The 60948-nt window shown below is 31.7% G+C and overlaps 1 protein-coding gene across 1 annotated transcript; it reads left to right on the top strand.

Annotated features, from left to right (window-relative positions):
- The first annotated feature begins 1059 nt into the window (after positions 1-1059).
- Positions 1060-32491, top strand: LOC133181020 (uncharacterized). The gene is made up of 26 exons (XM_061315549.1): positions 1060-1436; positions 4959-5227; positions 6467-6562; positions 6733-6835; positions 7154-7352; positions 7685-7856; positions 8802-8897; positions 9193-9359; positions 9882-9993; positions 10255-10393; positions 11125-12147; positions 12248-12337; positions 12493-12795; positions 13709-13869; positions 14408-14554; positions 15742-15875; positions 19481-19610; positions 20398-20501; positions 21339-21501; positions 21886-22011; positions 22413-22573; positions 23402-23507; positions 23709-23840; positions 27274-27413; positions 28808-28972; positions 31444-32491. Exons 1-26 carry the CDS (start codon positions 1250-1252, stop codon positions 31550-31552), a joined length of 4734 nt encoding a protein of 1577 aa, XP_061171533.1. The 5' UTR covers positions 1060-1249; the 3' UTR covers positions 31553-32491.
- Positions 32492-60948: the final 28457 nt, after the last annotated feature.

Below are 60948 nucleotides of genomic sequence, written 5' to 3'. Positions count from 1 at the left end.
CGCCATGCGCTCGGCACTTTGAAGTGAAAGTTGCGGGTCCTTCGGATGAGACCTTAAAAACCGAGGCCCCGTGTCACAGCAGGCGTTGGCACGATAAAGATCCCTCACTGCTCAATGGCCCTGAGTGCCGAGTAAAGGTCAAAATTTGAAGCCCTTCACCGGTTTATGGTGACGTCTCTATATGAGTGAAAAATTCTCGAATGGGACGTAAAACAACATACAATCAATCAATCAATCTTAAAACAGTTTTAATTGATGATCTGTAAATGAGAGACAGATTGTCCATAATCTGAGATACAGGGATGACTTGAACTATCAAAGCGGGTGTATTAACACAATTTATTTTAATTTGGAAGACGTTTGTAGAACATAAAAATAATATATTTACATCCACTAAAACCATGGTTGTTAATCAGTCAGTAAACACTGCTAAGATTTCTTGAGCAGTGCCTGTTCCATCAGTCAAACAGACAATGATGCACACTTCAATTATATAATATTTAATATAATATGATATTATTTGATCGTACTTTATATGATATTTATACAGATATAAATATAAACAATGTCTTTCTTTCTTTGTCATTACGGGGATTAAAGTTGCAGCTACTGAAAAAAAATACATAACCTGCTCATGCGGGTTATGTATTTTTTCTGCAACAGCGGCAACATTAATTCCCGTACTAACAACCAAAGAAAGCATTTTATTGTTTAAAAATACACATAATTCAGATAGTAAAAGCGTTATAACTCAATCTTCCCTTAATTTATGTTTTGCTTAAGATTCAGAGTGAATGTAATATGATGGCTCACTTTCTAAACTAGTGCTTGGCAAAATAAATTATAAGATTATGCTATATTTTCTATCCCTAAGCATTTCCATACAAAAAACTAAGTAAATATTCTGGGCCAGGATTCAAAACAATTATCCTGAATGCTATTTCTATAAAGGGCTTTGTTATTGCACTTTACGTCCGGCTTTTTAAAAAAACTGAATGATTTGTGTGCATTTGAATGAAAATTTTAAATAGACGCTATCCCAATTTTAAAATTTTTCTGTGTAAGGTCCTGTGTGACAGTCAAACCACACATAATGTAAATAAGCGATCTCATGTACCTTAAACCTGTGTTTAAATATCACACCAGTGACGTAACGTTAATCGTGACCCATTACCTTACTAAAAAAAGTCAACACAAAAACATGTTTCCTAATGTGATCGGAAATAACTAGCATTTACCTGTTCGTTAAATGATTATATTACCGATCAAGATGAACCACTATGTGTATGCGATTTTGTTGATTGTTTTTTATGTGTTATGTGTGGAAATATCAAGTATTTACGGGAAAACAGTGCCCACTGTGCCATCAAAACCATTCAAACGAGGTTTAAGCCTAAAACCAGAACATGCCGAAACGTTGAACATAAAATGCACAGGTAAGTCGTCAAATACAGACTTTATCTGAATACCTTAAAAAATGAATGTATATGTGTACGTTTTACGCAAGCAAAACCAAAAAAGTTTACCGTACTTCAAAGCAATGAACATTCCAATCAGATGTACACTGAATATATAAAGTATATGATGGTAATTTATTCACACTATTGATATATATTATATATGTATTACATTTGAGAACGAATTAACAAATACACAACCAATATCTTCAGTGGCCTGATCAAAACATTTATAATCGTTTGAGTACACACTTATACACGATTGTGAAGATTTAAACGTTCACAGAAAGTCTTTGAAGAGAAGCTTTGTCGCTAGTTTTTAAGGTCAATTTTTAATCCGATCTACAATTAAAGATGTTAATTTTAAAACAATAAAAATTCTTTAACTTTCATTTAATCACTGTTGACATTTTTATTATATAATGTCGTGAAGAAATACTTCTTTGTACCCATTGACAAACACTGAATTCGAAATATTTGAAAATATTCTCTGCTTCAAAGTGTCGTTTATTTCCCTATTTATCTTCTTCTTATGTATATTCTTGTTAATAAAGTTTGTTAGGGTGCATAATGGTCAGGAAAGTTACTGATACGAGTCGTTCACACAGATACAAGTCTGAATGTTATCAGTATATGATATGATTTATCTAAATTGTTTTGTTAATAAATGATGACCTGTAGTCCGCATTTAACCTTGATGCATCATAACTGTTATTTGTTACAAATTTGTCCCGTATTTCTGTTGTGGGAAACGTTACTACGGAAGCCCAATAGTGCAAACCAAAAATAAATAAACAAAAACGAAATTATTAAATAAAGAAAACGAAATTATTAAATAAAGAAAAACGAAATTATGAAATAAAGAAAACGAAATTATTAAATAAAAAGCAAACGAAATTATTAAATAAAGAAAACGAAATTATTAAATTAAGAAAACGAAATTATTAAATAAAGAAAACGAAATTATTAAATAAAAAACTGAAACTAAAATACGGAATTTATAGATGTGCATGGTAAGGGCCTGAACCCATGAATCATTCCATAAAGAGCACGTGTTCTATGACCTGATTTTGTTTCGACATTAAAACAAGTGTGATATTTCCATTTACACTCAGCTATTCCCGTATCGATAACATAACCAGTTGGAGTAGACAATCATAATAGATGAATAGGGGAGAATTTTACCTTTGGTTATCCAATATGCTTAGATCTATGTTTTTATCTTTCATTAACATGATTAATGTGAACTTAATTTGACCAGTCTGATGAATTGGCCAGTGATGACAAGTTTACGTTAGTATTAGCTTTCTTAAACCCTCAACTCAGAAGGTCTTATTATTAGCAAACAATGAATCTGGACATGAAACATCAAAGAGATTATGCTAATAAATTGCACAAATATTTAAGATATACATGTCTGTTAAGATTCCGTTGTTTACAACTGCTGAGCCTTATAACATTTAGGAAATTCCCATGGTTATACATCTTTTTTTTCAATTATAGCACAGTACAAAAAATGCTGTAAAATGATACGTTACCGATCGGAACCCATTATAAATTATTGTTTAAAGAGAGCAAGTGCAAAAATTAAACAAGACAAAGTTGTTACAATGAGTAGATTTTAATGATTGCTTACTTTATTAAAAATTAAGCAAAACACCTCTAATTTCTTGCACAGGCGCTCCCCATGTAATTCTGTAAATGACGAATGATAAGTATATATATATATATATATATATAGGTCTACCCCTCAATACTATAAAATCAACAAGGTTGATTTTATAGTATTGAGGGGTAGATATATATATATATATATATATATATATATATATATATATATATATATATATATATATATATATATATATATATATATATATATATATATATACTTATCATTCGTCATTTACAGAATTACATGGGGAGCGCCTGTGATTTCTTGGTCATTTATCAAAGCATAATTAGAAGTGATGCACTAACTATTTGTTCTCACATATTCTAAATGACAAATTCTAAATCTGTATTCATAAGTCAGTGATAGTTGTGAATAAACAATGCACACACTTGCATAACAAATCCAACAAGTATTCAAATCATTCTCTTTATTGTTTCAACAACCTAAGATTTATGGGTACACAGATAGGGCACTAGGTTTAGTTCGGGGGGAATTCAGCGATACGATACGCAAGGCCTTGACCTTTCAGCGATTCATGAGCTCTTTTGGAATGTCATTAATTTTATGTAAGCAGAAACAGCCATCCTCGCTACGTCCAGGCTTACAGGCTCAAACTTTGACGTTGTGGGGATGCGACACAGCATCAAATTCCCGTAAACAAAATTGAACAGTTATTAATCATTTACTTTACAAATGCGAATTATAGGCTGTGAGCACATGTTTTTCTACGTTTGTCAATTTGACATTTATCTAAGTTTTTTTTTTCATTTCCCCCACACTTGTTTCAATGTCGAAACAAAATCAGGTCTATAGAATTACTAAGTGATGCTTTATAACACGTGCGCTTTATGGAATGATTCATGGGTTCAGGCCCTTACCATGCACATCTATAAATTCCGTATTTCAGTTTCAGTTTTTTTTTAGTAATTTCGTTTTCTTTATTTAATAATTTCGTTTTCTTTATTTAATAATTTCGTTTGTCTTTTATTTAATAATTTCGTTTTCTTTATTTAATAATTTCGTTTTCTTTATTTAATAATTTCGTTTTCTTTACTTAATAATTTCGTTTTCTTTATTTAATAATTTCGTTTGTTTCTTTTATTTATTAATTTCGTTTTCTTTATTTAATAATTTCGATTTCTTTATTTAATAATTTCGTTTGTTTCTTTATTTAGTAATTTCGTTTTCTTTTATTTAATAATTCCGTTTTTTATTTAATAATTTCGTTTTTTATTTAATAATTTCGTTTTCTTTATATAATAATTTCGTTTTCTTGTTTCTTATTTTTTTGGTTTGCACTATTGGGCTTCCGTACGTTACACTGTCGACAACTCAACACATCATGCCATGTTAATCGCTCACTCTTCATTGGACAGACAGAAACGTACGATATATTGGTTTAACTTTCACAATTTTTCTTCCGATAAAAAAATCCCTTTTTCAAGTAAATTTGATAGCAAATTCATCGTATTGAATAAACGTTTTGTCGTTATTCAGATAATGAAACTTGCACAAAAAGAAAAATGTGAAGCTTTTAAAACACAAAACTATTAATACCCTGGGATTATAGATATTTGTATAAGTAAACTACCTTGATTTAATTTAAATACTCGATTAAAATACATTCATTGAACATTATCAAGTACGATACATGAGTGTATTCAAGTTTTAGAATACAAGGACGAAAAAGATATACATCTAAGGTTTCTAATGCTTCATCAATTACATCTTTTAAAATACATGCACTCTTTAAGTGTTGGAACATTTTTTAAGCAGACTTATGCTTAGCACTTTATGGAATCTAGCTCTTCTTAATCTTTTTCCAGATTGCATATACAGAGATAAAACTGATATTAAAATTGGACATATACATGCACATACTAAACATAATGGAAGGAAAAAACATCATCACAGACGAAGAAATCGTAGGAAAAACAATAAAAGAAGTCAACACAGAAACAGCCATAACCTAAGCCCAAATCGTCATATGACAAGTTCCAACATGGCAGCCTCTGATCCTTCAGCTCATCACGTGATCTATCCATCCAATCATCAACAAGATTTTCCTCAGTTGCCAGCTGCTGTTGCGCGATTGGTAATACTTGTAAAATAAATGCTATTCATTAAGTTTATAAGGTTTTTAAGATTAAAGATAACATTTTCGATATTTAAACAACAAGAAAGCATTCCATATAGATATACAACGGTAGAAAAGAAAATCGAATGCAATGTGTTTATTGGGAGTTCATGCAGATATAACATTTCGCGTAACTCCAGCCTCCAAGAATCAAAGACTGAATTTTAAAAAAAAAATCATAAAAATTAGCATAGCGTTCTACAAAAAAATTATAAATGTAGTCAAGTTTAAATCTCTACATCTTTTCATTTACCATTAACCTTTTTTTTAAAAAAAACAAACAAAAAACAGTATTAATGATATTCTACTCCTTCAGTTGTACAAGAATATCTTGACGGTTGTTTTAAACCTGATATGCGGTATTTATCATGGATCTAGCTCACTTACCTTTCAAAGATCTCCAATTGCATGCAGGTGGTGTCACCATTTTCTATAATTCGTATTTATTCAAATGTAAAATTGGTTCAAAATCTTTAAAAGAAATGTGCATATCATCGATCTTCGAAGTCTCGTTTACATCCAGTTACAACAATAAGTGTTCGAGGAAGAATCAGCATTGTTCTTTCTTGTAATTGGCAATTTTAGAACCTTACCACAGGCATTGGCAATAAATCATGAGGTCTCAAATATTATGAATATAATTTGAATTTTCCATCAAGAATATTACAAATACAGCAAATAGGTTTGTAAATTTAAGATATTACTACATAGATAAATATGTGTTTTGCTTGACTCTTGCTCATCTATTAATGAGATAAATATAGCATATTTTAAAAAATGAACTACACTTTTCAATCTTTATTTACCGTCACGGTAGCTCAGTCGGTAGAGCGCTCGCTCCGTGATCGGAAGGTCGTGTGTTCGAATCACGGCCGCGACTGACCTAAGTCGATAAAAAAAAAAAAAACAGGTAGCAACTGTTCCTTCGCTAAGCGCTCGGCACTTTGAAGTGAAAGTTGCTGATCCTTCGGATGAGACCTTAAAAACAGTGGCCCCGTGTCACGATAGGCGTTTGCACGATAGTTAAAGAACCCTCACTGCTCAATGAACCTGAGTGCCGAGTAAACGTCTAAATTTGAAGCCTGATGACGTCTCTATATGAGTGAAAAATTCTCGAACGGGGCGTAAAACAACACACATACAATCAATCTTTATTTAATTGAGGAATAGAATTACTTTATTATATGACATTAACAGGAGAGAAGATTGCACCCATCCTTGTCAGGATCTATAAGTAAACTGAAAGAGACACTTACAAAGATTCTTCAGAAGATGAAACGAAAGTTGAACGAGGTAAAATGATAAGAAAATAAATCATTATCTGGCAAGGAAATACTTCCCATGTTTTAATAAAATTGTATGTTTCAGAATCTCAGTTGCATCAGATTTCTCAAATGAAAGTACTGTATTCTACTGCATCAAAGAAGTGTTCGTTTAAATCAATAAAACTTGTATTTATTTAGATGCATTTTGAACGTCGAGACTCGCAAGTATCAGTTAAAGACAGTATGATGAAAGTCCGGGAGGAGTTACAACACATCACCCAGGAAAACAACAGGGCATATGGTAAATATTGGAAAGATGACGCTACATGTATATGCAATTGGCAAAGTCATATTGCCCACTAAACAATATAAATGATACATAATTACTACATTTTCTTATATCTCATCGTTATAGAAATGATAAGGTTGGAAAACACACTTTACAGCATTAAACTTGAGCAGGAACAAGGTTTAATGAGGAAAGAATCTTTTTTGCTATTTACATTCATTTAACAATGATAAGAATCGTTGAAATCAGGAATGAACAGAATTACTTATCAAAGAAATAATATTAGTGCTACATTTACATTAATATAATGTTACGAATACGTACTTGTAGATGCCATTCTCGATGTATCACAGCTGACCAGAATGGTTCTACTGAAACAGAAACAACAAGGAGCCCCAGCGCCTCTCCATCACGTGAAGAAACCCGCCTGGATAAAGAAAAGCTATTGGAACCATGGGAAAATGGATAACGTCAAAAACGAAAGTTATCTAGTGAATAGTACCTATTTAAAGATCATGAGAATGAAAACGTAAGAAATTTCTTTTCAATAAGATATTGTGTCTTTGAAAAATTATGACGTTTTCGAAGAGGTATGAGCAATTTTAAATTGAAATTTTCTCAATGCATCTCTTTTATATTCTTACAGCGTCAATCATGATTTTCAGACTCAAAAACTGAATTCATATATAGGAACATAAACTTTTGGAAAAAGAATCGGATGATTAAAGACAGTTGATACAATGATAAAATCATAAAATAAAGTTGAAAGTTTCCTTAAAAGAATAACAGTGTAAAAGTAAATGTTCTAGACTGAATATTTGGTTGCACATTCTGTGTAACTCAACTGTAGACTTTTTACAGCAACTTTGTTCAACAAGATGCCCGGATGGTGCAGTTGAATGACGCCATGAAGGATGGTTTGTCTGATCTAGAGCGACTAAGAGATCTTAAAATACATGCTCGACGTGTCCTTATGGATCTTTATGTGGGGATAGAGAACAAGGTCATCCAAAAGAAAGTAGAGAGATACAGGGTAAGAAAATTTAAAGAAAAAGAAGTATGAAAAGAATACTCAGTGAAAATACACTAATCCGGGTTTGAACATATAAAAGTGAAACAGACAAATATAGAATAAGATCAAGCAAGATTAACGAAACTAATGTAGAGTTATAGCACGAAAAGAGAAGTAGACAAATGAAGGGCAAAAATAAAGATAAACCAAAAAAAAATCTAGGGTTATAAAACATATAACACAGAGAAATAGACATAATATTAAAATTAGGATTAACAGAACAAAATGTAAGGTGAGAACACACGAAGAGTAGAGGGGAAAAACCATTGCAGGGTAGGAATATATATATATATATATATATATATATATATATATATATATATATATATATATATATATATATATATATATATATATATATATATATATATAAGGTATGGACACTTTGACTGGGAAAAACACACAAGAAAAAAAGACAAATGTTGAAGTTGTGAAAAGAAAACCTAGAAGAATATGGAAATGAGGACAAGACAGACGCAATAAATTAGCTTTAAAAAATTACAAAGCAGACGGCTGGCGTATACACAGGCAAAAAAAAGCCATAACATTACACATAAAATGAAAAGATGTAATGTTATATACCGGTATTAATGGTTATGTCGCGGCACTTACCTAAAAAATGGAAAATTTGATAGGATCGGCAAATTTGTTGCATAATAAAAAATGGTGAAGCTCAAAAAATCGAAAGTTTATCTGGATGCAGATACCTGTTACAAATTTGATTGATGAAATGATGGCATTATACATGACTGTTTTATTCGGAACAAATCAGAAGGGGGAAACTGAAGTGATACAAATGAAAAAAAAAATGCATAATTTGCAAAACATCCTTAAAAATAATTCTCCACATATATGGCTTAGAATATGATTTCATTTCTTTTTTAATCTTATATTTATTCATTGCAGCAATTTGAGACTGGTATCAGAAGGTATATAAATGAATCTCAGGCTTTAGCAAAATCTGCATACATGGACCTTAGATTTGCCCAGCGGACATTCATGGTAAGTAATCTCCCTAAGGCGATCTGTAATAAGATTAATTGGATAGGTTTTGTAAATTCTTAATGTCTGCAACCCTTCAAATTACGGAAAGTCAGTCGAAGTCTATTAAAGATTGTTAAATCAAATATCTATACCGTGCATATTCGGAATAGATTTATTTTTGAAAAGCTATATACAAGAACATTCATAAATTGAAAAACAAATTTTGCTAGTTGATACTGTACAAGGTACATTGTACATGTACACAGTGACGTGTTTTAGAATTCAAAACCAGAAACCTTTGTTTTTATTGAAGGATAATAAAGATCTGAGTAAAAGTATAGAACAAGGACGAGAAGGAAAAAATCAGACTTCTGGGATACGTGTAAACACTCAAGGCAGGAGTACGGACATTAGAACACTGGTCAACTTGGCCTACTCTAGGTCAAGAAATTTACAGAAATCTGAGGAATTTCTACACAGGTGACACATTTAAATGATATAATGCTCTTTTCTAATACCATGGGTACTAATTTATTTTAATTATCATTTTCAAATCAAAATAAAAAAAAATATTAATACAGACATCTATATACTGTAAATTGAATTTTTTCTATAAGTAAATATTAAATTGCAGTATCTTTTACGATAAAAACAAGCAAAATAATGTATGTTTGTCATATGTTCAACATATGTTAATCATGAAAATTTTATAAGTATACTATATAAACTAAACATACCTTCGTCATACCATTAAATGACATGTTGAACACCTTTCATCTGATAAAGGATATGTACTATTCATATACATGCATGGGACATATTTTACACTTTTATAAACATATATATGTTCAACATATACTTTACTCGTGGTACACCCCTGTAAAATATATACTTGGATTTTATTCTGTGCATGTGACATATTCTGATATTCATTTAAGAAATTATACTAGTGCAACATTTTTTACAATTTGATAATTTACAATTTGGTTTGGTGTCTTTCAGAACAGTTATACCTGTACTGTTAAAAGCCCGAAACATTACACACGGAGATGGAACATTGCTTATAATGGTTGAGACGCGAAAGATTGGCGCAAGACTAAAATCTTACATACTGGTGAGCTTAAGACTTTAAAAGCAGTTATCTATCTTTAACTGAATACATTTTCTCGTGCTCTTTTATAAAATCAGTTCAAATCAGTATTGTTACAAACTGATTTTGTTTCAAGCATGTAAAAATGAATAAAAGGATAGGTAGTGATCAAAATTTTAAGTATTCTCAAAAACATATGATAATGACGAAAGGTGAACATTACATAGACTATTGTCCATTTGATTGCCTGTCATATGTTATGACCGTAATTCTCGTCTTCTTCAGAAAATAGACAGAGTGCTTGATCATCTCAGAAAAGCATTGGGCGATGAAGACATTATTGAAGAGCGTTGTCATAACCTTCTTGCATTAAAAGAATATGATAAAAAGACCAGTGTGATTGATTGTACTTCATATATTGCTGGTGAGTCTGGTTTTACGAAATAAAATGTAATAATTATCTAACTAAATAAAGCATAAAATGGCTTACAAGATATTTATTCCAATTTCACATTAATATATTTGATTAATTTTGGCAACAACAGGTATACATGTAATTAACTACTTCTAAAATTATGATTATATCGTTTCCGAAGAATGAGTCAATTGTTTGTTTGTTTGTTTAACGTCCCTTCGAGAATTATCACTCATATTGAGACGCAACCACTTGCTGGTGGAGGGCTGCAAATTTATATCTGTACTCGACACTTGATTTTGAGCAGTGAGGGATCTTTTTCGTGTCAGCACCTACTGCGACACGGTACCTTTGTACGGTCTCATCCGAAGGACCGATCTCCTAGTCGCACAGTAGATTCAAACCTGCGACATAAGGATCAACTCTCTACTCTACGACTCTAAAGCAAACGCTCGCAAACGATCTAACCACTGCGCCACTAACCAGGTGACCACGAGTCAAAAGCATACAATTCCTGTGCAATGTCATACCACCTCTAATTTACTCAATTTTCAGTTGACTTTAAATAGTAATAAAATAAAAAAAAATTAAATTTTTGTTTTTAAAACTAACAATTTTGATAAATGAAACAAGAGACAATTTCAATCTCAACCACAGAAGTTTTGCTTAAAAGACACTTATGCAATCATTTCGCTCTATGATTTATTTTAAAGAAATATACTCTACTTGCATTTTTACAGAAAGCAATGTTGAAAGTGGCAGTGGTTCTGGTGAGATAGAACTCATTGAACCTGATTCCTCCCCAGTACCATCTGTTCTGCCTCACAAGAACGGTACCTCGGACACAGTGACAGTCTCCACAGATGATTTCATTTTTATTGATGATGATAATATTACAATCAAGCCGGTAAAACCAGAAACAACTACCCTCAGTCCAGCAACCACTTCTTCAACTACCTCTTCTCCAACAACTGAAAGGTCAGGAGGTTTCTTTTTTAATATCTTCGGGAGAAAAACTACGGCATCCCCAACAACAAGTAAAAGTATTACAACTGCCACAACTACACCTTTATCAACTTCTCAATTGACAAGTACAACAAAAACTACCTCTTTAACAGTCACTACATCGACTACAGTGAAACCTACAATCATCACAATAAAACCATCTCCAAAAACAACTACAAGTCCTTCGACCACAACTACAACAACCCCAACTCCTTCAACAACAACTACCACTACTCCTTCAACCACAACTCCTACAACCACAACAACTACCACTACTCCTTCAACAACAACTACCACAACACCTTCAACCACAAGTACCACTACTTCAACCACAACTACCACAATACCTTCAACCACAACTACCACTACTCCTTCAACCACAACAAGTACAACTCAATCAACTACAACAACTTCAAGTACAACTTCCTCAACAACAACAGCGAGTGCAACACCATCGTCAAAAACCTCCATAAGTATGTCCCCTAAAACAACAACATCTGATTTGCTTGACACATCAGGAAGTGGTAGTGGTGAGGTTGATGATACAGAGCCTGAGGAAGAACTGCAGCCTACAAAATCACTACCAACAGCTACTGAAACTATTCTAATTGATGGAAATGGTAAAAGTGACATTTTTATTGAAAGACCTAAAAAAGAGATCATTTCGACCACCACAAAAATACCTACCACAACAGAATCATCTTCATGGTGGGACTGGGGATTAGATGACCCAAAGGCTGGATTTCCAAACAGATTTAGTAAATACAATTTCTTATTTCTTGCCTTTTTCGTTATTTTAAAATGAATATTTTAAGAATGACTTGTTCTCAGAATAAGATGCTGCTCTTTAATTAACAGGGGACAAATTGGCTGAAAAAGCACAAGTTTATAAATCAAAAACTGTTGATTTGTTTGAAAACTCAACAAAACTTCGGAAGCGAATAGAAGGTAAGGCTATGCATTTTTTAACAATATGTTTTTACATGACACTTCTCATATGTTATTATCAAGAAGAGCGGTAAGGTTTAAATCTCAACAAAATTGTTGATGATTATTAGATTATCTTTGAACATAATCACTAAAATGGTTTCTATTCGTTACAGAGATTAATCAGAGAAACGCAGTTTTTGTTTTGCGAAAGAACAATATGGAATCATTTGTATCCAATCTAACAGAAGTCTCAAAGCTTTGGAATGGGACCAAAGTCATTATTGGCAAATTCAAACCTAGAATTCAAAAAATGTCTGATGTATTTTTAAGTAAAGTTGAATTGATTCTGAATAAATCCAAAGGATTCAGTAAAATTGCAAAAGAAAAGCTAGCAGAGTATGAGGGAGCTTCAGCAATCTCGAAGAATGATAAATCCCGAAAGACCGCAGAGACTCTCACTGATTTATTGACAAAAGGTAATTTGCACGTCAAAACATTGAAATTTTCTTATATCATAATTTAGATGGCTAAATGTTTGAAATAGCATGGATAAAAACGGTTAGCTAAACACAATGCTTCTTCCATTTTTTAATTCATTTTTATTTTCAGATATGACAATTTAAAGCAATATGAGCTGCAACTTTGACGTCAGAAATTTTTGTTGCCAAATTGTAATGAACTATTTCATTGACAGAAAAAAGAACGTTTATAAACTTCTGTTGTACATATTTGCGATGGAAGAACTATTTATAAGCTTTGATTGAGGCAAAATTACATTATTGTCGTCCTGCACAATATTGATTTCTCTTATAATACTATATATTTGATTGTACAGAATCCTTTATTCTGAAACAATTTGATACTTTATTTCTGTCTAATTGATCAAAAAAGTTTAAATTACATACAAATTTATCATAATAACACATTTTAACAACAAAATAAAATTCTCAAAAATGCAGCTCATATTGCTTTAACCTTTTTCTTTTCTATGTTTATGATAATGATTGAAAATGAAAAAAAAAAATAAATATTCAAAACTATTAAATTTGAATACATAACTACTTATTTGTTTCTTGGTTGCTTCTTCTTAACAGGAATAAATTGTTTATACACTGTTACTCCACTATGTTCGTTTTCTATTGGCAGAAATTAAGAAAACAACGCCTCTTCCCTTTTTAATTCTTTTTTTTTTTTCAGATATGAATTTTTATATTTTCACCTTCCATATATTTATGTTTTTGATAATGATTAAAAATGAAAACAAAAAGAAATTAAATACTCAAATTATTTGATATAAGCATTGCTACTTATGTGTTTCTTGGCTGGCTTTTAACAGAGATAAAATGTTTGGACGCCTCTAATTTTCTTTTCACAATTTTCGTTTTCTAGTGGCAGAAATTAAGAAAAACAGACAGGACATTAGAACAATTTTGAGCACCCATGCCGATCCGTGTTCAAAAATACAAACTAGTACCGCAAAACTGAGGAATAATATAGCCGAATTAAGAAAAAAGATACAGCAGGCCAAGCGAATTTCCAGTGCTATGCCGGTATGTTAGTAAACAATGTCTCATCTATACATAATACATCTTTCTAATGACATCAAGGGCATTACATTACCCACAAGTAACATGCAATGATAAATAAATTTAATATTGTTTTGACTTCAAGTATAACATTTGGAGATTCATCATTATTTAAAAAGAAAAGATAAAACGGATGTATATCTTTAAAATATCCTGAGTACATAGTACACTTAATGTCTCTTATACAAATGTAATCAGAAAAACTATCTAATAAATGCAACAAAAATTTAAAGTTAAATTTGAACTTTTCTTCGAGAAAAGAAATACGCTTATATTTAAAATAATGAAAAATGATTACCTTTTCTAAAAGGCATATTACCTAGTTCAAATTTTAGAAAAAAAAATTAATAAAAAATTGGAAATGGATATAATAAAAACCAGAAACTATAAGGTACACATTTGCTTTGCTCCAACGAAAATATTGCAAAATGAGAACATGTGGCTCGAAAGGTTTACCAGTAAATAATTTTTCTAGAAGATAAAATACTATATTATTTTTCAGGCTTCCTTATCAATGGATGGAAAAGACTCGTTATCTCTTACTGTCACTTCCTCTCCTCTTTACAAATCACCTCTATCTACTTTTGGATTCTGTATCAAACCGGAGAAGAGTTCCATGGCTATAGCAACTTTACATAATCCATCATCGGTATGTGCACAGAGCATTTCTATTGTTTTATTTATTTGTTTTATTGTTTTATTTCTATTGATTCCCTTGTTAGCAGACCTATTTTTGTATTCATATGAAGCAGGCTTTATTCAAAAACTTCTACATGAGATGATGAAAACACTTGCTGTGGCCTTCAGATCGACATTTAAATATATCGACGACATATTATCAATGAACAATGATTACTTCCATTCATATGTCGACTCGATATATCCCAGTGAGCTTGAAATAAAAGATACTTTAGAGTCTGACACATCTGGTTCATATTTGGATACTTTATTAGAAAAATACTTTAATGGTAACCTAAAAACAAATGATAAACGTGATGACTTAAATTTTCAATCGTCAACTTCCCTTACTTATGTAGCAATATACCATTATCAGCTGCATATGGGTTTTTTGTCTCCCAGTTGATTCGGTACGCAAGAGCATGCTCTACGTGTGAACAATTTCTAAAACGAGGCAATCTATTGACAAACAAGTTGATGAAACAAGGATATCAACAGTCTTGTTTGAAGTCATCATTTTACAAGTTTTATGTTCTATACAATGACTTTGTCAACAAATACAATCTATCATTAAGTCAAATGCTGACTGACGTTTTTCATACTAATTGTTAGGGCATTATTTACATACTGAATTGCCTACGGATTTTTCCGTTTTTTGCCGATCATTGCCGAAAATTCTTACATGTCTCTGAAGCATTATCTTGCCTGCTACAGAAGGTCCAGAGAAAACTCATAAACTTGATATATGCCCAATCATTCAGCAAACTCTTGATGAATAGTTATAGGTACTTTTGTATTAAGCAACTTTCACTACAGTGCTTATTTTAAGGTTTAGTCTGACTATAAAGATGCCCTGACTATAAGGTTGCAATCTATCAATGAGTGCAAACTCTGGTACATTTTTGACCAAAGTTTGCTCTTGCTTTCGTGGCCATGCTATTTGAAGTCGTGGATACATGTAACAAGTTGTGTATATCCTGAAAATGTGCCCTTTTCTTAATCCAAGGCTCCATAAACATAGGCAGCGTGGTTTTCAAAAAAACCTAATGTTTTAAGTGTTTGGTGTTAAAGATTAAATGTTTCTAATTTTAATTTATAGAATTGAAATTGAACTTTTCCACTGCAACTTACTACTGATCCTCAATTTCATTTTTAAAGGCCAATTGGGTAGTGGAACTAGAAGAAAGAAAGCCAAAAATAACTTTCTTTGATTCCGATGGAAACAAAAAAGGGCAGCTGAAGTCCCAGACAGAAGTCGAGCTTGGAAAATGGGTCGACTTGAAAATTTTTAGGCAAGTCTTTTCTTTCAAAGTGTTCTAATCATGTCTTTGTCATGTACTCTGCTCATGTTAAATCTTCTCTTACAAGTAAAGTTCTTGTTTTAAACTTTATCTAATAGTTTTTTAACCGGACTTAACGAAAAAACGGCGTTTTCCTTGTCAATATCAGAAAACATACTATTTTGAACACCACTGTTAAACGATTATCTTAAAAGCAAATGTCATTTTCAAATGATACGCACAGAAATATTTCTGCATGATAACGCAGGGTATGTGCGCTTTAGAGAAAAACCTGACGAAATAAGAGCAACATATTTTTAATGAGGGAAAGTAAGAATACCACATGTGTATCACATAGAAGTTTTTGTCCAAAAAAAATTACAACTGTAGCCTTTGTACCTCTATTGTTTTGTGAAATTGATCATTTGATGTCTTTTAATATTGTATGTTAGCCATCTAAATGTGTCTTTCTGAAGGATGGGGAGGGGGTTCATGGGTAAATATTGTTAATGACTAAATTACGTCGCATTCCAGGCATTGTATTTATATATGTTTTCTGCGGGATTGCATGTCTGTATGAATGTGATATATAAGAAAAAGGTGAAGATGGCGAACAGTGATCGGGATGGAATAATATTAGAATATTGATAATAAAAATTACAGGAAGTCATGTAAATTAAGATTGGTTTCGAACTAAAAATTAAATTATTTTTTTTTCGCTTTATGTATATAAATCTAAGAATACATAATTGCGATGATCTTAATAGAATTATTATAGAAAAATTCGGGTTATTTTTCATCATTGTCTATGAACAACATTTTATTGGAAATTAAAAATGGAATGCTACATTTTTATGAAAGGATAAAAGTAGCAGTAGAATAAAACTAATTATCACTCAACAATAAAGTCTAATTCATGTGCGTTCGGTCATTTGATTCATTGTATAAGTATTTAAAACCCACTCATTCGTAGTAATGTTATAAAATTATATACACTGTATATACATTTAGTTTGATTTGACATGTATACCCTATTGGAATATTCTTTATGACTTTCATATTTCATTTTATATAATAAAACTTAAATATATTCCAATCTTTTCACCACCCATTTGCAAGTCTTTTCCCCTGTAGTAGATTAGAATTTCATACAAGTTAATTCAGTATTTAAAACAAAAGTCAATGTCATATTAATGTTGCATTTACGATTTTTATAACTGATTCAAAGTTCTGGAATTTCCAGCTGAAATCTATGAATGATATTTCTAATGAATGTTTTAGACGGATTTTATAAAATAAATATCATCGGTAAATGTAAACGGCTCCATGCAGTAACTATGGGAAAGGACAATGTTCCAAATTTGCCTCAAATTTACCGCAAGTATAGTATACAACCTCAAATATTGATTCAATTGGTAATTGTGCATAATAGCTGTATATCAGGCTTGGGGCGAATTACATTGTAAAATAATGCTTTACATTACCATTACTGCAAGAATTTGGGCATTAAATTACCATTACCATTACTCCAATTTCTTAAACTAATGCATTACATTACCATTACTTTAGCAAAATAATGCATTACCATTACCATTACTTTTGGAGGTTTTTCAAAAATAAAAATACAAAATTTTGCAACTATTGTGATAAACATGCATCCCACCCCTTCAAAACTAAACATGATGAATGATAATTCAAATTTCATTTCAAGTACTACACTGTAAATAATTGACATATCTTTTTTATTATTCATAGGAAGTTCAAACTTTTCAATTGCCAATATGATAAAAACATGTACAAAATGCTCTTTTTGTGTAGCTATTGATGCCATAAAGCAATTTAATTTTTGGGCAATTTATTCCCTCCCCAAAACTAAATTTAATTAATAAGACATATAAAGATTATTTGGATCTATAGTACCTTGAATTGTAACAAAAATTAAATGCATTGACAAACTTGTAAAAAGGGTTGGACAGTATGTACATTTCCTCCAAAAGTAGAATGTCTTCTGCTCCTTTTGTTGAAATGGATTTGTTATGGTCAGCTCAAGCTACATCAGCTCAATCAATGTTTCATAAACACAGTCAGAAGAAAAAAGAAAGGGCTGGTTTTTGAAGCTTTTCTCAAAACAATACATTGTTTTAATTGTTACATAATCCTAGCTACATTGCGTGTTTTGATGACACTCTTTTCAAAAGGTTGCAGTTATCAGTTTATAATGTACATTTATTAGTGTGCCTCATACCGGAATTATTTTTAAAGGACATTTTTATGATAAACTCTTTAAAATATTCTTTGAAATTAAATCTGATCTAAAATAAGTATGAAAATTTAAATGTGTGGTAATTGTACTTTCAACAGAATAAAAAAATGTATTCAAATAGATACAGAGAGTTTAAATAGGTTAACTTTTTTTCATTCATTTCTATTATTAAAAAAACAAATCTTATCAATAACTTTCATGTTCATTTTCATCTTTTTAAAAAAATAGGTATATACAAACTGCTATGTAATGCCAGCATTACTCTGGATTTGAGAAAGTAATGAATTACATTACCATTACATGTAATGCAATATTTTGGCATTACACATTACTAACATTACGTTGAGTTCAAGTAATGCATTGCAATGCATTACCATTACATTTAGCATTACCCCAAACCTGCTGTATATTGTAATATTTATTTTACATACGGTATGTATACCTCACAGAGATCACATTTAATTATTTGTTGAAACATTACTCAGCTACTTTTTTTACTTATTAATCGGCATTAGTATCAGTGAGTAGAAGTCAAAACACCTACCTTCAAAAACAGGAAATATTAACAGTATTGTCTACCTGAAACTTTGCACGAAAAGACGCAATGCAGTATTTGTCACACATCACATATTCCTCTTACCTAATTACGAAAGTGTGCGACATAAATAGAGTTACCATAGGAACTTGAATTAAACATATTTTCACAAAGGTCGAAAACTCCAATCTTTATCTTCTTAGGTAATTGATAGTCTAAGATTATTTTATGTCTGTTCTATGACACGTTAGACCTTGCCATTCATATGAGAAAGTTTTGAATATTGTACACATATGCGTTATTTTTGTTAGCTTATTTCAGAGACAGATTAAATCCTCAATATAATGAAATTTTATATTATTATCATCCCTGATTAACAAAAAGTAATCGCCTTGATATTTTCAAAAATGCTTTCTATAATATATATGATTGTTCTGATGTTAGTTTCATTCATCAAAACTTTAACATTGGCCATACGTTGGAACAGTTGGTGCTACAGCTTTCATATTTCACATATGAATTCCTTTTGACAAAACCTTTCTTCGGATATCAACATTTTTGACCTCATTACTATGACCTTGGAATTTGCCTACTTTTGATAAACTTAAACATTTGCCGTAACTTTTAAATGGTTGGTGCCAGGGCAATCATATTTCAAATGTATATTCCTTGTAACAAGACCTTTCTTTGGGTACCAACATTTTGATCTCATAACCTTGGTGTTTAACTTACTTTTGAAAAACTTTAACCTTGACCATGAGCTGCCATACGGCGGCATTAGTTTTTTCACAATCACATCTTGTTTGTCTTTTCCTTTAGGTTTGGTAGTTCCATCTTGTTAAACAGGACTGATCTAGAGACGTCTACATACAAGTTAGAAGCGAAAGCGATTCCTGGGCTTTCTGTGGTTATAGAACCACCTAAGTCGGCGACTGTAGGATTTGCAGAGGTACATTCTTCATATGTACGATTATGGATGTCGATGAATGTATGATAATACTTCTAAAATGATTCTTATTAGAATGAAAAGTAAGAGTTGAGGATTGTGAAAATGTGTAGGTTTATTCTTATTTCTCGACCCCTTTTGAGATCAAAGGACATTTTAACCTCATTTATGCCTTCTCTTTTCTTAATTTTTATGAAAAAAAAGATGAAATACATATGTATATGGAAATGGTATTTTACTGATCAAATTTGAGCTTTTGATGAACAAAAATATCATTAATATCAATTATTAACTACAGGTTTTCACTGTTTAACTGCATAATAAATATATCCGATATATTCATTTTAGATTATGAAACAAATGAAAAACACTTTATACCATTAAAAAAAAGTAAATGTATATTAAAATTTGTCAATGAATCCGAAGGCTTGTGCTAAAAATGGACAAATTCCATATACTAGTATTTATGACAATGGCTAACAGCTACTAAGTATACATTTTTTGCAATATCATCAGAATCAATTACCTAATATGCCAAAAGGGTGAATAAATAAAAATCGAGATTTTTTTTTCCCTTGAAATCATGGAAATTGCAAGGTATAAATATTCAATACAGTTCAAATGAAATAATTTTTAAAAGGAAAAGAGGATAGTATTAGATTTGCTTTATCCGGAAATCTTATTTTAAAAAACAAGCAAACACGAAGTCCAGATGTGGAATTCGGTGATAAATGATGCTTTGTATCATATGTAATTAATTATATTAAGTATATTATATTCCTTGTTTCAGACTAAAGATAATTTTACCGGCTGCATCGCAGAAGTGACCTTGAATGATGAGAGAATGGGGTTACTTGCCTCGAGAATAAAAAAGAAACACTGTACAAGCAACTGGTGCGGGGATTCAATTTAAAAAATGTTAACTCAAATAATATTGATGCATTAAATACATATGTAACTAAATATACATTTCAGTTTTTCAGTATTTAGGTGAATAGTTCACAAACTATCATTCATTCATAAAATACAATCGCCTATGCATTTAAAAGACACTAAAAAACGTCATCAAAGTGTTTCTGAAATTGTCAATCTGACAATTTTCTCTAATGCTAATTTATAATTCTTGTTAAATACGTGTTCCATCTATTTGTTTAGAAATCATAATAGAAAATCTTCAAAACATGAATCATGTTTAAAGGTGATGGTAGCTATTTTCAAAAGCCACAATTTTGTGAAGTTACACAAAATATATAGCGGTATGTATGTATGAAAGGGTGTATATCTTGATCCCAAACAAAGGGGCAGGGGTTAACTTTAACATGAAATTATGTTTTTATAGTTAGAGAAAGGTAACTTGGAAATAAAGTAACTCGCATTGGAGATTTTTCTAACATAGTTTAAACGTTGGTATTTTAGCGCTTATCTCATTTCAGCGCTTTTTTCGATAATGTTGTTCGGTAATTCACGTGGTCCACCACTATACACTAACGTATGCGACTTAAATAAGTTATACAATTATATTTAGATGATGTATTTAATGTTAAGTGTGCGATGTAAATACAGGTGTAGATTCACAATATTCTTCACGAAACTTGTTGTAAAACAAAAGTACATGTACATCAAATATGTAGAGGAAAGAAAAAATTTTAAAACATAATATAATAAACCTTTTATCTTTTTAGGATTATTGTTCTTGAATTTTTATAGTATTTTATTTTTTTAATTTTTCAGCTTGAATACGAACAATGCAGCTGCCATGGTGTTTGATGGAACCAGCTTTGTTAGATTCTCAGTAGATATGATCTATCAGCTCTATCCATTCAAAGAAATGGGCTTCCAGTATAAGACATACCAAGACAACGGCATTTTATTGCTTCTCAACGATCGCCTACAGGTTCAATTTACCATGTCTTTGTAAATAATATGTTTTGTATGCCAAGAGAACTATTTGTTTGTGTCAGATCCTCATTCGCAAAATACTCTAAACCAAGAATTATTCGCTGCAACTTTTATTCGCGCTTTGTCATTTTGAAGGTAATTCTCATCTAATAATTTGAGTGAAGGTAAAACATTTTTTTTCGAAATATAACAATTAAAGAAATAGTTCGCTGCGGGAAATATTCGTGAGAAAAAGAGGGTCGAACATTTCTCGCATGCAAATAAAAGATGGCATAAAATATGATAAATGTATGCAAGAAAACCACACATATGCGAAAATAATGGTTTTATGATATTGGTTATATACCTGCAAATCTGCTTTATGTGTATAATTTTGTAGGGCTTACAAGTTTTAGTATCCATTATGGACTGTAGATTACACGTGGAGGCGCGGATCAATAGGGGCACGACTGTCGTTCGTAGCACTTCTGCGGAGTACTGTAATGGCACGCAGCGGTTTGTAAAGGTAGTTTCATATTTAAATTATTTTGAAACATTTTAGTTTTTATAAATTATTGAACTCAAAATTTAGAAAACCAAAATGTTTGAAAAGTACTATTTGGCACAAAATTTGGACCAATTGACATAATAAATAATAATAATAATAAAAAAAAGAATACGAACCTTGTATATATTTAGAAATGTTGCATACGAGTATTGTCTATCCCAGTTTACATGATTTCAATATTGATGAGAAAATATTTCAATTTGGAATTGTGGTTCATCAATCAAGAAGAAAGGTCTACATGTTCATTTACGGATTCATAATTCGTATATTTCGGTGAATGGTTCGAATTATGTTTTATTCTGACTTCTGTCTTAACACTAAGATTCTCGCGTACAGGAATTCATATTTTCTTTATACAGTTAATATTTGGGAAAAAGATAGAAATAAAGACGAGTAACCCGGACGAGGTATTTCTCCCAGAATCCAGCACACAGGAAATTACACCATCCATAGATGACGGACTCTACCTGGGAGGTCTAGGATCGCAGAATAAAATGATATCCGGGAAAAATAAACTGAGGTAATGTAATCAAATTTTTTCTTCTATCCTCTACATCTATTGTCAAATGTTTATCAAATTTGTCCTCACAGATTGATTTTAAAAGATAATATGACCTTGAAAGGATCAAATATGAGTTTTCAGAATGTGTATTGAAACATAAATCAAATTGGGAAAATTTGTTGTTTCTTTAAACTGTTCATTTTGTATAGATGCAAAATGAAATAATTCTATTATTAACTCATCAACTATCTTTATTTTTCTAATTCACCGCTATTAGTATGAATTTGCCTTCTAGGGAAAAAATAACAGCAAATCAATATCGACAAAACTTGCCACTCTTTGATAAATAGAGAGCATAAAAAGTAAATAAGAAATTAAAAATGCCAAGGGAAGAAATTTTAATTAAAGCATAGAAAGGGGATACTTTAAAAACGTTTTTTTTTTTTCAGAAAATCTTAGCGAGAAAAGAGAAAATCAGTAACATGTAAACAGCTTTTGTGTGTATGCCACTTGAAAGTTCTGCATCTAATAATAAATTAGAAAATATCAATTTATGTGTGAATTACCATGTATTTCAATGTTTTTGTAATCTGATTATCCAATAAATAAGATATAGAAGACACTCGAAGTGTCAGAATAGACATGCAGTCAAATATACAATGAATTTTAAGTACATCAATAATCAATAATCAATAAACCAAAAAATTGATTCTTAATCTCGTTTTCACCAGTGTTTACTAGTAGTTTTAATATATTTCAAACAAGGTGGCTATTTTGTTTGTCTCCAATTTTAATGCATCAAAGTTTGAAAAAAGTAATGAGACTTTATTGTGCATTTTTTTGTAGATCTATTGTTGGTTGCATCTCCAATATGCAAATACAAAACAAGTTATTTCCTTTTTATATGGCTGAAAGCAGTAGAAATGTGCATGTTGGAAACTGTGATTATAATGTGAGTAGTAGGAAATGTTGTTAATCAATTTAATATTGAATTACTCTTACAGTGGTTTTGATCTGTGATATAATATAACAAAACTAAACAATTTATGCTCTGTCAATTGATATATGACTATATAAGTATGACTATATATTTTCTTTTTACTGCAAACTCTAAATATACGTTCTATGTCATCTTTGTTCTAACTTTTGATAGGCATGGTTTAAGTGTGTTCGATTTGATGATAATAGTCAACCGGTTGTACTTGATAAAGGAAGGGATGCTAAAATTGTGTCTTTTGCCATCACTCGTGATTCAGTGGGAAGAGTTCTCAACTATAAAACAAAGGTAACCATTTCTTACGAAGATAACAGTTTCCATAGCTATACAGGGAAATAATGTGATAACCAATTTGCAAGAATTCTTGTAAAAGAAAAGAAGACTATTAAGTATTCATTATATCAAACATGTTAATGTTAATAAACTTTTCCAATCACTTGAATGTTAGCATTGTTGGTTTATAAAAGAATGAGAAACTTTCATTATCATGATTACCCAACATTAAAGATTTTTTAGTCTAAAATTGCAAAGAATTAATTCATTCAAACAACCTTTTTACTAAATGCAGCTAGCTGTACATACTTTTTTCATTTGGTAGATATGGGTTTCCTATTGGTCTTTCTTGTAGTGGTTATTCACATGCTTTCACAAATTATTTCGATGTAAAAACGACTGGCATACAGCAATATACTTTGTTCTATAAATAGTATATGCATAATAAACCTTTCGAAACTCTAGCATTAATTATAATAGAACTAGATTTAACAAATGCCGTTTCCAAATAGAGACTGGTTTAAATTAGCTATAAGAAGGTATGTTTTTACATGTAATATTTACTTCATTGGGTTTAATACCATGTTCTTGTTTTATTGTCGTGTTGAAACCCTCCAAGAAAATTGAGGAAAAATAATAAATCAATATTCGAGGAAACTCATGTAAAATCATGACACGAGGCTAATTATCAAAAAACTATTTACAGTTAGCAACAAAAAGGAACTTAAAAACCGCGTATACCCGTTAGCATTATACTGTATAAAATCCATCCACATGCTTCAGAGTTATCCTTTTTCAGTATTCAAAGTGATACAATAATCTTGATCAGCTCTTTCTGTAAATCTAACCTTCTTTGATTTCTTCATCAAAATCAGATACGAACACTACCCCCACATACTTTAAAAAACGAAAATAAAAGTCCATAAATTTCTGGAAATAATGAAAGTAATTTTACCTTATCTATTGGTTAAGTAATGTAATTGTGATTTAAATAGTTACCAGGATATTTGGCAATGTGATTGACATCATTCCTGGTCAAAAATAGGTATAACATGTCTTATAGTTCTTTCTAATTTCTTTCCTGATTAACACTTATTCATAGCCTTTAAGGCTAGAATTGGGATCAAATAGTTTTAAATGTCACCAAATAGAAAGTTTTTTCCAAAATATTCACACAGGGCTACCCACAAAAACTTAATTTATCTATGTATTGTAGATGTATGTTTCTCTAATTCATAGCTCCCAGAGTTAGGGTAGGGTCATACAGGTGTCAAACTTTAGCAAGAAAACTGTATACAGAAAAATTTTCGCCTTTTTATTTAAGCCCCTTTTGCCTTGTTTGTCATTGGGCGAAATCAAATCAGGGTGAATTCAACCGAGACAGAGTTATCATTTTTAAACAATAATTAATAAGGGGCGAAGTTATTTGCAAGTATAATGGGGCGAACATAAACCTGTATTAGGTATATAAGGAAACGTTGTTTTAAAATTCTTCTTAGAAACAACAAAGCTTAATTTTTATCAATTTCCAAGTATACTCATGCAGTGTAGGTTGAAATATGGGAAAGTTTTAGTCTTTAGTGGTCAGATTAGGAATAGAAGAGTGTTAACCACACAGAAAGATGATGGCTTCCTCAAAATCAACAAGCTACAATTTGTAAATATGATATTAAGACTTGTCAATACTCTAGTAATCAAAACTGTTAAAATCTTAGACATTGAATTATGGCCACGATTAAAGGAATCTCTAAGTGGATTTATCAGGAAGGCGAAGTGCGACTAGAGTAGGCACTGCTACCAATAGGATTTTTGTCAACAGTGATTTAAAATTTATCAAAGATTCCCCATACAATGTCTTAACGTATATGAAATCTAACTTATAAAAGGTATTTCAGTTTTGAAAGTTTGTGAAGATTTCACATAGGCTTCAGCGCGATAGAGCCTCATGGGTGAAAACTATCAGGCCATATCCCTACCAACTTTTCCAAACATTCAAACTATTCATTTATTTCATTCATATACACAGAAATATATAAGCATATAGGACTTATTTCCTCATTTAAGCTAGATGTAGTGCTATCTGACTTCATTATCACTCCTCTTCAGTTTAAGATCATGAGGATGTGAATTTTAAAAATTCTTTCAAAGGAGTCCTAAAAGAAAATGCATCTTATGTAAATGTTGTTATATGGATACTGAGCATAACCTATGTGTCCTCATATAAAGGTTTCAGGAGTGATTAATTCATGTTTTGTAGAAGGATCTTATTCATAAACTACGATTTATGCGGGTCATTTTGCACGTACTCCATGAAAAAAAATCTAATTTTGAAGAGAAAACAGACTGAAATTTAGTTCAATTATGAAAGTATGTTGTAGTTACAGTATACGCTTTATCCACTAATGATTAAACAGTAGTGATTCTTTAGGTATTAGGAAATTAAAGTGTAATAACCCTCTGCTCTAAATTTCACTAATTTTTTTTAATTCCCATTGTCACTTCTAAGTAGTAATATTATACACTAATATTAACGACATTGATTTTCATCAACAACAGTATCATTAGATTCAATTGGAAAACAGAAAAAGTATGAAGTGTTGCCCACTTTTTTCAAAAATGAATATTTTGTTTAATCTTGATATGAAAAAAAATTGACTCATTGAATAGAAAGAACAATGATTTATTATCACAACATAAAATTAAAAATACGAGGTACATATGAAAACAATATTTAGAGTCATACATATTAAATTCGCATTAGGAAACATAATGAAGCGTTGTTTTTTTAAGTCAGAATATCGCATTGTTTTCTGTGTTTGTAAAGAAAAAAATGCATCCATCTACAAGAGTTATCTTTCTTATTATTTTTTTTTTTACTGTAGCATTATTAAAATTGTTTACTAAGAGATAGAAATATCCCATATTTAACAGTTTAAAAGAACTGGATGCAAATGTTTTAGGTCAAGTATTATTAGCAACTATCAAAAATATTGGCAAAAGAAAATAGAACTCAATGATTGTAACGTTATCTGAATTAGAGTAAATTTACTCTATAATGGTCCTCATTACTTAACTCTGGTAAGACAAATTATCGATCAGCTTGGAATTATTTTCTTGGGAAGTTATTTCTCTTATCAGAGAGTCGTTCTACCTTAAATACATTATATTTGGTTAACCAAATCACTCTTCAATGGAATAAAAACATTTATTCCTGCAACAAGTTCTTTAGAGTACATTATATATCATTTCTTTGCTTTATTTCCCCATTTAATTTAATACAAAGATGTAAGTAGAATTTCTTGAAAACACTTACCTGAAATATCATAACAGTTATTTTACATGGCCACAATTCCATATCTGTTAACAAATATATGCTTGACATGAAAGAATATTTACACTCTTCTTTGGAATCGTATGAAAATAAATTAAATTCTGTGTTTTATTTAAGCACTTCGATATAGATATCTTAGTGGATGGAAAGGGCATTGAAGTTGTGGACAACAAAGAGGAAGAACTTCATGATCTTCCATTTCCCACTGACCACGACAACCATTGGATGATTCTGACCATTACCGATAAAAATAAAAGGTAATCAACTCAGCATCCCTTGAGCAGAGTTACTATATTCATTTAAAAACTAGTGGACGGCTGTATATATATCTGAGTTCTTTTCGACATTGAAAATATGAATAATACATGGGTAAAGAAACTCAGATTCCTAATAGAATGATAATAATTGATTTTTTTTTTTACTATAAATTATTTTTAAATAAGGGCGAGTTTGTTTTGTAATAAATTACAATCAATTTACTCTTTTATTACATTTTTGGCAACTGAGTTGAAAAAATGAAGAATTTTAATCATTTACATGTATCATCTTAAATGACAAAGGTGAAGATAAGGAACAGTGATCGATGTCAAAAAACCATCAAATAATACAAATCTGAGAATAGGGCATAACACAAAAAACTCTGGAAATTCCAGCAGTGGGATCAGGTGCTTAGGGGAATAAGTATCCCCTATCGACCACTCACAACAGTCGTGAGCGCTATGTATTGATCATTTAGATGGAATAATTTGAAGTCACTTTTACTTTAAAAACAATAGCCTTAAAATTGGTACAAAATATATCAGAAGAAATACAACCTAATGATAGGTTATATTTGCAAACAATGTCATTATATTGAATTTACGAAATCCTGACTTTAAACGGGGTTGTTGTAACTTTTTTTAGCATGCTCTTGAGTAACGGATAAGTTGGAAGACATAAACACCACATGTAGGTGATTGTAGTATATTACTACATAAAGAAGGAAAGTTTGAGAAATTGAAGTCTTCCCGTTTGTTTTAGTTGTGAGCTGGTCCTTATCGTCTATAGTCAGTAAAACATCCAAATATAAAAGAGATGTTGCAGACTCTGAGGTGTGTTTTATTTCGAGTCCACTGGTATATATCTAGTCGAGATACATGTATGAATGGAAATAACTATTGTTCATTGATATATCTGAATGTTGAGCTGAAGGGCACAGATGAGTTTTCGTCCTCTTATGGAGAAGTTTTTAAATAAATTCTGCTTCATAGGAATATAAAAACAGTCGGCTAATAAGGTAGAACAAATAAGTGCTTTTCGACATTCCAACAGACATTTTTTCCAAAGATTACATCAATATCGTAATTGAGGAACTCCAGCATCCTTTTAATATCAACTACAGACTTGTTTGTAGAATCAGAGTTTTTTCACAAAGTTACGTTGAAGATGTTTTTGAAGATGCCTTTATTATTTTTAGAATAGTCCTAACTATAAAACAAATAAAAAGGGATATAATTGCATTTTGAAAAATTTCTATTCCTTCCAAATGTTGTCTTTTTAGACTTTTTTACTTAATCATAAATATCTCGACCCAAATTACGAAGCACACATACAACTTTTTTTTTACTTGTGACAAACAAACTAAATGTGCCCTTTATATATGTATTTCTAGGGTAACCGTAAACCTCAACGGTAGTTCAGTTTATGTCGAATACAGTCTTGGATGGTTTGTTGGTGGAAACACACACACGTCAGAGTATACTGTTACTGTTGGAGCTTCAGGGGACGGATCTCAAAGTTTTGTTGGTGGAATAACTCGCTTGATAATTGATGACAGGTAAATATAATTCTTTTACTGAAATTCCATTCAGTCTAGAACTATTCCTTTCTTTATTCATGTATTTACTTTGTTGAGGATTCTTTGCTCATTGTGGCTGTGATTCTTTTCTTTACAATACAATAAAACACACTATCAGCGAAGTGCGGGGGGGGGGGGGGCAATTTAGATGCGTTATAAATGTATTCTGATATATCCGGTAAGTTTCAAAAAAAAAAGTGTTAGAAACAGGGGGAACGAAAATCACTTCGCTCTGAGCGTAAATTCATAACAAATGTCTTTGCTGTAAATGTATTAACTGTATTATGAAATATGAATATAAAAGATTTTCAATAAAAAAAATCAAATGTTTCTTATAAGTGACAGACCCCCCCCCCTCCCCCCCCCCAAAAAAAAATTGAACTTGATTTAGGAAGATATTACAAGTAATCTTAATACTTTTATTATGCTATAAATTTTCGATTGACACCACCCCACCCACCCCCACACCACCCCAAAAAATTAAAAATAATCAATAGAATTTGGTCTTATTAATAACATTTGTAAACATGTATTTTATCATATATACATTTGTGGTATCTCTCTATTATATAAACATACAGAGAGCAAATATCTTCATACCTGTATGATGTTTTTCGAAGGTCATAGGCCATTACGTGACCTAATCACACAGCGCAGTAATATCTACATAAAAATACTTACTCTACTTAGCAATATAGCATGTTTTTCATGCATAAAAATGTACAAAATACGCAAGTAAACTGACGTTTTTCATACTGGTTGTTAGGCCATTATTTACACACTGAATTGTCGACGGATTTTTCCGTTATTTCCCGATCATGACAAGGAGCACACGGCGGGTGTGACCGGTCGGCAGGGGATGCTCACTCCTACATGGCACCTGATCCCACCTCTGATGTTTGGAGGTCCGTGTTTGCTCTGCTCCTATTTTGTATTGTATAATGGACTTTTGAGCTTGAATACTGTTCGTTATCTCCATATATTTCACGAAATATATTCTACTTACTTATTCAGTACCATCTCACCTCCTAATTTCAGTTGGTAATGTATGGTTTGAAGTTCTAAATTTAGCTAAATTCTGTTTCTTATGATTACTTAAGGGGAACATTTTATATAAAATGGACATCCAAAATAAAAAAAAAAAACTTCATGAAGATTACATTTCACACTTTTTGAAGAAATATTGCATTTTGATTCCCAAATTTATTGAAACTAATCTAATAGTTTTTGTTTTAACTTTTAATTAGCTAACAAGACAGTATCTTAAAAACTATAAATGATGCATTGTCTACCGGTATTGCAGAGCTTTCATTATATGGCATATATCCATTTGCTAGATGGGGAGGATCATATTTTCTCGCATTGTGATGGATTATACATTGTAATCCATAAATTATGCAATTTTACACTACAGAAGAATTAATAGAGACTCTAAGAAAATACAGAGATATAGGGGCCTTCATTTAATTTTAAAGTAAGACTATCTACAGAACGCTAGGCGTTAATTTCTTATGACATTCTTTTGAATTTATGTGGTTTGTTACTTTGCATCATTTTGATTATGTGATACTATAGTACTGTAAGTTGATGTATGTTTAAAAATTACTTTCTCAAAAGCATTGTCTCAAACACATATCAATATATGATAACAAAAACATTTTGGTTAAACAATGATTTTATGATCATTTACAAGTATGTTCGAAAACTGATGCCCATCTGATGATTTATTGTTCAACGACGAAGCTGTATGTTACACATGAAATCTTTTCTTTTTCTATTTATATGCAGTTTTATTTCAGAATTTGTAAACATTGGTTTCCTTCTTCTTACACGATATTTGCTTTCTAAATTTCGTTTTGTCGAGGTGGGCAATCTGCATTTTTAATAACTTTATTTTTCATTTCCTTATGAGATCTAAGATTTAATTTTATAATTATTTAAATCAACACATGGTATATTTTGGATAATGAACCACATATTTGTTTTTTCATTCATTAATTTCTAAAAATTGTAATATGAAGTTGAATGACCTAGCTTATGTTACCTGATTACGGAAGCAATTAAATCATAACGTCTGCTCTATCACATTCATATTCTATGGCTGAAATGAAATTGCGTTTTATTTTACATGAACATGTATAAAACTTATTAATTTTTTGTAACTAAAGGACCCTTTAATTAATTAAGATGTGACGATAGTTGTCTGGCTTGAGATATCCCACTGTGCACGTTATCCATTTTCCTGCCAATTTTGTTTTCACACGTTTTCTGCCAAATTAGAATACATGCAGTAGGAAAAATATCCGTTTTTTGTGATTTTCAAATTAAAATGGAAATGTCTTAATCATGATCATCCATTTAAAGACTCTCATATATGTTTTATAATATTTGTGTCTTTACAATGAAAATTAAAACATATTGGTTTAGGTCACATGTCTATTTTTGTGCAGGGAGACCCCACTTGATGATTATAGAAGTTCCCATCACCTGCAGAGCTGCAGACGACCGTTAGTGGAATCTCTGGACATAGCAGACATGTCAGAAAAACCAGTCTGCTGACGAACTCTGTTAATCATTTGTTTACCGGTGTCTGTCAGGATGCAAAATCAAATTACGTCACGATGAAGGTTCGACATGTTTGTTCAAGGCCCTGACATATATTTTGTACGTCCTTGCATTTATCCTTCAAAACAATTTCTGTGTTCATAAGTATGCATTTTAACTTTTAATATGATGTAAAATTTCAGAGAAGACAATTCGAACAAAATTAATCTAAACGTTTAAAAGCTAAGTATAATGTTACACCAGCTTGCATTTTGCACGTTATATATTTAATTATTTTAGCATGTATGTTGTCAGTATGTGTACTGTAGCTCACTACGACCGCATAATTGACTCACTGTTAAACTCAAGCTAAAAACAGTTGCTTCCACTCCAAAACTTTAAAATGCAAAAGTCTCACAGACACTTCTTTCTGTAGTAAATTTTTACCATAAAGTATATTGATAACAATTATTATCCTGTGGGGTAAAAAGTTATTACAGAAACAAATGCCTGTGGAATGTATGATGCCTTCAGTCCTTCAGAAATAATACATTATTGAAATATTTTTAAGGTTATATTGAATTGATAGCTCAGTGCATATATCTGGAAAGTCATTACAGCAAGTTCTGTAGCTTGAATGTTTAAAAACTTTCATGCATAACATTTTCTGTGATGCATGCTTAGTTTCGAGGGAAAAAAAATTACGTGCATTCTCGTCAGAAAATATTAGTTTGTGTAACCGAACTCACAGGAACAGCATAAAATTATAGTTATTGGTCAAGTTTCTGTATAAAGATCATGTCACCACCTGTCTACAGACTCGTTTATAAGTTGCACAGTTTTACCAAGAACACACTTCTGAGTCAAACACTCCTAGCAAAGTATTCCACTTGTATGTTTGACATATATTTTTCAATTTTGCTCAATATTCATAATAAATGTGTTCATATGAAATGCTTTCTAGAGTTGTCGATCTTTGTATGTAATATTTAATCTTTAGAGCGTCTTAATTTCATGAAAGAAAACTCTTATATTTATATGAAAAAGGAGAAAATAATGAACAGTAATTGGTCTATAAAAATAATTTACGAACAATGCATACTTGTGAACAGGGCATAAAAACGGACCCCGGAAATTTCTGAGGTGGGATACAGGTACTTATGAGGAGGGAGTAAGCATCCTCTAATGGCCGCTATCACCCGCCGTTATTCCTAGATATTGATCAGATAGACAGAATATTCCGTAGACAAATTTAGTATAAAAACAAAGGCCTGACAATTGGTATTAAAACATCAGCCAAAATACAACCAAATGATAGGTTATATTTGCAAACAAAGTCATTTTAACGATCACAGAACTTACGAAATGCTGACGTTAAACAGGTTTGTAACATCAACTTATCTGTTAAGAGCCTTCTTCGTTTTAAAAATGAATTTTGTTATTTGATAAAACTTCGTCAATTTATTTGAATGTCGAGTTGAAGGCCACAGCAAAGAGATTTTTCTTCTCATGAAGAAGTTTTTGAATAGATTTTGCTTCATTAGGAGTATAAAAACAAGTCGGCTAATAAAAGAGCACAGTAACTGCCCACCGGAATTTCAACAGTTTGTTGGAAGACCTGGTCTACAAAGACTGCATAAATGTTGCCAATGAGGAACTTCAGCATTCTTCAGAGTACTGTAAAATCACATGTTTTCGTAGGATCAGATTTTCGTGGTTTGAGGGAAAATATGGGGATTTGATTACGTGTTTGAAGAGTTGTTGAGTACTTATAAATGAGATAAATTATATTTCTGTTTGACATAAATTCGTGGGTCTCTTCATACCTTGAAAAGAACGTAAATTAAACCCTAACGAAAGTTTTACAATACTTGTTTGTAGCGTCAGGATGAATTTTTAAGATTGTAATTTTGCTGATGACCAACCACAAACTATGAAAATTTCCGAGTTCCATTTTGATATCAAAAATCCTAGTTCTAATTTATCATGAGGAATAATATTGTTGTATAAAGTGTAGAAAAGTCGTACGTTCTGATGTTACTGACTTTTTAAAAATTAGGTGTTTTTAATTTTTCCAAGTTCTTTGGAGTTTTAGAGAATCCACATCTGGTTTACACCACTTCTAGAATATACTGTAGCACAGTACGTCTAAAGTTTCTCCTTTGCAACAGTTAAATTTTTGTCAGAAGTAAAGATAGGGGCTCGGTAGAGCATTTACTTTATCTGCTAATATATCTTTGTAAGGATTTTTTATGAAGTTTACGAATCGAGTATAGGTAGGGTAGATCGAAGTCACCTTTGTCGAATGGAATGTTAAAAGTATTAAACATTGTTATGGGTGAATTAAAAAAAAAATGACCAAACGCATATTTATCAACCCACACTAAAAATACAGGCAATGAAAACAGATTTCTATGTCTCAGCATATGTCTTTAGATAGTGTTTAAATACCTGCCAAATATCACGTTGATATCTCAATTAACAAAAAAGTTATGCCCAAAAATGATGCTAAAATTGTCAGGAGTGCAACACCTTTTTGTGACATTTTGAAATTTCAATATTTTTGGAGATCTGTGAAATAAAAAATAATGCTTCATGTTGAAAATAAAGACTTTCCTGGTAATATTCAAAGTATTGAGCTTTAAATGTGGACTGTTGAAACTTTTGTTTAATCAAGTTGTGGTCATGGCTGATGTTTAAAAAGATGTTATACCATGTCAGGAGTGCAAGAAAAAATGTAGTGTTGCCAAAGAAACATTAATTGTAAAATTCTGATAGAAAATTAAGGCAAAAAAGAATTTTGGAAGTGTAAAATAATAACTGATATACATTTTAAAACTTAAAAATGTTATATAAATCACAAGCAGCATTAATTAGAGTCAAGTATATGTGCATACCCAAAAATGTCAGGAGTGCAACATTTGATGTTTTGCCCCCAAGCATGAAAAAACTATCATCATTATATGATTTTCTGATTTTTATTTTGGAAAATAAAGACACAAAGAACATTTGTACCAAACAGATTTATCAATTACAGGATCTGTCTGTGCTTCGGATCCATATTTCTATGGTCAGGAGTGCAACACATTTTTTTAAAGATTCAAGTTGTGTGACGAAAAGACTTCTATTCATGCTTAGAAGTATTCATTAATTAATAATGATCTTTTTGTATAATTTAATGCTAAATTATTGACAGTTTTATTATCAAAATCCTTCCTTTTTCAATTTTATCAATTCAGATGTGTTTTTATCTTTTTTGGTGATTTTTTTAATGAACGTTAAAAATAAACACACTAAAACATTGTCATAAAATTCAAGTAATTCCTCCTCAACTTCACTGAAACAACAGAACAAGTTCTTATGTAATTTTCACTTCACAATTCTACTTTAAAGGCCCCAATGCTTTTGGTCAGGAGTGCAACAAATATGTTAGAATTATAAATCATCCAGTAAGAATAAAAATAAAGAAAAAATGAAGAGTAGAATTTTTCTGGTGGGTTACTGTGTTTGTCTTCTAAAGGAAAATATGCTTTAAAATATATTTTATCTTCTAAATATACATTTAAGCTAGTTTTTTGGCATAAAATAGGGTATAATTCCAGATAAATGCGAATTTTAAATAATTTTAGTTATGAAGTATTGGACTATAAGTATTGCATAATTTCATTACCACTTGATGTTGCCAACACTTTACGAATTTTTGTGTTCTATGGTTTTAATTTTAAACTTTACTGCAGTCAGGAGTGCAACAAAACTGCTTCATAATTACCGATGTTTTTTAACTATCTTTACCAAAAAATAAGTTGAAAAAAATGCTTGATACTATTTGATGTTCAAAATACTATGTCTATCAACAAATTACAGAAATTTTACAGTCAATTCAGGGAATAGTTTTCATCATTTCACATATATTTTAAATACAATTTATATATATTACACTTTGCAAATAATCATGTTTTAAGGTCTTCAAAATATGAAAAACCTGCTGTAAACGATGAAAAATATCAACACAACAAATTGATTTACAAAGTAAGAATGGGTTATTGTGTGTCATAATTTTTAAAACAATGTTAAATAAAATACATATCAGATCTCAGGAGTGCAACACAATAATGTAACATAGGGTCACTTCAAAATCTAGTATTTTTTGTAAGAGAACTCATATATAACAATTCTTTTTTGGCTTAGATTTAAAGAATTGACTTGAACAGACAAAAAAGTGAATTTGGGGGAATTTTATTGCTTCATATTTTTTTCATATTAAAACTTTTCAAACCAGAATTGAAAAAATAATGTAAAATAACAATCAAAAAGCCAATTTTTTGTCACATGTACAAGAGAAGATACTCATTCAAGGTCTAGATTTAATCATTTATACCCCATTTACCATTTTGAAGCATAAAAAACTATAATTTCTTGTGATTATGTATTTTAGAAAGTCTTTTAAGGTGTAATGATATTTTCTTTTTTCAAAAGAAATTTTACTAATAAAAATTCTGAAACTTTTTAATCCAATTGTCTATTCTATTGCCACTTCAGGATTTTAAACTAGAATGCATATGCAGTATGATGATATAAGTGAAAAATATGTTATAAGTAGTTGAATTTTGCCCAAAAAATTCAGTTTGGTGGTCATTTTTTTTAAATTCACCCTTATGTAATTTTGAGTGATGAAGACAATTATGAGGGAGCATTTCTATTTCACATGAGCTCAAATGTCAAATGTCATTTATTACTAGCCATTTGTGGGTTTATTTGGCGGTCTAAAACTCTTTTACGTTTTTTTTTTCTGCAACCATTCAAGCTGCCTCGATATTTAATAAAAGATAATTGGTAACAACTACTGGACAAGATATGCAAATTGTATTCCACAGATATGGTGCTTAGGACTGTATGAACAATAACAGCATGTTTTTATGTTTTTAAGCATAACGATCATTCTAAATCTTCTTAAAATAGCAATGCAATTGTGATTACTCTTTTATCTTGTAAATCAAGTTATTTCCAAGTCATGACCTATTTATATCGGGGCTAAGTTTTACTTATTTATATACTACAAAAAACGTCTCTTTCGAACAATTATTTATCGATATTTTTCTTTGACAAGAACAAGGGACATTGTTGGTGTTATGATCCGTTAATATATTGTTATAGGTATATCATAAAAATCTCATATTAAAGAAAATACTTTTTTTGTAAGATTTTGTGTCGATTCAGTGCACTTGCAACAGGATTTGCACATAGGTAATCTTTTGAGTAATTATAACTGATTTAGCGAGGATTGGAACATTTACATTTGGATATTTAAGACAGAGGTACCCCCGAAAACGAAGTTTTGGAGGTATATAGATATCACCTTGTTCATCTTTCAGTCCGCCTTTCTGACCGTGCAATCTTGTCCGGGCTTTAACTTAGTAACGGAGAATCATTGGAGGCTCAGGTGTGATAAAGGTATTGCTTATGACCTGAGGTTGTGACATGACCTTATTTCAAGGTTATTATAAGCTCAAGGTCACTGTCAGACTAATTTTGAAATTCTTCTCCAGGCCAATACTTTGTGATGGAGAATCACTGGAAACTTATACACTACCTCAGGAAGCTTCCATATAAGATTTAACTTTCCTGGTCCAATGGTTCTTGAGAAGATTTTTAAAGATGTTTCCTATATATTTCGATGGAAAACTTTTATTCCCTATTGTGGCCCCATCCTATCCCCGGGAGTCATGATTTGAAGAATTTAGAATCTACACTACCTCAGAAAGCTTCCACTTAAGTTTCAGCTTTCCTAGTTCAGTGGTTCTTGAGATGAAAATTTTTAAAGAATATTCCTATATATTTTAATGTAAAACTTTGATTCCCTATTGTAACCCCATCTTATCCCCGGGGGTCAAGGTTTGGACAATTTAGAATCTACACTACTTCAGGAAGCTTCCACACGATTTTCATCTTTTCTGGTCTAGTTGGTTCTTGAGAAGATTTTTTAATTATCCCACCTTATTTTGGAAGGGGGCTTGGCCCTTCATGTTAACAATTTAGGCTCCCCTTCACGCAGAGATGCTTTGTACCAACTTTGGTTAAATTTGGCCCAAGGATTCTTCAGAAGAAGTTGGAAATGTGAACAGTTTACAGACGGACGGACAGACAGGCAGACAGCTAGTCAGACAGACGGACGGACGCCAGTCAACGGGTGATCAGAAAAGCTCACTTAAGCTTTCAGCTCAGGTGAGCTAACTAGAACAAAGTCTTCCTTTCAACTAAATGTGTTTCTATTTTTATGAAGGTCATTTTTACCATACGATCCAACTCTAAGTACTCCATTCAGTAGACAACGAGAAGAATATTGGATTAAGAAACTAGGCGCTGCATCTCCATATTGTTGCAATGACTACATCAATAATGTAATAAATCTTTCAAGCCTACAGTGTACCAATATGAATGCAATTAGACTTTTTAACAGTACACCAAGACGTAAGCACAGTCATGAACATCGTTCATACAATGAGCCAAATATACAGGATATTTTTTGATTCGCTATTACCTTTCGTTAATAAACATCAATGTCTACATCACATCCAAACTAAACTTTACCCTGTGTCCTTGAAACTTTTATATGGATTATTCGAAGACACTTAAGCAAGCCTATACTTGGATTCTTCAACATCAGAATACAGATTAGTGTTTGTGATAATGGCCAACACAGGTTCTTTTAATCGCCAGGTGTTAAGGAAGATAATATTTCCAAATCAAACCGTCGATTCCTTAATCTTAAAATTGCTGACAAAGGTATTGAAGCTGTAAACATTAGCTACATTCTTAATCAAAAAAAAGTTCAGTCTTATATTCCAAGATATTTTAAATTGAAGACTGCACTTTGTATTTCGTACAGATATTCCCCAACTGTTGCTATTTGACCATCTTAAGCAAAATTCTCCTAACTGCATTTTAGAAGAACTCCACATCTGGTAATCTATTCTACACTCACAGTTCCCTTTCTAAAGATGAAATTCTTCAAAATCACCTTTCAGTTTTAAAAACGTTTAACATTTACGTCAATGGAAATGAATTGATTTACCGTACCTATATAAGATTCCAAAGTTTCATACAAATCTTTACAACGCATGTGAGTTAAGGTTAGCTATAGGCGTTACTATGCAAATGAGCCAATAAAAATGCATAAGATGTATATTTATAATCCAGAGAAAGTGTCGATTTATTTTCTTATGCATACTTAATACCAACGATATGTCATAGCCAGTACACATTATGACGTCATATTATGACGTCACTGATCTTACCTACTGGAGGTAATGAATCACATCAACAAAACAGCTTCGGCGCAAGGGATTACCCTATTTATTTTTACATAAAAATTGTATAATGCTAAGAAGAAAATTCTGTAGATTGATAAAACTGCTGCACAAATCCTAGGCATTTTCTCATTTGTTCGGAATGTGAGGGAACTTATACCGGACTGTGCATTTTACCTATATTCAACTTAAAATTTTGCAAATAGAAATTATACAACTGAGCTGTTGATATTTGTGCAGCAATAGCAGTAAACTTTGGAATCGTTTGCTTCTAAATATACCTTGTTTCAGTTAAATAAACAGAGCATGCCCTTGCGCCGAAGCATTTTTGTTGATATCCATTATATTGTGTAGTATGTTGTGTAGTAAAGAACAATGACGTCATAACATGACGTCATAATGTGTACTGGTTATCTCATGTCTTGGGTACCAAGTATGTATAAGACAATAAGTTTTAACTTTCTCTGTATTATAATTATAGTCCTTAACCATTTTAATTAGATTATTTGCATAGAAATACCTATACCTAGTCTTAACTTACCTGCGAACGAAAAAGGGTGACGATAACAGTGATTGATCTCATATAAACTACAAACAATACAAGTGTGTGAACAGGGCATAAACACACACCCCTTGAAATTCCAGAGTTGAGATCAGGTGCCTAGGAGGAGTAAGCATCCCCTGTTGACTGGTCACACCCGCCATGAGCCCATGTATTGATCAAGTAGACGGAACATTACAAACAGAGGTGTATTGCAGTGTCCAGTAAATATTCAACCAAATTCCTATCCTCGTTCCTCACCAATGTATTAACTGCTTTGAAGGAGAAACTTCAGACGCATTGTACCCTGTTACAACACAAAATGTAAAAACGATGCAAAATGTAATAAATGGAGATTATTACATTGTGCAGTACTACGAATACATATGCTTCAAGGTTAACGCAGAATGTAATAACGCAAAATGTTATCACACTTTTTGGGATATAACATTTTGTGATATTATATTTTATGTCAATAACAACGCAGCATGGTATAACACAAAATGTAATAACATACTTTTTGTTACATTTAATTCATTACATTTTGCCTCCAGATTAGATGCTTTTATTATTCCCGTGAATAATTCTATATCTAGTTTCATTTAAGATTATTTTTTTTTATTTATATCCCAATGACCTCGAAATAAAAGACACTACAGAGTCTAACGCATTAACGCATTTGTTTCATATCTGGATACTCTATGGACCCTAGACGATAACAGCTAACGTATAACTAAACTGTATGACAAACTTGATGACTTCAACATTTCCATCGGCAACTTGCCTTATTTCTGTAGTAATATTCCAACATTACCTGCATATGGTTTTTATGTCTCTAAACTGATTCGATACGCAAGAGCATTCTTTGAGTTTGATCAATTCTTAAACCGAGGAAAGCTACTGACAAATAAGACAAAATAAGATGTAACAAGGATTTCAAAACCTCGCTTTAAGTCAGGTTTTGGCAAATTCTACGGTCGTTGTAATGATCTTGTTTGTAAATAAATCCTATGATTCGTTGGCGTTTTATTTGACATGTTTCATACCATTTGTTAGTTATTGCTTTATACTAAATTTGACTACGGAGTACTCTGTATACGGGCTTACGGCGGGTGTGACCAGTCGACAGGGGATGCCTACTCCTCCTAGACACCTTATCCCGCCTCTGGTGTTTCTAAGGATCCGTGTTTTTGTCCTGTTAACGATTCGTTTTGTTAACTGGATTTATGAGATTGATCACTTTACGTTATCTTCACCTTTTACATTTCAACAAAATATTCAAAATTAGCATAAAGCATAGTTAATGGTATAGTTCGAGAACATAGAACCAAAAGAAGAATTCATTTGCAATTGTGTAAGATACATAAAATCCACCCAAACGATCACTTTTGCCGTCTAGAAAGAATTTGGTTTTTAGCAAATTTTATAAAGGATAAGTTTTATTTCTTACTTTACAATGTCATTGGTTTGATAAAAGTAATGTAATTGAACAGAATCTTATTTAGGATAAGTAAATTCCACCTTCGGAGAACAAATCTGCCGTTAATTGTACGACAAACCAGACCCTAACTGGACGACATTTAAATGATCCCTTATTCTAAGTGGGCAGAATTTTTCAATCCTATAATTTTGCATATATATATATATATATATATATATATATATATATATATATATATATATATATATATATATATATATATATATATGATTTTTAGAAATCTTTTTATTTTACACATTTTAATATTTCCAGTGACGCATATCCTATATAAGTATTTTTGCTCGACGCAGGCGCATAAGTTGTTAAAATTTAACATATATTTTAATTCCAAACGGTTTCATTCACAAACATTTTTTTTTCAAAACTGATTAACGACATGCACATGAACCTCAAGGTTTTTCTTTGCTTCGTCTTTCTTTATTAAAAATAAAATAAGATTACACAGCTTAAAACATTCTCAGTATTAGTGATTGAATAAAAGGTCTTCTAACTTTAACCTAGCATATTTTGAGAATTCAAAAAAATTGGCTAAAATTAAACTATAATTTTTTAAAAGTTTAAGTATTGGAAAAATGTAAAATTATTTCACTACATTTTAATATTTCAATGCATACTATAAGGCAACTATATCCTGGGCAGTCGTTATCTTTTCAAACAGATTATATTAATGTTTAACAAAGGATGTAAGAAAAATGATGTAAGAAACCTTTTTAATAATGGAATGTGGTGTTATATTAATTATCACAAGTGATTGTTACTAAATCATGGTGGGGATTATATGATTAACAATACTTAAAGATAACATGGTGCATTACCATTAATGATGTTAAGTTTGGTAGTATTCCACTTGTATTCTGTAAATCCCGGTTTTGAACGACAGGTGTTACATCTTAAGCCCGTAACAATTCTGCCAGTTTCAACTTGTACATCTTCCAGAAGTTTAGAATCTCTGTCTGATCTTTTGTTCTCTTTGCTTTCTTCCACATGCTAGACAATTTTTTTACTGTCATTGAGAAATGATTAAATGCTTAGTTGAAGATTATAGATTGACCTTGAAAATTCCATCATTATACAATTGTACGAGATATTTTACTAAAACTTCCTCTTCTGTTATTAACACATCAAACATGTCATCAATAGCATTTGGTGCCTGACCAAGTCCATGAAGTAATGGATATGATATATGTTTTATTATCAATAAAGGTCTTACCTATGGTAACGTAATTGGGGATTTCCTTTAAGTAATTCTTATTTAGCACGTTGTTTCTTTTAAACTTATGAAGTGTTTGAAATTACTTGAAATTTAGTTCAGCTGATAATCTTTGGATGTTTTTATGCACGTAATTTGATAACAGCTTCAATTTCATTGGCTGCAAGGGATGTTTTAGGTCATGATCTCTCCTCCAACTAACTAGCCTTTGGTCAGTTTTGCATAAAACCTGCATATTTTGTCCATCATATCACCTCATAGTGACCCAGTGCTTTTGTGTCCATACCTCCTCCACCACACTTCATGTTGATCAGCTTTGTGAAACAATCTTGTAATTGCTATGTGGTGACAAATGAATGTTGTTTGCATCTATAAAGAAAATATTCTAATGATTATTAATCTAATTGCTTAATTAATTTTTCACAAGAAAGAAAAATCTTTTAATTGTTGTAATTTTTACAACTTTTTTCAAAGGAACACCCTGCAGACACCATACTGACTACTTTGTACGCTCTTCTCGGGTCAAATGCCGCATATATTGTTTATTTTTTCCTGAGTTTTTATTAGTTCAAGTTTAAAGGAACACAAACCAAAGAAGAAAATAAAAATTTATTCTTCCAGAAACGCTAGCAAGACTTCCATGTTTTCTAAGAAATGGTTACGCTTCCGTACATTATATTTATTTATCAGTTTAGACGTTTAAATGACTTACTTTTAACTTAAGTAACATTTCTATATAAAATACAACTTATAAAATTCTTTTCAAATTCGTTCCAGGTATATTCCTCATGTGTTCATTGTTAAAAAAGAAGTTTATTTCATGTTCTTTTTTTCCTGATAACAATGAAAGCAGATATATCTGAATTTTCTTTGGCGATTTTGATTGTTTGTTCGTTGTTTAACGTCCCTCTCGAGAATTTTCCATTCATATGGAGACACCATGCACCACTTGCCGGTGGAGGGCTGCAAATTTAGACCTATACTCGGCACTCAGGGCCATTGAGCAGTGAGGAATCTTTTTCGTGCCAGCACCTACTGAGACATGGGAACTCGATTTATACGGTTTCATCAGAAGGAACGATCTCCACGTAGTGGGATTCAAACCCGCGACGTGAGGATCAACTCCTTACATTGCAACCCTGGAGGAAACGTTTTGTAACCACTGCGCCACGCGGGTTACCTCTTTGGTGGTACATTATAAGATACATCAGCAATTTTGTGTCTTTACTTTTGTGTACATTGCTTTCCACCAAAACTTTAAAATTCATTCCTTTTTACCAGGGTTCTCCATCATTTCAAATTTTACTGTGGCGTAGTCGCCGCGAAATGTTAATATTCGCGGTCTTTTCACGACCGAATTTGCGAAGAAACCACTAAATAAATTTAAAAACACACAACTCCTCTCGGTCACTAGTTTCATAAACAAATGCTATTGTTTATTTCTCAAATTGAAAAAGATAATAAATAATAATAATAACACTAATTGATATCGATTAAACATTTTATTTTTTTCCACATTACATCAATACATGATTACGAAGAATATATGACGGCACACAGTGCAATTGCCAAGAAATGACTTGCCTCTTTCATTCATGCGTAAAGTCCGGCGAGGGCCTAGAAGACATTTAATTGTGCAAGCCAAACAATGGACCTCAATTTGAGGAAATTAACATTTAGCATTAGAGAATGAAAACGGACATATAATTAAGAGTTTCTTTTTGAGTTTTATAGAATACATTTATGTTCCTGATGGATGATGTTCTTTCTGTGCCGCTAATATTTTACTGTGGCGAAACTGTGTTGCAGATTCTTTTAACTGTGGGCCAAACAACATAACTGTGGCAAGGCAGCCACGTTAAACGAGTCATGGACCCGTTTCTACTATATATCATTATAAACTCTTACTGGCCTAATTAATTAAACCAGTACTGACATCAAAATTGGTCTTCAAAATTCTTTTAATTCTTAATTAAACGCTATATAGTCCTTCTAGTAAAAACCAAAAGGACCGTGGTTCAGTGGGAAAGTTTACTATGCAGAATACATACTGTAGAGTAAACCTTCCTCCCTGGGAAAATATGTATATAAGATAGTAATAAAATATAATAAATTGGTTAATTGGAAAGTAAATCTTTCTGTGGGATGATTTACTGTGGGGAAAGGTTTTATAAAATGATTCGGTCCACTAATAGCTTTAATAAACTATTCAAATATAGCGAAGAAAGGAGCGGCAAAAACGATACGTGCGATTTTAAGTCTACGTGCTCTAATTTTCGGACAGACGACCTCCAACAGAAGTTACTGTGATGAAAAGGCAAGTCACAAAAGGATCTTGACAGCTGAATAATCCAAAATTATAAGGATATGGAGTTAAAAATTATCACCTGACGTCAACTTTAATCAGGATATCATTTAGTTTGTCATGTCCACCTTTTTTGCAGTACTTGCTTATTGTTTATTACACACATCCTATCTTCATTAGTGAGTGTATATTTTTTTTCTGAAATGTCACTAAGTCTTGTTTTATCCATATTCCACGACATAAAAATAGCAATTTCTCTTAGAGATCGCGATCTGACAAGAGGATTGGTTATCTTATGTAAAGGAATTGGTCGAAAATGGAGTAATCTTGCACTCAGTTGAGGATAGGTCGTTAATACATAATACTTTGCTCTTTTAGCCGTCTTTGAACTCCTTGCTTTCAGCACTTCTCTCACAGTTTGAGATGATGTCTGTTATATATGATACACTTACGTTACATTTACAGTGTATTTCAATAAGAAAACTTTCTTTGGATTTTTTTTTTTTTGCTCACCTGAGCCAAAGGCTTAAGGTGGGCCTTTCTGATTGAAAGGTGCCCGGTGTTTATCGTCTCTAAACTTTTTACATTTTCAACATCATCCTCTAGAACCACTCCGAGCCATTCACCCAAACTTATAATGAGCTTGCTATAAAGCATCCTGGGTGGCGGGGAATCAAGCTTGTTCAAATGAAGAGGCACGTCCTCTTTCAAGGGGAGATAATGAAAAATTTGTCAAAACATGGTGACATCTCTTAAAAATCCTACTCTCAAGAAACACTGGGCGAAAAGATGAAACATATAATAGACAACACCTTGGCTTATAAGATTGTAAAGTTCCATCAGAGATGTTTTTGCATGTGATATTTTGATAATCAGATGTTCTTTAAATAGCAACTTTACATGAAAAAGTTTTAATACCAAAACTTGTGAAAATCTGAGTTGCGTCTTCTAACGTTGTCTGTGGAATTGAGTGCAATCTTTGTGGTCTAATTTATGTTAGGAAAACAAAGGGTTCAGTTTTAAATTTTTTAATCATTCCAGTCAAAGTGAGTTTGATTTACCGTATCAATACTGCATTCTAAAATTTCATAAAAATCCTTACGAACAAAGATATATTACAGGGTCCAGAAAATTATCAACCAAGACCCTATCTTTACTCCTCAACAAAACATTAACTGTTGTGCAGGAGAAACTTCGGACGTATTGTTATACAACACATTCAAGAAGTGGTGAATATCAAAGGTGGATTCTAAAAAACCCAAGGAACTTTGGAAAACTTAAAATCTCAGAACTTTTCAAACTTCAACAGTATCAAAACATATTGATTTTCTACGCTTTATAAATCCATTCTTCGTGATAACTGAAAGAGCAGGCTTTTTGAAACCATAAACAACTACTTCCTCTATAAAACTGGAACTCATGAATTCATATCTTCTGATTGGTCATCTACAAAATAAATTTGTTGAAAATCCTTCTGATTCTACATATAAGTACTCTGAAGTTGATATTAAAAAAGATGCTGGATTTCCTTATTGACAATATTTTTGTAGTCTTTGGAGACCAGGCCTTCCAAAAATCTACTGGAATCCCAATGGACATTAATTATACTCCTTTTTTAGTCGACCTGTTTTTATATTCCTATGAAGCAGAAATTATTCAAAAACTTCTAAATGAGAAGAAAACTCTTGCCGTGACCTTGAACTCGATTTTTAGATATATCAACGACGTTTTATTAATTAGTAATAGTTAATTTCGTTCATAAGTCGACTCGATATATCCCAAGGAACTCGAAATAGCAGACACTAAAGAGCCTGTCAAATCTTTTTTTTAATATTTGGATGTTTTTTTCTGACTATAGACGATAATGCCAAACTAGTAACTAAACTCTATGACAAACGGTTTGACTTCAGCTCTCCAATCGTCAACTTCCCTTATTATTGTAAGGGAAGTTTGTTTATAGATGTTCCAACATTCCCTGCATATGTCTCCTAACTAATTCGATAATTAAAAGAATGCTCTGAATATGATCATTTTTTAAACCAAGGCAAGCTACTGACAATTAAGTTAATGTTATAAGGATTTCAACAACCCTGTTTTAAGTGCTACTCCTCCTAGAGACCTGATCTCACCTCTGGTGATTCCAGGGTCGTGTTTTTGCCTTGTTCACGATTTTGTTTACTGTGTTTATCAGATTGATCACTGTTTGCTCTTTTCACCTTTAACATATGAAAACTTCTTAACATAATGTATATACAAATTTGTTCAAATCATGTCCCCGGGGGCGGGCGGGGGGAGGGGGAGGGGAGGCTACAATAGGTGATTAAATTTTACATAGGAATATGTAGGAAAAGTCTTTAAAAATCTTCCTCTTGAGAACAGCAGGTCCATGATGTCATATTGATATGGAAACATGCTGAGGTAGTATAGATCCATGTTTGTTCAACAAATGGGCACAAAATGGGGTCAAAGGTTATATATGAATATCCTTGTATTTTAATTATAAAGCCTATCTGAAAATCAGCATGGTCATGATTAGCTATATTGATTTAGAAATGTCTCAAATAGTGTAGATTTAAATTTTATTATATCATAGCCTCCTAGATAGGTGGGGCAAAAATTGTGTATCCTACAGGGGAATTTGTATAAACAACTCCTTTCAGGAGTAGCAGAGCACACTAAATCGTATTGATATGGAAACATACCAAAAATGTATGGACCTTTTTTTAAATATGGACACTGGATTAGGATGGGGCTTGAAGAGATGGGTAAACAAGGCGTGCAGAATGCCTATAGCTTCAGATATATAAAACCATATTCAGTTTGTGAATAAAGTATTTGAGTAAGGTTCTCATTGTTGAAATTTTCTCGGGAAAACTTATTCTGTTCTTGAAAAATAATGAAGTATTTATGGGATTTGAACCCTAGCAATAAAAATCCTGAGTATCATTTGTCTTTCAGACGCTAACCCTACGCTATACAACTCCTGATGAATAGTGGCATTTAAATCATGTTTGTGATATGACCCTTGGCTTAAGGATAACACAAACTTTTTTTCACAAATCAGCAATATTTCTCATAAATTTATATTCAAATACAGCAGGGGGAAGATGACTCATGTGTGCTTTGTGGTCAATGGGCTTCTTGATTACTTTCAAATCTTTACCTTAAAAAACTTCTAAAATACATCAGAAGAATTTAATTAAAACTAGATATTCCCAACATCTAATTTTAATTAGACTGCATATAGAAATAATTCTTACTATGTCTCTTTGTCTCCAATATACATGTATTTATTACAGGTGCTTAAAGCTTATGAAAAAAAGGTAATTGCATATTATCGATCAAGAGCTTAAAAGAAGAAATAGTGAAATGTAATGGAAATGTTACTAAATTAAATAAATGTACCATATAATTAAATAAATGAACAATTATACATAAACGGCAAAAGATTAAATTAAATATTACTGGAACATTCTGATTATTTTAGTCTGAAATGTAGAATTCCCGGTATTCGTGAGGGTCCAAAGTTCGTTGATTTCTCAGGTAACATTTACCCATGACTTATATGTAACAACCCCATGAACAATATTTGTCAAATTGTTGATTCACTGAATCTACTTTTCATAATTGTTCCTCGGGAAATTTTGTTTCCTCAATCAAGTAAAAATGTTTATTGCTCTCGAACATAGATTCCCTCCTATGAAAATGGTTCCATAGTATCATTACTAGTACCTTTTTTAATAACCATCCCTGGTTTATATTTGACTGTTACATATTTTTACGAAACTAAGAATTAATCTAAACTGCGCTATATTCAGCTTTGTGATAAACTTTAGTCTATTACCTTAAAGCTTAATCAATTTCCGAAAAACAGAATATAATTTTCAAAAGGAGTCATACCTTCCAATAGAAAAATGTTGAAATCCTATGAAAACAATATTGGATTTGCAATAAATATTCTTCTATATACAACTGTGTATTAAATCTCAGCCTAATATCTTAATGCAAGCTCCACAAGAATGCCAGAAAACAAAACTTGAATTTGGTCGAAATCCAAATAACAGAACCCAGATTTCATTTTCTTTTTTTAAATCCCAAACGCTGACCCTGAAAAGTCCTCAATCAAGTACTAGTATATGACAGATAGACAGCCAGCTGAACAGACTGGTGGACGAAGATAAAGCCTGAACTTCTCCAAATTTTACGGACAATATAGTTATAAACATGTACACTGAGTCACAAATCCATTCCGCCTTATTGTTCTCATGTGTTTTCGCTCTAGGTCAATTCTTATCAAACTTCTCCCCCAACATCTTTGGGTAAAAAATGAATCCAAGTCTGTTATCATGAAAACAATATAAATGAGCATTTTTGGAGCATTGCCGAAGTAATTATGTGTTTACTGACTCCACCAAATGTTAATAGCGATTCTCTGTAACCACTTAAACTTCTTTGCCACGCATGGTCACCGATTTTGATGAAACTTTGCCCATTATTACAACTTGACACCAGAAACATATATTAAATAAAATTCCGTTGCTATGTGTCTTGGTTGCCATGGTAACAGCCAGAAAAGTTGAAAAAATTGAGATTTTCAGCTACTTTGAATCTTTATTACGCCTTAATAAAGACTAAGAAAAACAAACAAACCATTCTCCCAAAAACATAACACCTTGTTGCCACTTATGCTATAAAGAAACTATTTAGAATTTATCTCTTAGTAAGTGGTAACCATGGGTACATTTGGAATACATTTTAGATGCTGAAAAATGCTGAAAAATGCTCAATATTCACCAATGATAGATGTTACATGATCAAACTCAATCAACAACCTAAGAAAAACAATAAGAAATATTTGACCTTATGTAATTAGGTATTGGCAATATTATTCTAAATATAACTTTCATGGTTGCCATGGTAACACAGCGTAACCATGCAAAATCTGTTGCTATGATTGGGTTAATGCTACTATCTTGAGGAAAAACAATAAAATTCATGACTAACACTTATGCATCCTTGGAACCTTGCAACACCACCAACATAAGAAAAATTGGGATTAAATGTTACTTTGCATTGTAACCATGGAAACAACGTATCAGTCGTTTAAAGTGATATTTTTTGCTCCTTTAGGAATTTACTTACCTTTTAATCAAGAAAAATATTATTTGACTCACCTTGAATACTACTTATCTGGTAGAACTAAAGTTGAATATCATATATTGATAAAGTTTGTTGAAAAATACAACACTGTTGCTATGGTTACCAAGAAGGGAAAATGTTCAATTTTGTTAATTTTATATCAATATTAAACCCTATGTGCCAGCTTTTTGCATCCAGTTAGAGATTGGGTGGTAGTCAAAATTCAAAGTCAGGTTAGTTGTTCATATATATCAATCATAAAAGTTTTGGGAATGTACTTACAAGGGTGCGTATCCAAGGAAACGGAGTATTTTTCAGATTTTTATGCATATTTTTTCGGCTAATTTCCATAGCAACGCTCTATTTAAAGAATTGGGTTTGAATTTTTTGAAATTCGAAAATTAGGGTCACACCAATGCCTTTAAAAATTGATCATCAGTTATATAGAAATATGCTTTTTAAAAAGATAGGATAAGATTAAAACACTAAGAGAGTAAATTTAAAATCCTTTCGAGGTAAATAAACCATAGCAACCGTTGCCAACCTATAAGAAATATCATATTTCGTCCTTGGTATATGTTACAAGGATCTCGTGTCTATTGTTTGCTTGCATTTCAACCTATAATTGTTTTTATTCTTAAGTATATGACTTTATAAAATTAAATGAACAAAATTATTACTTTTGAATACTTTGTTTCCATAGTAACATATGTAATAGTTGATTTACCAAACATATTTATCATGCATTTAAGACATCAGGCCTTCAACTTTCAGAAACAGTCATTGCCACTTGTTTGCTTTGCTGCAAACGTTAACTGGGGGACTCTGAACATGTTGAAAAATGCCATTTTTCAAACGTTAGGACATGTTGCTATGGTAACCATGACACGTAGCAACCAATTTTTGCCTGATTTGAGTTTACGGTATCAAAGACTTTTATCATAGAGAGTTTGGAGAAATTCTGAGACTATGCGTGCCGCAGCTCCTATATAAAAGTTCAAGTCCTTACAGAGAATGGCTCTTAACAATGCAAATATTCTAGGAATACTGAATGTGAGCTTTCTGACTCTGAGAAATTACAATGTCCTTTCCCTATAGATATAACACACTTTGAGCTATAGGAAACATTTAACCCCCAATATACTGAATATGCTCAAGACAAAAAAAGTCTTAATATAATTTCTATGAAAACATTTCTAGAATTAATATCTTACTACTCATGCTTTACGACATTATTCCATATAGCATACCTTGAACAAACGTTTCGTTAATTTAGTACGTGATACAAGATAAGAAACCCTCAAAATATGAACAGATGATAAGATTTTAATGTAATATCTGAAAGTTTAATCTTTGGGGAAAACAAAAAAGCTACATGGCGAGAAGTCCCACAAAAAGTGTAAGAGTTTCATTCACTTTTTAGCATAATATTCGTCATAAATGGCCATAACTTACTCAAAAAGAGTTGAGATCCAACAAAACTAGAAAAATAGTTATTGTATATGTACAGTAAAATATAGAATATTCCTGAAATTATTTTAAACAAGGTCACTTGAAAAAGCACGTCGACATCAAAAAATAAAACTTTAATCTATCTAACTTACAAATACAAATACCAATCTGTATTCATTTCTACAACCACAATACTTGAGATGACAAAAAAATTATCTGGAAGCTTGTTTGGTTCAAATTTGTTCAAAGTCCCTGGTATAGAGTATGATATATAGAGGATATTCAATGTTTTGTAGTTGGATATGGTACTTATTTGACGAGTGAGACAGGATCCGAGTGTAAATATAAAAAAAAATTCCTGTCTCACGAGTGAAATAAATTTCATATCCAACTACAAAACATTAAATTTTCTGTTTATTACATTCTTTTTAATTTCCCTTTGCCTCTGTCTTTTCTTAACAATTATGAGATTGGAAACATCGTAACATGAATTTTAGCAACATATTTAGTTTTATCCTCTATGAGGATGGTTTAGTTACTATCTCTGTCTTATGACAGGCCAGAACTATTTTTTTACTTACTAGTACTTTATATCCTTCACACTGTGACAGAATATCACTTTGGTATCCTTTTGCACTGTGACACATTATCACTTTTATTCAATAAATAAATCACAGTATTTCACTTTTGAAAATGTAATAAAGTTTTCTTTCATTTCATAGGGAGATAATTTGCAAGCATTTTAAAACCAGAAGAGAAAAATGCTATAAAAATGATACACTGTATGAAAGTATCCTCGTGCACTATAGATTCAATATTATTGCCCGGGGAAGTGCTTAGAACTATTAAGAAATCAATTTTAAAATATATATAAAAGATATAGGGAGAAATCTGATTTTTTTTTTCCCCCAAAAAGTTGGCAATACAGTTTGTGAACCATATCAACAAGACTTTACAGTATTGATTAAAGTTTGATCCATTTTATTAGAGTAAGGATGGTTTTACAATCAATTACAGATATAAAAGTATATAAAGTTCTTCATATCTCAAATTTATGAATTTATGATTAATTGTATGTTTCTTTATGTTAAGAGATTTACGTGGGTTTTAATAATGCCTCATTAACAGAGGATACGATTACAATATGGTTTCAGTGTATAATTAACACACTAATTTATAAGAAATATATAAAATTATGTAAAGAAAGAAAATCTCAGAATAACGAGAGTTACAAAATATATAAAGTGTGCGTGTTAATTTTCGTTTCACGTTCACAAATCATGGTTTCTAGGGCATTGCATGATAATTTGCGGTCCACGTTTTAGATAGAATAAACTATATACATGCATATCGCTTCTTAAAAAAAGAAAGACTTTTTGTCAGAATTCTCATGTTCCGTGAGTTTTTATTGCAATCATTATCATACATTACGGCTGTCAAGTCCTTCAAAATGGTTATTTATTGGTTATCAACATACATCATGCATGTAAGCATACCTGAAACTAACGTTTCATTGCTTTTCAGTAATTAAGTATACGAGACATGGAATATGTAAACAACTAAAACATTTTTATGTTATATCTGAAAGTTCAATCTTTGGGATAAAACACAACAGAACTTTTGATTATGTGTCGAGAAAGGCCAATAATTCCCGTAAATAAGAAGTGCTTGATCCAAAACAATTTTCTTAAGATTTATGTGAAAAGACGGCTTTGACTTCTTAAGCAAGGGTTGATATCCAACGAAACTCACATTTCGTAGAAATCATAGTACCGCAAATGACAAAACGAATCTGGAAGCTTGTTTGTAAGATAGATTCAAATATTGAAACCAATTGCAAAGTCTCAGAAATGGGCAACAAAAATGATAAAATGAACTCTTATTCAACAATCTTCGTGGTGGCTTAATTTTTCTTAAGTGGTATATGGTTTAAGTGGTATACAGAAACCCACGAATTTAAAACCTGCATGAACTTTGATTCATAATGCAGTAGTTGCCCGCGTGGCACAGTGGTTAGAGCGTCTGCTCTGCGTCGCGGAGTAAGGAGTTGATGCTTACGTCGCGAGTTCGAATCCCACTGTGGGACGTGGAGACAGGTCCTTCAGATGAGACTGTATAAACCGAGGTCCCGTGTCGCAGTAAAAGATCCCTCACTGCTCAATGGCCCAGAGTGCCGAGTATAGGTCAAAATTTGTAGCCCTCCATCGGTCAGTGGTGGCGTCTCCATATGAGTGAAAAATTCTGGAGAGGGACGTTAAACAACAAACAAAAAAAGATACTGCAGTATGTTTTTCTCCTTTAAAAACGAAATCAACCACCCCCCCCCCCCACCCCCCGACCATGCATAATTTTCCTTTCAACCACGATTATGGCAATTAATGAAGAAACTCATGAAATTTTGTGATTTTACAATATACAGAAGGAATCTTAGAACCAAAAGAGTAAAATTGATATTCAAGAATCTTGAGCCACTGTAAATTCAATATTCAGTCCATTTAATTTATTGACTTGGAATCGGACTAACCAATGAAAAGAGAAATCTTACTTAAAATATAATTTTGAAAAAAAAGAAGATACTTTTCCACAGGTTGGAGATACAATCTGTGAATCACATCAGCAAGAATCTAATTGCATAGTGTAACTCAAGCATCCTAGTTAGAATAATGCTACAAACATTTACATAGAAAAATACATATGAATAAAGTTCTAAATGTGTAAAACTTACATTGTATCTTTCCTCATGTCAGGAGATTTAAAGTGGGTTCGAACAATGTCTACTTTAGGTCAGACGTTACGTTCCTCAAATATCTGTTTTGTATATCTTCGTATTGTACGAAAAATATTCAAAATTTTAACTACTTCTGATTTCTGAACTTGTTTCCAATTGTCTTTTTAAAAAATGAAACAATAAAAAAAATGTGATATTGGCAAATTAAGTTTTCTCCAAAATGATTTTATAGGAAAAACGTCCTATGGTAACTCGCACAAATGCCTGGTAAGGTACCTCCATCTTTTGCGAGTAAACATGTTAAAGTAGCAATACTTCAATGACAAAATTTTAGAAAATATTGTATATTATTAAGGAACGTATCGTCTGTCCTTAATAGAAGATATGATATCAATATTTTACACCAGGATTTAAATATAAAATACTAATGAAAAAGGAAAAGAACAAGAGTTGGATATAAGGTATACATGTATAAACCTGGCATAAGTTCTCATTTTCGTTTCACAATCTAGAGCATAGATGTTTGATAATTCAGGGGTTCCATGTGTTGGCTAGAATACACAATATATATCTCTGTTAAAAAAAAAGAAAGAAAAGAACAAAACTTTTTTCAAAATATTCGTAGCCCATGCACCTCTTTAGTGAAATCATTATCACACTGCACATGCTAAACACGACCTTCTCAGTGGTTATTTACTTGTTATCGATATTGTTGTCAAAATCATATGTAAACGAAGATTCAATTAATAGGAGTACACGAATTTAGAAGTGACCATTTCCTTTCCCCTTTTACATGTCCGTTTGTTACTTGGCATTGCACACATTCATGCTTTTAACTTTTCATAAATCTTCCATTCTGTTTATAGCTGCCTCACAGTGTCGGAAATTCCTCATCGGAGCTTGTCGTTTACAATTCTTTGCTTCATAAATTCTATGGCACCTTGCCTAATTGCTTTAGTAATCAAATGTTGTTTGTGCACATACTCCAACTATGAGTTGTTCGGGCGATGTAATCTCCTGTTTTACCTTGACAAATACAGATCCGAGTTACGATTGTTGTAATATCAATAACGTGGGGTACAACTTCTCAATAGGTAGTTATTTTTAGAGACTTGTCAATTTTTCATCATTTTATCAAGCAAAAGCATAATTTTTATCATAGATCTAGCAAGGCAAAATGTAGATACAACCGGAATAAAGTCGATCGATATAACATCAAATGAGACCTCGGGGGAGATATATCTTCAGCTTTTAGCTTAGATTTTCTTCTCTTTTTCGATGACATGTACTTTAATAGTATAATTTGGATTGTATTTTCTATTATTCTATTATTTGGTCTGGCAGTAAAAAACGTTTTAATCTGTGTTTCATAACTGGTAAAATAATAACAAATCTAAAATGATATAGTGACACGAAAAATTCCTCCATTGATTTATGGGGAAAAAACTTATTCCATGTTGATTACTTTGTCCAGTACTGAAGCAGAGTTGACTTGCTTAACAGATATGATCATGAGTGATCAATGAATCCCAATGACCAAATATTAATGTTACGTCTGTAAGTTCATAACAAATATTAGTATATATTTTTTAAAAAAAATACTAAGTCCGTCCAATGAGGCTGTTTAACCACTCTGAAAGTCAAAACGACTGTATTTTTTCTTTATCCCAATAACGCTTGTCGAAAACACTCCTGAAGAGCAGATTTACCTTTCCCATACATAAGTGAACCGAATGCATTCACAACTGTGCCCATGACACAGTATTGTATATAATATAGGTAATGCACTCACCTGAGAGTTCACGTGGGACACTATCCTGGTCAGTAGACTGAGAAATGTATTGTGAATATCTTAATGTCTTATGGTTAATATATTATCTTATCACTCTCTTTTTTGTACGTTTTTGTACGTTATATTAACCCGGATTCGAAGTGACAGAAGAGGGTTAGTCATAAATGATGTATAACGTTTGTCAAAAATAAAACCAACTGCGGGGGAGTTTGAAGAATTGTCATTTTAGTTGATGTTTACCAAAACGTTTGCTTTAGATTTATATTTTTATTGCGTCAGTAGGTTCACACGGGCCTTCAAATCATGCTCTATCTGCATAAATTTTACAGACAAGAATGATTCACTCGAATGCATTAATATTAAACCAAAAACATGTCAAATATACAAAAGAATTGTGCATGTCGAACCCTGTCAAGAGAAAACATAACAAATCAGCACATCTGCTATATAATATTATAACTACTGCATATTTACATCTTGAAACATGCATGGCATAAAGAAAATGTATTTCAAAAACTAACAAAATGAAACATTAACCGATTTGAGACACAAAGCATCAAAATAATTATAACTTCACACACACACACAATTATCAGATATATTGTATAGGTGAAAGATACGTTCAACTTTGTCCTGGTAAGAAGACATTACAGAGGTGAAAATGTCAAAAAAAAAATCGTTTTAAAAAATAATTCAAATTTTATTTACAAACTTCCCTGTGTATAAGTTGGTTTGGTGTAGGCACTTCATTTTTATTCAGCTTTCTTTCAAATAATTATTACCGATAAGATTTAGTTTTGGAAAAATGGAACCATATTTTTGTTGGGATCTCGCCTCAAATGATTATTTACTTGTTCGGATATTCTATGTACAAAGATTGGTTTTAAATAATCTATCTTCCTAATGGACTAAATCAAAATGAGTTTACACATTGTAGCTTACGTTATAAGGAACACTTGAATAATTGATATAATTATTACAATTATTTTTCAAGCTTGTTTACAACTTACGATATTGTTTAACGTGATAAAAATGAAAAGAGGTCAAACGATTTGTAAGTTCATGTACTATATGTCTTTCGTATAAGTATGGACGTAAGTATGGATTATCTGGGTCAGATAATAAACTTTATCTTGCTGAGTTCTTTCGTTTAACTTAAAGACAGAAGATACAAACTTTTTTTTCGAAAATCATGAAAATAACAATTAAAGTCATGTTTATATAAATAAATTGAATATGTTTAATTGCATAGATTTTAATTTTTCTTTCAAAGTTCACAATAATGTTCTATAAAGTATAAAGTGATAAAAAGTTGAATAGATTTTTAAGAATGATTGCAGAAAGAAAGAATTTTGAACAGGATAGAAAATTTGTAAAATTTAAATTTTAAATATTTTAGAAATTGAAAATATGCATCATTTACGATAAAAAAAAATTCAAAAATATATATCAATCCAAGCATCCTTCTTTTATTTAGTTTTTATTTAATTATTTTTGGGGGGGGGGGTATCGTCTGTCTTTAAAGAAGAGTGTATAAAGATTTTTATTTTCATTAAGTAACACATTAAGCTTTTATTTTGAAGTTGCAGTTGCGACTGTTACACCGACGATTGCTTCCCTTTGTATATAGCACACTGATTTGATAAAGATAAAGAAAATGATTATAAGTTTTCGTGAAGATTCAATGCAATATTAGAAATAATGTACGTAAGTAAATATATTACTTTGAGTGCATGTGTATTTTTTTTTAAATTGTCTTTTACTTTTTTTATCCAGTAATGATTATACAATTTGAAGATAAGATAGCTAAAGTAAACGTTTACTAAAGATTTACCACTTCTTCCATATACTTATAATGTAAGATAAATTGTTATTTATGAAGTCTAACAGTTTTGTTATCAAAAAGATATTTGGTTTTTTTTATTTGGTTTAGACCACTTTGAAATCATAATAGGAGGGGTTACAGTATTAAACAGCCTCATACATGTATGGATAACATTCATATTGTAATGATACTTCATTATCAAAGACCTTAATATATTTAAAACAAATGCCTTATTTATTTTATATGTTTTATTCGAGTTGGCAGGTATTGTCCACAGTGGTCTACACAACAGTGGGGCAGCCGGCAAACTGGCACATCCCCCAACATCAACAATTAAGTTGTGCCCTCCCTGACGGGAAAAGTAGCACGCTGGGTTGACCTCAATCGTGCTACGGACACATTTCAACACAAATTATCTTTAATTATATTAATTATAATTAATTATATCAATTATATTACATAATTTTGCTTTAGATTTACTCAATATGAGATATAATTTTCAAAGTCAACATCACATATATCAACATCAACCACAACAAGTCAAGAATATAAATAGTTCAATGGTTAAATTGAAGGTGACGATTTCGCCAATCTGACCACTGTGAAGTATGGTTTTTCCCCGAACTCCTCGGAAGGATACTGTATTTGGCCCAAAATCATTCAAAAGGTCCTAAACGGAAATAACAGGCAATCTTGATCAACATCGTTGGTCTCCTTCAACGGCACCGCTAATTTCTGAAAAGACAAAAACAAAAAACCCAAAGCAGAAAAGAATCTCAATAACATTTCCATAACTGTCAATAAATATAGGTATAGCCCAATCATGTAAAACTATGTAGATGTACGAAAGGAGAAAGGGTATACTTAAACACCTAGCTCAAGGGTTGAGGTGGGAGGGTATTTCAAAATACAAAAATTAAATCAGATACTTTCATCACCCACCTTTCACTTTCATTGATTCATAGAAAAGGGGAGATAACCCGGAAACATAGTGACTAAGTACCGACACTGTATGGGTGGATAACAAAATTCCGACTTTACTCAATCATCAGTTTCTCGCAAAATAAGAGGCGAATGATGACATTAATAACAGAGTAGAGCTTTGATAACGACGCATATTGTGAGACGAGCTCAAATATGCGGTATTATCAAAGACCTTAATATATTTAAAACAAATGCCTTATTTATTTTATATGTTTTATTCGAGTTGGCAGGTATTGTCCACAGTGGTCTACACAACAGTGGGGCAGCCGGCAAACTGGCACATCCCCCAACATCAACAATTAAGTTGTGCCCTCCCTGACGGGAAAAGTAGCACGCTGGGTTGACCTCAATCGTGCTACGGACACATTTCAACACAAATTATCTTTAATTATATTAATTATAATTAATTATATCAATTATATTACATAATTTTGCTTTAGATTTACTCAATATGAGATATAATTTTCAAAGTCAACATCACATATATCAACATCAACCACAACAAGTCAAGAATATAAATAGTTCAATGGTTAAATTGAAGGTGACGATTTCGCCACATGGGCACCGCAGGTGCCCACCGCCACCTGGTGGGGGTAGGCAGCTTCAATTTAACCACCCACCGTGGACCCCTAGCCTACTCAAAACCCTCAGCACCCCACCCACTGTGAATACCACTTTCTAATTGTCTCCACTACTCAATATATCTTCAATACAAGATTAAATCAATTCTTTATCAGCCATCCCTGCTGTATTAAGATAAATGATCTAGTTTCCCTACATATTAAGTGTGCCTGAAAACACCCCACCCCCTCCCTGGAATCTAGTACAAGTTTTTGTTTATTCTGCTTTGGGTCTTTTTATTACCCTAATATTTTTAGTAACGACAGGTTATTTTTACTGAGGCATGAATAAGAACTAAACTAGCCTGGTGTAAGAAAATATGTAAATAATATCAATCTCTAATCCCCACTTACCCTATTCTTGTATTTTTATTTATTTGTTTATTCATTTATATATTTATTTAATTTATTCATTATTTATTTATTTTTTTTAAAGTAATTTGGAAAGTTCTAAACTACTTTCCAGCTGAGATTGCAAACAAGTAATAAACAAGCACAAATCCTCTTTTACCCCCCCCCCCTTTCCCATCTGCATATGGCTGCAGTTCCTGCATTCTTGACAATGTTGCAATGACAAAATGTTAAGTGTTATCACATTCCCACTTTGTAAATTGCAGAACAGATTAAGGGATACCTATCTCCCTGCTATCTTTATTACCTAATCTGGAAAACCATTTTTGCTCAACAGTAGATGTGCTGGTTCTAAAGGAATGAGGTCATACCACTTATTTCTGAAACCAAGCTCTGCTAAAGCCTCTCCATTTAAAATTGATTAAAACATATACTAATTACCTTCCAACCCAAGAGTCTTGAGACACAATGGAGGACTATGAAATGTTTCCAAAGTATTTGTAAATGTACATGTACTGCACCAGACATGAAGTACCTATAGGAATAAATTCTATATTCCAGACCCTTGCCCAGCTGATGCTCTCTCAAAAACTGCAACTTGTCACCTTAAACTTCTTACTTCAGGAATACTGAAACTGTAACATTAATTCAGAATGGGTTACCCCCATCCCTCACCCCAAGGAAAAAATATGGTTAAGACTAGGTGGGGGGGGGGGGGAATATGGACTTAATCTGTTTTAAAGTTGTAAATATGCATAATTATATGAAGGCCAGCATAAATTAATTGTCCAAGTATGAGCTAAGGCAATGGCAACCTATCCTTTATTTAATACCCAAAAATGCTAGGGAAGTTTTGCTAAAATGAATCTTTAACTCCCTCAGATTTGCAGTTGTACCCACCAGCTGATACATGGATGTAAACTATATATGCATTGAAGATGCATCTGAATAACCTTTGACATTAATATATAAACATAATTATAAAAGTACATGTATGCTAACTGCTTAGTTGAGGGGTGTACACCAATGACATATATGTAATTGGCAATTGGGTTTGAACTGACATTTTTCAATGGAGAAATGCCCATTAGATATATGCATGATATGTGTCAGCAGTTTTTGTAGAATTGCTGTCTTTAACAAACCCGTCGCCTCATTTCTGAAAACTACATACAAAACATTGCAGGAGATGGATCAGATTCTATTCAATTCAGGTCTGTGGAACAATATATGTCTAACCCCCCTCCCCCTTCAACCCCAAGAATTTGCATCTGCTTGCATAGCAGATTAATAGTAAATCTTGCCTTATGCTCATTTTTTTATGTTTTATATTTCATGATGAATAAAACCAGTTTCCCAAACATATCACCTTTTGTGAGTTTAAGAACCGTGAATTAAAATTTGAACTAAAGCAATTTTTACCTGAGTTAAATTACAAATCTTTTTATTTTATTTTTCCCACTTAGAGACACAACAGAAACCATCAAGGACCAAAAATTAGGCCCCAATTTTACATGATGTTTTATTATAGCCTTTTTCCCCCTAACTGCTTGACCATTGATCAATGTTCCTTCCCAACCAAAAAAACAAAAGATTCACATCCACAGCCCTGTCCCAATATGCCAGCATTGACTGTAACAATTTAGGAACCCTATA

Source organism: Saccostrea echinata, unplaced genomic scaffold (assembly GCF_033153115.1).
Source record: "Saccostrea echinata isolate AGI-Se365-2 ecotype Australia unplaced genomic scaffold, CSIRO_AGI_Sech_v1 ptg000008l, whole genome shotgun sequence".
Classification (NCBI taxonomy): domain Eukaryota; kingdom Metazoa; phylum Mollusca; class Bivalvia; order Ostreida; family Ostreidae; genus Saccostrea; species Saccostrea echinata.
The sequence above is the reverse complement of the archived record's forward strand: the minus strand, read 5'-3'. Positions and strand labels throughout refer to the sequence as shown.

Bases quoted from the DNA above. Each gene is read 5' to 3' on its own strand.
- LOC133181020 (XM_061315549.1), top strand. From the start codon at position 1,250: ATGATTATATTACCGATCAAGATGAACCACTATGTGTATGCGATTTTG. The intron at 12,338-12,492 runs GTAAGGCTATGC...TATTCGTTACAG, and splicing joins ACTTCGGAAGCGAATAGAAG to AGATTAATCAGAGAAACGCA. The intron at 21,502-21,885 runs GTTCAATTTACC...ATAATTTTGTAG, and splicing joins TTCTCAACGATCGCCTACAG to GGCTTACAAGTTTTAGTATC.